The sequence below is a fragment of the Salmo salar genome, chromosome 07 (genome assembly GCF_965601325.2).
Source record: "Salmo salar chromosome 07, fSalSal1, whole genome shotgun sequence".
Lineage (NCBI taxonomy): Eukaryota > Metazoa > Chordata > Actinopteri > Salmoniformes > Salmonidae > Salmo > Salmo salar.
In genome coordinates this window covers 17,834,906-17,906,994 of record NC_138297.1, presented here as the reverse complement: position 1 = coordinate 17,906,994, position 72,089 = coordinate 17,834,906, and the positions used below count along the sequence as shown (strand labels likewise).

Below are 72,089 nucleotides of genomic sequence, written 5' to 3'. Positions count from 1 at the left end.
AGTCGTTTGCTGGTTTGGTATTAACGATGTATTATGTGCTATGACCTATTCATTGTATATTCTATTTTAACTTTATTTATAGCTGATTTATTTGAGAACAGTGCCTCTAATTTGTTGAGACAAATGCATTTCCCATATCAATTTGAGCAGTAATGTTTGAACCTAAAATAACTTGTCTTTTACAGAAAAGGTGTAGATTTAAACACTAACAGACAAAAAGAAAACCAATGAAGGCTAACTGTGAGGTGCTCTTTTCAGTTAATTGTATAACTTAATGAGCTGGGATGTTTGTCCAGCAAATAGTTTTCAATGCGCTCGTGAGCATTTAGCTAGCATACTTGTTAGCGTTGCTAATCTTTGGATTACAGAGGCTCAGTGGGTTTGAAAATAGTGCCCCCTGTGTTCAGTGCCGGTTTTACCAAATTCCCCAGGATGGCACAATGTTGCTATGACAATCTGGATACCGCCCAAGCCTAGAGGAAATGGAAGCAAAGACACAAACATGATGGCATCTTTTTCTAATAATACACTACATATACAAAAGTATGCGGACACACCTTCAAATGAGTTGATTCGGCTATTTCAGCCACACCCATTGCAGACAGGTGTATACAATCGAGCACGCAGCCATGCAATCTCCATAGACAAACATTGGCAGTAGAATGGCCTTATTGAAGAGCTCAGAGACTTTCAACATGGCACCATCATAGGATGCCACCTTTCCAACAAGTCAGTTTGTCAAATTTCTGCTAGAGCTGCCCTGGTCAACTGTAAGTGCTGTTATTGTGAAGTGGAAACGTCTAGGAGCAACAACGGCTCAGGCGTGAAGTGGAGGGACACACAAGCTCACAAAACTGGACTACCAAGTTCCAAATTGCCTGTGGAAGCAACGTCAGCACAATACATTTTCATCGAGAGATTCATGAAATGGGTTTCTGTTGCCAAAGATCACCAAGCCTAAGATCACCATACGCAATGCCAAGCGTCGGCTGGAGTGGTGTAAAGCTCACCGCCATTGGACTCTGGAGCAGTGGAATCGCGTTCTCTAGAGTGCTGAATCACACTTCCCCATCTGGCAGTCTGACGGACAAATCTGGGTTTTGCGGAAGCCAGGAGAACACTGCCTGCCCAAATGCATAGTGCCAACTGTAAAGTTTGGTGGAGGAGGAATAATGGTCTGGGGCTGTTTTTCATGGTTCGGGCTAGGCCCTTTAGTTGCAGTGAAGGGAATTCTTAACGTCTCAGCATACAATTACATTCCAGATGATTCTGTGCTTCCAACTTTGTGGCAACAGTTTGGGGAAGGCCCTTTCCTATTTCAGTATGACAATGCTCCCGTGCACAAAGCGAGGTCCATACAGAAATGGTTTGTCGAGATTGTTGTGGAAGAACTTGACTGGCCTGCACCTCAACCCCATCGAACACCTTTGGGATGAATTGGAACGCTGACTGCGAGCCAGGCCTAATCGCCCAACATCAGTGCCCGACCTCACTAATGCTCTTGTGGCTGAATGGAAGCAAGTCCCCGCAGCAATGTTCCAAAATCTAGTGGAAAGCCTTCCCAGAAGATTGGAGACTGTTGTAGCAGCAAAGGGGGAACCAACTCCATATTAATGCCCATGATTTTGGAGTGAGATGTTCGACGAGCAGGTCTCCACATACTTTTGATCATGTAGTGTAGGTTAATCTGCAAACCCCATTTTCTGATACAATTATTGATATGCTGCAATGAGCATATGTGATGATGCTACGAAACAGACTAATGTGCTGCTGGAAGGAAATATGGAATCTCATATTTTGGATGATGGGACCGTGTCTGTAAGTGAGTTCTGCTTCTGTCTTTTTGTTTGCCATAACCACATCTGATGTCATCGTTATGATCTGTCTGCACTGTTCTGACACGTGTCACGTCACATACTCTCCAGGAACAGGAACAATGGCTCATGAAAGGTTACTAGTGGTGTGATGTACTTCAGTAAACATATTTTAAAGTACTACTTAAGTAGTTTTTTGGGGTATCTGTAATTAACTTTACTATTTATATTTTTGACTACTTTGACTACATTCCAAAAGAAGAGAATGTACTTATTACTCCATACATTTTCCCTGACACCCAAAAGTACTACATTTTGAATGCTTAGCAGGACAGGAAAATGGTCTAATTCACACAGTTATCAAGAGCACATCCCTGGTCATCTCTACTGCCTCTTATCTGGCACTCACTAAACACAAATGCTTAATTTGTAAATGATGTCTGAGTGTTGGAGTGTTCTCCTGGCTATCTGTAAATGAAATAAACAACAAAATGGTGCCGTCTGATTTGCTTAATATAAAGAATGTGAAATGATTTATACTTTTACTCAAGGAGTATTTTACTGGGTGACTTTCACTTTTACTTGAGTCATTTTCTATTAAGGTGTCACAGGCGTCAAAAGGGTTAGTATAGTGCTCATCTTTAGAATTTTAATGAAGGCACTTGAAACAACAAAATAACAAACGCGACCAACAGTTCTGTCAGGTACAATAACTAAACGGAAAATAACCACCCACAAAACCCAAAGGGAAACAGGTTGCCTAAGTATGGCTTCCAATCAGAGACAACGAAAGACACCTGCCTCTGATTGGAAACCATAGAAAATGCAAACTAGATCACATTCCCCCAGAAACAAACCAACCCCAAAACACACAAAACAACCCCCCTGCCACGCCCTGACCACTCCACCATGGCAAATGACCACTGGTCAGGACGTGACATAAGGTATCTTTACTTTTACTCAAATACGCCAATTGGGTACTTTTTCCACCACTGAAGGTTACGACAGCAGTTATTATACGTGTATGATTCAAGTCTGAATATTCACGTTGTCACGGATCCCTCTGGAACTGTCATTACGCACACCTGGTCCCTATTCCCATTGATTAGTAATTGTATAAGTGTGCCCTTTGTTTACCATTGTCCTGTCGATTATTGTTACAATGTCCGTTGATGCGGGTGAGTACCTGTGCTGTGTGTTTTGGCTTTCGTGCCATTGTGGATTGCGCAGATGATTACAGGTCTCATCCCGTGTGTTAGTCATTGTGCGCGTGTGTTATTTATTCGAGGTACTTCTCGCTCTTTTGTTTTGGGTTTCTACCCTGTGTTTTGTTACACGTTTGTTTGGTCTTTGTCCCCGTGCCTTTACACGGCACGCCATAATTTGGGCTTATTAAAAAACCCTATTACGCATTCCTGCGCCTGTCTCCCGACCCTTCATACCAGCGTGACACACGTTGCCAGTCAATGAAGGAGGAAGTTTACAGAAATCTCGCTACCTGTCTTGACAATCAGAGATGTCTGAACAGTAAATATCCACACTTTTCAGATAGAGACCTTACAGTGGTTTCCGGTCTGCTAAGAAAATGGAAAATGCAATAACCACAGGCTTCCTCGCTGCCCAGATACAGGCCTGATAATGGGTTTAACGGGGGACGGAATCGATACGCTTGTCCCCACTCTCTGCCATGGTTCCGGCGGCTGGAGAGAACACATAGAAAAGCAAAGAGGACCAGTGTAATCACTGATGGAGAGGAAGAGAAATGGTTCACTCCTCAAGACAGATTTGACTCAATTAGATTTTCATGTGTTTTTATATATATATATATATATATATATATATATATGTGTGTATATATATTTGTATCTGTGTATATATATCTGTATCTCTGTGTGTGTATATATATATATATATATATATATGTATCTGTATCTGTATCTGTGTATGTATATATATATATATCTGTATCTGTATCTGTGTATGTATATATATATATATATATATATATATATATATATATATATATATATATATATATATATCCTCACTGAGGTTGGAATAATACTGTGAAATTGTGAAAATTATGATTATGTCCTTTTAGTGTAAGAGCAGTTTGAAAAGACCGGCTGAAATTTCTGCCTGTTTTGGTGGGATGGAGTTTTTGGCCTTCCATGGTGACATCACCATGCGGTAAATTAGTTAATAGGCCAATAAAAGAAAGCGCTCCAAACCTCTCTACCAATAACAGCTAACTTTCCGTTTTCCCCTCCCCAATCAGACCACTCCCAAAGAGTACTATCAAAATTCTTGCTTGAGAAATTGCCCTTTGTTAAGAAGCAATTAAATATCATGTTAACAATGCATACAAAATGACCAAATCTTGCCTCTGTAGAAACAGTGTTTCATAACATCCTCCAAATTCACTTCAGTTTTTGTCAAGTGTCCTCTGGGCCAACTCACTCTAGTACTCCTCTCAGACTGGCCAAACGCCAAGTTTCTCTCTCCTCTGCCTCATTGTGGGTGAAGAGGTTACATAAAACACAATCAAGTAACCTCTGCATCTACTTGGAAATATTCTGAAATACGCATTGCTCTTCCCAGGAAGTGTAGTATCAGCAATCATATCAAGGTTTAAAGTTATTGAGCAAAAATCGGATTGGTCATTCATTATATTGTGACTTGCCTAGTTAAATAAAGGTTAAATAAAATATAAATATATTGTAAGTACAAGAATGCAAGCCCTTGTCCTCAGCAAAGCAGTTGAATAACACTCACCTACGTTAGTAATGAAAGAGTTTGGATACGTTTTAGAACCATACACTAAGTGTAGAGAGAGCCCTAAGGGGTTATTCAAAACACCTCACAATGGCAGAAAACAAACAGAAAGCTGCTGGGAAACTCCTGGAAAGAATTCAATAACAAACAGCATATTTAATATGGAAAACAGAAACAAAAAGGTCACTTTGACAAATTAGTTTGTGCCGAGCAAATAAAAGCTTGTTATGTAATGTTCTGAAAGTCCCTATGTGATGTTCCATGCAACAGTATAGGCACAATGTTTCATTGGAAATTATTAAAAACCATGAGTTGGCGCACACCCAGAAAAATGAGTTTGTGTGGAGGTGCTGACTAACGGCGAATAATCAATAAAAATAAAGAAAGTCGCACACTCCATGTATAAGCTTCCAGCAATTTAATGGGTGTTTACCAACATTTTGGCATCACTGTGCCTTCCTCAGGGTCACCAAAATTATTGAAATAAAATTATAAGACAATTTTTTATTGAATTTTTTTAAATTGAGGTAAATGTCACACTTACTTGAAAACCGGCAAACAATGAACAATTAAAAATGGTGCTACGTGACATTCAATGCTTAAAAGGCACACGTAACGACTTAATTGTACATGTCACATGAAGGTTGGACCACATAATAACAGTCTGTGGGTGGGGGAAGAACAGATGTGACAGATATGGCTCCTCATCTATACAACTTGCTTTTCTTTTTGTGTGAACAGAAGTCCAGGCCGGGCTGTGATTTACTCATGCTTCCAGCCTTGAATGGAACATGTACAGTTGAAGTCGGAAGTTTACATTAGTCATTAAAACTCGTTTTTCAACCACTAAACAAATTTCTTGTTAACAAACTATAATTTTGGCAAGTCTTTTAGGACATCTACTTTGTGCATGACACAAGTAATTTTTCCAACAATTGTTTACAGACAGATTATTTCACTTATAATTCACTGTATACCCACAATTCCAGTGGGTCAGAAGTTTACATACACTAAGCTGACTGTGACTTTAAACAGCTTGGAAAATTCCAGAAAATGATGTCATGGCTTTAGAAGCTTCTGATAGGCTAATTGACATCTTTTGAGTCAATTGGAGGTGTACCTGTGGATGTATTTCAAGGCCTACCTTCAAACTCAGTGCCTCTTTGCTTGACATCATGGGAAAATAAAAATAAATCAGCCAAGACCTCAGAAGAAAGTTGTAGACCTCCACAACCTGAAAGGCCTCTCAGCAGGGAAGAAGCCACTGCTCCAAAACTGCCATAAAAAAGCCAGACTATGGTTCGCAACTGCACATGGGGACAAAGATCGTACTTTTTGGAGAAATGCCCTCTGGTCTGATGAAACAAAAATAGAACTGTTTGGCCATAATGACCATTGTTATGTTTGGAGGAAAAAGGGGGAGGCTTGCAAGCTGAAGAACACCATCCCAACCGTGAAGCACAGGGGTGGCAGCATCATGTTGTGGGGGTGCTTTGCTGCAGGAGGGACTGGTGCACTTCACAAAATAGATGGCATCATGAGGAGGGAAAAATATGTGGATATATTGAAGCAAAATCTCAAGACATCAGTCAGGAAGTTAAAGCTTGGTCGCAAATGGGTCTTCCAAATGGACAATGACCCCAAGCATACTTCCAAAGTTGTGGCAAAATGGCTTAAGGACAACAAAGTCAAGGTATTAGAGTGGCCATCACATAGCCCTGACCTCAAACCTATAGACAATTTGTGAGCAGAACTGAAAATGTGTGTGTGAGCACATCCTCTGTCAGGAGGAATGGGCCAAACTTCACCCAACTTATATGGGAAACGTTTGACCCAAGTTAAACAATTTAAAGGCAATGCTACCAAATACTAATTGAGTGTATGTAAACTTCTGACCCACTGGGAATGTGATGAATGAAATAAAAGCTGAAATAAATCTATATTCTATTATTCTGACATTTCACATTCTTAAAATAAAGTGGTGATCCTAACTGACCTAAGACAGGGAATTTTTACTAGGATTAAATGTCAGGAATTGTGAAAAACTGAGTTTAAATGTATTTGGCTAAGGTGTATGTAAACTTCCGACTTCAACTGTATATTGTGTGTTGTTTGTCTTAGTTCTGCAACAAGGTCAAATATCTGGATGGAACATGCACGCATGTACTGTAAACACATAATGCGTACACATGTTGGCATGCGTTCACGCACACACACACACAGGTAACATAGGAAGGGAGAAGGTAGCCTAGCGGTTAAGAGCGTTGGTCAGTAACCAAAAGGTGACCGGTTCGAATCCCTGAGCCGACTAGGTGAAAAATGTCCTTGTGCCCTTGAGCAAGGCACTTAACCCTGAGTGCTCCTCTAAGTTGCTCTGGATAAGCGTGTCTGGTAAAAGGCATGTGTGGGAGAAGAGATAGCACCATCTTTGTTGTCAAGTCTTGGGGGGGTGACAGTTGATATGGACACTGTTATAGCTATAAAATCGTACAAGCTGTTATAGTAGTACAAGCTGCTATAGTCGTACAAGTTGTTATAGCTATAGTAGTACAAGCTGCTATAGTAGTACAAGCTGCTATAGTCGTACAAGTTGTTATAGCTATAGTAGTACAAGCTGCTATAGTAGTACAAGCTGCTATAGTCGTACAAGCTGTTATAGCTATAGTAGTACAAGCTGCTATAGTAGTACAAGCTGCTATAGTCGTACAAGCTGTTATAGCTATAGTCATAAAAGCGGTCAAACTCTGAGAAAGAGGAATGTTGGGGATTGATCTAGTCATAGTGGGTGGCAGGTAGTCTAGCAGCTAGAACGTTGGGCCAGTAACCGAAAGGTAGTTGGTCACTGGTTTGAATACCCGATCTGACAAGTCGAAAAATCTATTGATTTGCACTTGAGCAAGGCACTTAACCCTAATTTGCACCGGGGCGCTGTACTACTATGACTGACCCTGTAAAACAACACATTTCACTGCCCCTATCTGGTGTATGTGACAATAAAAATATATATATATATAATAGTGCTCCAGCTAAAACTGAACTGACGAGTCCTATATTAAATATAACCTGACCTTCAGTTAGACAGTTGAACCAAGTCATTAGTCAAGGAACATTAATAACAGTGCCTGTCTTCTAATGATTTTCCATGAACTTATAGGGAAAATGTCAAGAGTATGCCATCCCATAATTGTTAAGCCTTTTAACTGCAAAAATTGCAGCTAATAATTATTGAATGTGCTATTAGTGGGTGCTAAGTAATTTCACAATGTAACAATTTCTCAGAATATGCATTATATCTCAAACCTCCGCATCTAAATGACTTCATTTCAATTCAGACTGATCTTTGCCTTTGATCTCTCTCTCTCTCGTCTCATCTTTCTCCTCACTCCTTTTTCACTCACTCAGCTTTCTGTCACGCTCTATGACACACAACGTGAGCTTTGCCCATTTGCTCACCAACAATCACATTTCTTTCTTGACAGCTAAATTGTTTTACTTCAAAGCCCAGCACATAAAGAATACATTTTTGCAATGTATTCCCAATGCAGCTGACTTTCCTATCGCCTTCGGTTGAACAAATCTGCCGACTATGAAAATATGCTTTATGCAGTGTCATTAACTGATTTGAACAGCACTGTGTAATTCTAAGTTGTTTAGATTTAACTCACATAGTGACAATAGGTGGTACAGCGACATTTATTTAAAGTGCAGCTTTCAATTTATTTAAGACGAGACTTCAATAAGCTTTCCTTTGCCTTAAAATATACTACTTATAATGTAAAATCTATATCTTCGAATTAACAGGAAACTAGTTTTGACCAGAAGTTTACCATAGATTGATTCCAGATGAATGCACATCACTCAGTCCGTAGGTGAAACCTGTGAAGCATTTTTACTGTAGAAACTGTAGTTGGGCCATTATCAAACACAAAGCATATTGCCTTTTGCCACATCATTATTTGCTCTTGAATAAAAAGGCTGAAAGGTCATCAGTTTCCAATCTCACTGGGTAAATAATGACCAAGTCTCATACTATCTAATAGTTTCTAAATGGACATGTTACATTAGAATGGGCATCACTGCTGAACAAGTAAATGAGCTATATGTGCTTTAAATGGGGTTAAGGTTAGGGTTAGGTATTTACATCTCATTTGTGGTTTACTACTGTCATCTACAGCTTGTCCAGATAGCCTAGTAACAACTGTAAAAGTAATGACTGTGAAGTCCCATGTGTGCGCTCAAGGCAACAACCACACGGTCCTTACGGTGCAGTCTGGGATATGTATGACTGACCCTTAACCTCCCACTGACCCTAACTATCCCTCACCGGTCCTCCCTGGGGGGCATAACAGCGACAGCGATCAGGTGCCTCCACTTCCACAATCCAACGCTCTGGGCTTGCATAACAACAACTCATAAAGACAAGAAAGGAGATCACAGAAATGGTGAGCAATAACAAAAAGCTAAGGAATGGAGAAGACAATAAAGGATAAGTTGAATACACTTTGCCCCGGGGAGATTATGTTATGCTTGGAGATTACTGATGCCCAAGTAAACCTACTTGGGTCTAAATTAGTCCGCCTGACTCAATGTGAATACTAACGGGTAGTTGTCGATCCAGAGTTGAGAGCTGTGTGGACAAGTTATACTGCATTACCTGCCAATTGGAGTAGTGTCATGGATGTTAATTAGGAGAAGTGGACATCTTAATTTAGATTTTAATTAGATGACAAGGTCTTATTGTGGGATCTATTAGCTGTTACAGATGGGTTCAATTCCTTGTTATCTGTGAGAAGGGAGTACTATTCAGAGGTCATTGTGTGAATATTCATCTTCCAAATGTTTTTCTCAATAATAAAGGGAAAAGATTCGTTTTTTTTAATGGTGATTAGATCAAAAGGCATGATAGAATTGTATCATATGGGCACAGCTTGATTATTGAAGGTGTCACATGGGATGACGCTGGAGAGACGAAGCAGGTACGGGGAGTCCAACATTTAGTAATGAACGGACATGGAACGAGACAGGAACAGCATCAGCAAACTAGTAATACAAACAAAAAACTATTAATGCAGAACCGGGGAACAGAGCTGGGGAACTGACAAATATAGGGGAGGTAATAACAGGTGATGAGTGAGTCCAGGTGAGTCCAATATCGCTGATGCGCGTGACGAGGGAGGCAGGTGTGCGTAATCGATGATAGAAGTGCGTGACGCAGGGCAGCCTGACGCCCTCAAGCGCCGGGGGGGGGGGGGGAGCAGACGTGACAGAAGGTTAACTGTGTCATTTCTTAACTGAGGTCTTGGTAGCAAGAATGAATTCTGAGGTAGAGGTTCACAGGCTGTGTTTTGGGAAACATTATGGGGGAAACGCAAGTATGTTGGCCAAATGTCTGAGGACTTACTGCCCATAGAATCAGATTTAGAGGTGGCCAGGCTAATGCAAGAAGCTGCACCCCACGTGTCATTAGTCCAGTTTAAAATCCCCACATTTTCTCGGACTTGGAGTGACTGTTGCAGTATCAGTAGGATCAGACGGGGGACATTAGCGGTGCTGGCTTGTTATGTTATCTATATTTCAACCTTCCTCAGACTTTACTATAGTTCTTCAACATGGCTTTTATTGTTAATGGAGAGTGTGTGAAGCCCTGCACAGGGAGCTTAAATGTGTCTGCCACGTCGAATTTTCTATCAGAAAGTGCTCCGAAAGGACAGACATTGAGGTTACAAAGATGGTGAGAAACTTTCTCTTGGCGATGAAACATCCCTTTGCATTGAAACAATTGCTACCTTTACCATTCTGTTACAAGCCTCTCACCTCTGGCGTTCCAATTTGCCCAGTCCAGCTGTCATTGTTCTGGAGGTAACTTGAATTTGGAGACAAAGATTGAAGGGGAAAAAATAGCACCTACACGGAGGAGAAATGAGACATTCAGGTAAAGGTTTGAGAGCTTTTTCTTTGATATAATAAAAATAATGCAGCCTATCTATTATAAACAAGAAAAGCATTGACCATACAGTATGCTAGTTTATTTAAAAAAATGTATTCAAATAACTTTTCAGTGCTATAAACTCGGGTCTACTCTGTACTCAGGGTCTTTCTAGCTTTCACTCTAATTCAGCGTTTCAACATTCCGCCGACTTCTTGTGAGCATTTTCATTGACATTTCCACATTTCTACAGCGGCTGCAATTTCAAGGATCAGTGAGGTAGCATGGACGTCAGACAAGTTCTGGGCCTGCTACCAGGTTAGGTTGGTCAAGGCTGCTGCCTCCCATGGCATGCTCTTCCTCTTTCCTTCAACATTATTTATTTGGGGTTTGGATTACTTCCTAATGTAATTCCTAAATTACCTGTTCTCTTTCTCGCTTTCATAAGAGAGATTGCTCACAGCTCGTGTTTTTCTCTCAAGTTTAGGTTTAAGTGATGAAGCATGATAGTGAATGGTTTTCCTCCTGACTTTTTCTTTATTGAACTTTCCTCCTTTCCAATTTAAATGTAACATCCACGCTACCCAGGAGCACTCGACCTGATTTATGTAGTGCTGAAAATAAGATAAAATGCATGAGAGGCTATTTCTCCTAAAAAATGTGATAGCCGTTGCAGGCAGGGATAGTTGATTGAATTTAGCAGATGGTTTTGAAAAGGGATATAGAGATGAAGGGTTAGCTTTGAGTTGGCATTTATTTCAAAGATGCGGTTTTAAAGATGCCTTTATTCAACAGACATTTAAAATAATTTACTGAAGTGATTCAGGTGATGTTCTGTCATTACTCACAAGGGCGGGTAGAGTCAGCATTAGGATTCAAACCTATGGCCCTGTGGTCACCAATCTGATCCTTTCATCAACAGTTACTGTTCCGTGCTGCTGGCTCTGAAACCCCAGGGGGCTTGTTCAGGAGGTTGCAATGACATTGAATATTCAGATAGAAATGCATTGTGTAGAATATTCTAAATATTTTTAAAGTTCTGAATGTTTCAGCTCATTGAACATATCCCAGGTTGTGAGATCTCATAGGTTCTCACATCACCCTTTATCATTGATCTACCATCATGACTTTGACATGCTGCTCTATAGGCTATGATGGAAAGATAGCCTATTCTGGGGATCTTTAACATTGAATCAACCTCAAATGGGAGACCAAAATGTTAGCAGACAGTCTTGATTCCTGTGCTGAGCCTGGCCTTTTGGTGGCTTGACATTTATGGCCAGTTCTGATGGCTGAATGAGAGGAGGTACCGTACCCTCTCATGTTCTTCCTGCCTAGGCCCTGTTCCCCTCTCCCTTTCAATTAAGGATGGTTGTGTCCTGAGGGCTGACCCAGAAAAGGCTCGGAGCCTAACCAGCATATTGTGTGGCCTTATAAAGGTCACGTGAACTTGGAATTCATGGCCTTTTTGTAGACAGATAACTTCCTTTACCTTTTTAAGGCTACATATTGAATATGACTGTTCAAGCACGGTGATCAACCAAGTAAACTAAGCACTAATCATTTTGTGAGATAGTTGCTACAACCAAGATATGATTTGTGAAAGATGATCGATAATCATAGTGGAGAGTAGAGAGACTACAATTAGACCTCTTAGAATATGCTGTATGAAATTACTTGTGGTCCTTGGCAACGAAATCTGCCAGTTGTCATTGTTGTAGTCTCTTGTATGTGATGGGTATCTTTTGAAAAGTTACTCGGAGCGCCCTCAAAGCCTGCTTGAACCTGTTGCCATGGAAATGTATTGGCACAGTTGTGAAGAAAGAACAGTTCATTTGGAGCTTCAGAGAACTCTTCTTTCATGTCCTTATGGCAAACCGTAGAAAACGTTTTTGTGAATCAGGTTATGGGTGACCGCTACTGTATGAATAGAATTCATCCATCCCCATTCCTCAAATTGACCTCTTTCTTTAGCTTGAGAGGAATTTAGCCAGCAAAAATGTTAGTCAAATATCCAGTTTATTCCAGTTTGTCTAAGTTTCCCATCTCTGCAATAGCCAGGGATGCACTGAAATTGAAGTACTGGTAGCTGCAATAGAGATAAATGCTACTTGGAGGAGATATGAAGTTCAATTGATTCACATTCATGACATAATGGTTGTCGTTGCCGTCTTGTTTCCCTGTTGTTTCTTGTTACATTCCAGTCATTACCCTGTTATGTCAGCAATGTAAACTGAAGTGTTACCACATTGGTATTATTCCAGGCATAAATCTCTTTTGAATTGCTTTCGGGGGTAACTTGTTTATCACAAAGGCAGTCCATTAAAGTAAGTAAAGTCCTCACAGCTACAACTTTGCCATTTACGATATTGGTTGGATGTATTGAATATAGTTCACTGGCGTAACACAGTCTCTCTGTTTTAAAATCACCATTGGCCTCATGGTGAAATCCCTGAGCAGTGTCCTTCCTCTCCGGCAACTGAGTTAGGAAGGACACCTGTATCTTTATAGTGACTGGGTGTATTGATACATCATCCAAAGCCTAATTAATAACTTCACCATGCTCAAATGGATATTCAGTATCTACAATTCTTTACACATCTACGAATCGGTGCCCTTCTTTGCGAGGCATTGAAAAACCTCCCTGGTCTTTTTTGTTGAATCTGTACTTGAAATTCACTACTCGATTGAGTGACCTTTCAGATAATTGTATGTGTGAGGTACAGAGATGGGATAGTTATTAAAAAAGAATGGTAACCACTATTATTGAACACGGAATGAGTCGATGCAACCTATTATGTGATTTGTTAAGCACATTTTTACTCCTGAATGTATTTAGGCTTGCCATAACAAAGGGATTGAATACTTACTGACTCAAGATATTTCAGCTTTACATTTTTTATGAATTTTTAAGATTTTCCACAAACAAAATTCCACTTTGACATTATGGGATATTGTGTGTAGATCAGTGACACAAAATCTCAATTTAATGAATTTTAAATTCAGGCTGTAACACAACATCCTTTGGAAAAAGTAAAGGGATGTCAGTACTTTCTGAAAGCACTGTATAGCTATATACAGTATTTAGCTGATATTTATGAACTTAAAAAGAAAATTACACATCAACTACCCTAACAATGAGGAAAATATCTGTCTACTTGAGTATACATTTAGCCACTATTTATTGTTGAACTAATCAGGTTTTGTCTGGCTAATGCCCTACACAAATGGGATGTAATCAAAGGTAAATTAAATTCAACTTGAGAGACTCCCCTGGTCATCTGAAGTCCTCCTGAGACATTGTTCAGTATATGTCCATTGCGCTGCACACAATTTAAACTTAGTTTTGGCCAAGTTATACCAGAAAAAAGGGACTGTTGATATTACAACCACACAACTCAAATACCGGTTCACATCGCAAACTGCTTTTTTAGTTTGTTCCCAGCTTCCCTGATGTTGCTATGGCAATCAAGCTGTTTTTAACCATCCTTTTAACAGTCACTTCTACAGAGAGATCGTTTTCTAAACTAAAACTCATAAAGAACTACCTAAGAACGAATCATTGGGCTCTTGGTCTGATATGTTGCTTTTGAACACCTGAGTAAGCTCCACTCATTGCATCAATGACAGAGCTCGTGGGCCCCCCAGACTTCCGTGGGCTGCAGGGGTGTCCAGTATGCCAGTAATATAGTTAGGTATGCCTGTTAACCTAGAACTACAATCTTGCGTAATTTGGTCGGCTACTCGATTAGGTTCTGGAAGAAGCGTGTTACCAAAGTCTCCACCCTCGCTATGGGAAACCTTCATCCGTCGAAGCAAAGCACTTTAAGCACCGCCTTCGCCCAATCCTGATACGTCCAAATAACCAGTGACTCGGAACTACTGATGCTCGTTATCTCACTCATCCCATAGCATGCCGACAGATCTGCTGTTCCAGTTATGTTTAGGTAGTCTGTCCACGAGAGATGAGATATTGTCCAATCCTGTAAATGAAGACAGATAGGCCCTTACAGAAGCTGCCTGCTTCTATTCAGAAAGGGCAATGTTCCACCTTAGTCACCTACAGTTGTTTTGCCCAACACCAGTAAACATGTTGGGATATCACCCAATCACTCTTCATTGTACCATCCAGTTTACACAGATTTCCTCCTGCTCCCTTGACTTTACTGGCTGATATGTGACAGTCATTTCTTAGCCTCTAGTGCTTGTTGATATGATCACAAATAAATGTGATTCACAGCAGAACTCTCTGACCTCAATCGGAGCCAATTAAAATACCCTTTAAAACCCAATATACACTTGTAATTTATCAATGACACCATAGCAATGAAACTCTAATTTAGCTCCAGTCTGCTGCTGACAAAGGTGCGACATTACTAATGCAGGCGCCAGGCAACCCAACTCTAAGATCTACTAACCTTCACTTTGCCAGTGTTTCATTATTATCTGCGTGAGATATTGTCACGGGGAACTCCATTTGAGAAGCGAAGCTACTGGGTTTAAAGAGGGGGTGATAGGACCATGTTTGTTTTAGCCCGTCTGGCTGGTTGGCTGGCACACACCACGCGTAGTCAGCCTCTCGCTCGCCGAAGTGATTCTGACTCACCCCGATAACGATAGAGTTGGGAGCGCGCCATGATTCATTATTTCATTTTCACATGGCGCGAGACGCATCATTTGTGCAAATGAAGGGGGAAGACGGTCTGATGTATGACATAGCTAGGTTGCGTTTGTCCCGCTGAACTGATAAATGCAGATACAAAAGGTCTATTGTGTTTAGATGGACTTCTGTTCTAGTCATTGGGAAAGCCACAGTGGCATGATGTGAGGACTCTATACTTCTCCTTTTTTCTGAAAATGTGTGAAAAATGTTCTTTCATCCTTTTACTTATTGGCCATTTCATTGAGTCACTGGACCGAGGTAGACCTGGAAGTCGTGGTAGTACAAATACATCTGGCTAAGCAGCTAAACAAAAACAAACACACTTTTGCCAACTCCTACCCGCTCAGTTTCCAAACAAGTGCAGGCCCAGGGGCAGCCCTTTTGACCGAATTATAAATGCAGCTTTAATGTCAAAGTCACTCATCTCGTGATGATAACACAATGCAAATGTTTATCCCTCATTCATGCAACACATATTATTCACTCATGCACCATATGGAATACTGTATGCTGCAATACTATGTTTATTTTATTTGTATTATTGAGAAACCAATCAAGTACTGTAGGTTGAATAGAAAGTATATGCAACTCCCATTGAAAGATTGAGTAGAAGCAAGTTCCCCTTAAATCCTGTCTTGTAGTATACCTGTCAATTACAGTCAAATCTACTATCCATAGTGTTACTACACAGAAAAGCAGGATTTTGATTGGACCACAATTCGATCAGTTAATAGAATGTTGTAAGCACTACATGTCCAAAGTAATTTTATCATGTGGCCCCTAAATATTTGTTGATTATAGATTGCGTTTGTCTTAAAAGCTTCCAAGTCACAGTGGACTTGTTTGTGGCTTCAGTATGAATTTGGAGGAGAATGTGGTAAGAGCAGATAATCTGCACCGTTTCCTGAGAGCAGAGAACCTGCACCGTTTCCTGAGAGCAGAGAACCTGCACCGTTTCCTGAGAGCAGAGAACCTGCACCGTTTCCTGAGAGCAGAGAACCTGCACCGTTTCCTGAGAGCAGAGAACCTGCACCGTTTCCTGAGAGCAGAGAACCTGCACCGTTTCCTGAGAGCAGAGAACCTGCACCGTTTCCTGAGAGCAGAGAACCTGCACCGTTTCCCTGAGAGCAGAGAACCTGCACCGTTTCCTGAGAGCAGAGAACCTGCACCGTTTCCAGAGAGCAGAGAACCTGCATCGTTTCCAGAGAGCAGAGAACCTGCATCGTTTCCTGAGCCTCAGAGAACAAGACAAACAAACTGAAGGTCATGAGCTGTTTAGAGATGAGTCCAACAAACAGCCTGATGTTGTTCTCAACCAGCTTTTAGCCAAATATTCACTTGGGATGGAGGATGCAACAAATCTCACTTTCAAGCCAGATATCATAGGACTGGATACACTTTGGCCTCCTCATCATCTTGGCCTCCTCATCATCTTTGTCGCTCATCACCACCACCACCACCACCACCATCCACTTCCCAGCATGTTGATCCTATTCTCTACACATCATCCTCATCACCATCCTCATCATCATCACCACCATCCACTTCCCAGCATGTTGATCCTATTCTCTACACATCATCCTCATCACCATCCTCATCATCACCACCACCATCCACTTCCCAGCATGTTGATCCTATTCTCTACACATCATTCTCATCACCATCCTCCTCATTCTCATCACCATCATCATCATCCTCATCACCACCATCATCATCCTCATCACCACCATCCACTTCCCAGCATGTTGATCCTATTCTCTACACATCATCCTCATCACCATCCTCCTCATTCTCATCACCATCATCATCATCCTCATCACCACCATCCACTTCCCAGCATTTTGATCCTATTCTCTACACATCATTCTCGACACCATCCTCATCCTCCTCCTCATCATCATCATCACTACCACCACCATCCACTTCCCAGCATATTGATCCTATTCTCTACACATCATTCTCATCACCATCCTCCTCATTCTCATCACCATCATCCTCATCACCACCATCATCATCCTCATCACCACCATCCACTTCCCAGCATTTTGATCCTATTCTCTACACATCATTCTCATCACCATCCTCCTCATTCTCATCACCATCCTCCTCATCCTCATCACCATCATCCTCATCACCACCATCCACTTCCCAGCATTTTGATCCTATTCTCAACACATCATTCTCATCACCATCCTCATCACCATCATCATCATTACCACCATCCACTTCCCAGTATTTTGATCCTATTCTCTACACATCATCCTCATCACCATCCTCCTCATTATCATCACCACCACCCCCACCAAAATCAGTTCATGAGATCACTGGGATCTCCGCAAGATCCACTCAGGCAAGCGTGAGCCATCTGGCCAAAAATCAAATAGCACACACGACACAATCTTCCCAAAGATGATCAAAGTCATCTCATCAGCCTCTAATTTTCATTAGAGCAATTTCATTCCCACTGACATGGGGGATAAGTGCTGTGGTGTAGAAGCCATCTGCCTATGCTGGTCCTAGGTCAGTTCTGCAGGGGTAGTGAGGCAGAAGACTCTCTGTACTGTCGTCTTCAGTTTAGGTCTGGAATGGAGTCGATCTGGAACACCATGTTCTTAAAACACAATACAAAGTGGTTGACCTCTAGAATCTTCATCTCAGTCGGTGGCAAGATTATCCTGTTATTGGGTTCTCTTCAACCCTTTACTTGTATCCCTTATGGGATTTTGTTATCGTGAACAATGGATGTCATTTATAAAAAATGTATGAAAAACAAAGCGTTTGTATTGAAAGTTTAAATCACAGAAAAATGACTTACCCCCATGTGGTTGTTGGGTCTAGAGGGATCCAGGCAGGTAGATGGATGAGAATGTGCATAGGTTCATGTTAAGTCAAGGACGATCCATCTCGTAATATTTGCTTCTTTATCTTGAAACTAAACAACATCTCTTGACGTTTTTGCAGCTAAGCCATTGTCCCCGGAGATGCAATGTTCTGATCATTTTCATTTTGTATAAATAGCGTTTCTTGAGCATACTAAGCAGAAAGATAAGGCCTTTGAGAGCTGTAAACTCATGTACCCCATCAAAGCATTTCTTAGACATCAAGGTTTTTCCTCTGCGAATCCGTCCAACCCCCACCTGACTTTGCAGGATGTCACTGTTCTAGCTGGCGTAAACAGGTGGCATTCTGAGTAACATAACCTTCAGAGCTTTGTAAAACATCTGATTATTAACCTTCATAGAACTTTCTTAGAAGTGTCTCATGAAGGAATCTGGCATGCAGTCCTTCAGTCCTTCATGTGTTTAGTTAATTGTTCAACCATTAGTTTATTTATTCATTCGTTCTTTTGTCTTGTTGCTGTAGATCCGTTATCTTTGATTTCATGTTTCTTTTATGTTGTTACTCATTTATTCACCTGATTATTTACTTCCGGGGCTTGGGTTGAGGTGAGGACCACTCCTGATGCCATTTATTGGGAAGATCGGTGAGAAGACGTTAAGAAGAGTGACGTCTGTTTAATGGGAGATATTAGATGAGTAAAGTTGTCCTTTCCGCCAAAAATGTTTTGTAAAAACTTCTCCAGACCACGAACGAGCCGTCAAATCAAAAATCTTCACAAATGCTGACCGACTACCAGTCTTCGACACATCCCTCTCCCTTTAATCCCTTTAAAGCAGCCGTCTGCCTCCTAGCCACGGCCAGCAACCCTTCAATGGTGTTTGTTGTCGTCTCCTTTACTGTCGGTGCTAATTCCCTCCAATTTGTTCTCTCTCGCTCGTCCACAGGTTGAGTGCATCGTTATTCTCTTTGATTTTAATTGCTTATTGCTTCATGAAGACAGCTATACCCTCGACACCTTTGCGGTTCCCTGCTGAGCTTGGTTAAAGACGACTGACATTAATGTTTCAGAAGGTCATGACAGCATGGCAGACACAGCATATGGCTCGCATCCCTCTGAAAAAAAATGTGCCTGATCAATTATTCATCATGACGTCTTGTTTATAATTTCTCACCTGACACAAAATAAGTAGCTAAAGCCAACTTAATATCACTCATGTCACCTTAATCAATAAGGTCCCTTCAGGAAGTATTTACACCCCTTGACTTTTTCACATTTTGTGTTACAGCCTGAATTTAAAATCGATTACATTTAGATTTTGTGTCAGTGATTTACTCACAATACCCCGTCATGTCAAAGTTTAATTATGTTTTTAGAATTTTTTACAAATTAATAAAAATTAAAAGCTGAAACGTCTTGAGTCAATAAGTATTCAACCCCTTTGTTATGGCAAGTCTAAATAACTTCAGGAGTAAAAAAAATCAGATAATAGTTTTCAAGGATTCACTCTGTGTGCAATAATAGTGTTTAACGTGATTTTTGAATTGTACCTCACACATACAATCATCTGTGAGTTCCCTCAGTCGAGCAGTGAATTTCAAGCACAGATTCAACCACAGTGAGGTTTTCCAATGCCTCGCAAAGAAGGGCATCTATTGGTAATTAGGTAAAAACAAGCAGACATTGAATATCACTTTGAGCATGGTGAAGTTATTAATTACACTCTGGATGGTGAATCAATACACCCAGTCACTACAAAGATTAAGGCGTTCTTACTAACGCGTTCTTACTAACTCAGTTGACGGAGAGGAAGGAAACCTCTCAGGGATTTCAGGCCAATGAGTTTAATGGCTGTGATATGAGAAAACTGAGGATGGATCAACAACATTGTAGTTACTCCACAATACTAACCTAAATTACAGAGTGAAAGAAGGAAGCCTGTACAGAATAAAAATATTCCAAAACATGCATCCTGTTTGCAACAAGGCACTTTAGTAATACTGCAACAAATACATTATGGCAAAGAAATTTACTTTTTGTCCTGAATACAAATCATCATGTTTGGGGCAAATCCACCACAACACATCACTGAGTACCACTCTTCATATTTTCAATTATGTTGGTGGCTGCATCATGTTATGGGTATGCTTTTCATCGGCAAGGACTAGGGAATTTTTTATAAATAGAAAAGGAATAGTGCTAAGCACAGGCAAAGTCCTAGAGGAAAAACTGTTTGAGTCTGCTTTCCAACAGACACTGTGAGACAAAGTCACCTTTCAGCAAGACAATAAGCTAAAATGCAAGGCCAAATATACACTGGAGCAGTGGTGATTTTAGCATGTAAATCTTGGTGGGGCAAAAAAAGAACAATTGTGGGATGCATGCCAGCAAAGCCACTACATATACAACACTAAACAATATATTAATTGCACTACAACGTTGACAAATGGGCCTACATAAAGCTGTCCCAACAGCAGAGTCCCAACAGCAGTCCAAACACCTTACCACTGCTACACCTGGCTATCAACGGAGCCTTGTCTGGCAGCGAAACAGTTCATTCAGCCTCATTTACTGCCTTTAAAAAAACATAGCTGATATGGCTGACTTGCTTAAACAAATGTGGTTTCTATTGACAATTGAGATGTACAAACTAAAGTGTGTCATAAGGGGACGACAAACGGATAAGAGGCAATCCGTAATTTCAATTAAGACATTAATGAGCCAGCTAGGATGGACGTAGCCATAACTATTTGTTCAGCACTTTTGAAATGTACCGCAACAGAATTCAGAATATGGGCCGTTCATAGTGTTCTCCCTGTACACCAAGTCAGAACCGTAGGATAACTAAAGGGGGAATATAAGCAGACAATGAAAGCTCTTACAATATTCAATGATTACATTTCTCAAAAATAGGTTATAGGCTACATGTGCACCACCAAGTCAGAGCAGTAAGCGAAATGAAGAGGTGAAAATAGACCAAATTATTAGGGTGAGGCACATTGCCAACTAACAGCTTACTACACAACATACACTTAGTATTACTTTCTTAGCAACAGTATACATATCTCCCTGGCATATTACATTATTTATGCAGTAGCATACAAGACATTTTTGGACTCACCTTGTTGTGCTGTGCTCACTTCAACAGGAAGGTGGTGCGACGGTTCTTCATTGGTAAATTTGTCATCAAACTTTGTCATCAAAGTCTGTCATTCTTTGGATTTATGGTGCTTTCAAGACAACTGGGAACTCAGAAGAAAAAAAAGGTTGAATCATGATGACATCAGTGATCTTCAGGTCGTAGCTCTAGAAAGAGGCCGAGGTGCCCTATTTATAATTCCGAGTTGGATGACAGTTCAAAATGTATTTTCCCAAGTTCCCAGTTGTCTTGAACTCACTAAAGTCAGATTTTGCAGTTCCGTGTTAACAGTTGTTTTGAGCGCGGCACAAGTCATGCTTCATTGACAGCATGGCCAATGTTGAATGTTTATAATTTTAAAATAGGAAAAGAGACCCTTAATCTTAGACTTGGGACCACACAGCCTCTCCACTGAATAGCAGGCTAATGATTGATTTGCAATGCTTGCAGTTAGCCACTGATTCCTTCCAAACCACTCATTATTGAATTTGCAATTTCCAACTTGTTGTGTAATGTTTATGTCCAATGGCCGATGAGCACCGATACATTTTATCTATAATTTCTCTTCATTATTTCTCTTTAAAAGGATTAAAAAGGATTTCCCAGTAGATTGTCGACTTGATTCATGATGATGACTGCTAGCTAAGATTTCCAATCAAAGCTACTGTAGATATAATATGATTTGACAATTTTATCTGTGGCCAATGACCTTGAGCCTTCTTGGATGGGCACTTCTAATGTAACTCTATGGCAACACCCAAAGGGCTTGAATTTTCTATCTCTGCCCTTAGACTTGGCGGTGACGTAGTGTCCCCATGAGTGACAGAACACTGAGCCAATCACGACACAACGCCCCGTATTTTCTGCTGGCTTGCCACACCACCACAGAAAGCACTGAGCTAGGTTGAAACACCTGCATTTTGGAGCTGCCTAACTCAAGTAAACAAAAAAGACACCATGTTTGTATGCGGCTTTATTAACTCAGTGATATATATATATATACAGTTGAAGTCGGAAGTTTACATACACTTAGGTTGGAGTCATCAAAACTCGTTTTTCAACAACTCCACAAATGTGGAGTTGTTAACAAACTATAGTTTTGGCAAGTCGGTTAGGACATCTACTTTGTGCATGACAAGTCATTTTTCCAACAATTGTTTACAGACAGATTATTTCACTTATAATTCACTGTATCTCAATTCCATTGGGTCTGAAGTTTACATACACTAAGTTGACTGTGCGTTTAAACAGCTTGGAAAATTCCAGAAAAGGATGTCATGGCTTTAGAAGCTTCTGATAGGCTAATTGACATCATTTGAGTCAATTGGAGGTGTACATGTGGATGTATTTCAAGGCCTACCTTCAAACTTAGTGCCTCTTTGTTTGGCATCATGGGAAAATAAAAAGAAATCAGCCAAGTCCTCAGAAAACAAATTGTAGACCTCCACAAGTCTGGTTCATCCTTGGGAGCAATTTCCAAACGCCTGAAGGTACCACGTTCATATGCACAAACAATAGTATGCAAGTATAAACACCATGGGACCACGCAGCCGTCATACCGCTCAGGAAGGAGACGCTGGAGGAAACAGGTACAAAAGTATCTATATCCACAGTAAAACGAGTCCTATATTGACATAACCTGAAAGGCCGCTCAGCAAGGAAGAAGCCACTGCTCCAAAACCGCCATAAAAAGCCAGACTACTGTTTGCAACTGCACATGGGGATAAAGATCGTACTTTTTGGAGAAATGTCCTCTGGTCTAGTGAAACAAAAATAGAACTGTTTGGCCATAATGACCATCGTTATGTTTGGAGGAAAAAGGGGGACGCTTGCAAGCTGAAGAACACGATCCCAACCGTGAAGCACAGGGGTGGCAGCATCATGTTGTGGGGGTGCTTTGCTGCAGGAGGGACTGGTGCACTTCACAAAATAGATGGCATCATGAGTAGGCACAATTATGTGGATATATTGAAGCTACATCTCGAGACATCAGTCAGGAAGTTAAAGCTTGGTTCCAAATGGTCAATGACCCCAAGCATACTTCCAAAGCTGTGGCAAAATGGCTTAAGGGCAACAAAGTCAAGGTATTGGAGTGGCCATCACAAAGCCCTGACCTCATTCCTATAGAAAATTTGTAGGCAGAACTGAACAAGCGTGTGCGAGCAAGGAGGCCTACAAACTTGACTCAGTTACGCCACCTCTGTCAGGAGGAATGGGCCAAAATCCACCCAACTTATTGTGGGAAGCTTGTGGAAGGCTACCCGAATCATTTGACTCAAGTTAAACAATTTAAAGGTAATGCTACCAAATACTAATTGAGTGTATGTAAACTTCTGACCCACTGGGAATGTGATGAAAGATATAAAAGCTGAAATAAATCATTCTCTCTATTATTATTCTGACATTTCACATTCTTAAAATAAAGTGGTGATCCTAACTGACCTAAGACAAGTAATTTTTACTACGATTAAATGTCAGGAATTGTGAAAAACGGATCTTAATTGTATTTGGCTAAGGTGTATGTACATTTCTGACTTCAACTGTATGTATATATTTGTTTTTACATTGTATGCAAACCGATATGTGACACGTATTAATGCCAAAATAACATGCAAAACAGCAAAGCCCCCACAAAAATAATATATATACTTTTTTGGGGGGGGGGGGCTAAAACTGTTGGGCTCAAAACAGGTGGGTCTCTGACCTGCCCTGAATGAGGGGTCGCCACTGCACTGGAGTTACTTACCAAAACGACATTGAATGTTTTTGAGTGGGCTAGTTGCAGTTTGTACTTAAATCAAATTTATTCAAATCAAATCAAATGTATTTATATAGCCCTTCTTACATCAGCTGATATATCAAAGTACTGTACAGAAACCCAGCCTAAAGCCCCAAATAGCAAGCAATGCAGGTGTAGAAGCACGGTGGCTAGGAACAACTCCCTAGAAAGGCCAAAATCTAGGAAGAAACCTAGAGAGGAACCAGGCTATGAGGGGTGGCCAGTCCTCTTCTGGCTGTGCCGGGTGGAGATTATAACAGAACATGGCCAAGATGTTCAAATGTTCATAAATGACCAGCATGGTCAAATAAAAGTAATCACAGTGAACAGGTCAGGGTTCCATAGCTGCAGGCAGAACAGTTGAAACTGGAGCAGCAGCACGGCCAGGTGGACTGGGGACAACAAGGAGTCATCATGCCAGCTAGTCCTGAGGCATGGTCCTAGGGCTCAGGTCCTCCGAGAAAGAAAGAAAGAAAGAAAGAAAGAAAGAAAGAAAGAAGAATTAGAGAGAGCATACTTAAATTCACACAGGACACAGGATATGACAGGAGAAATACTCCAGAAAATATATACTCTTGAAAATATATGGAAAGACTTGAAAATAGCTGTCTAGCAATGATCAACAACCAACTTGACAGAGCTTGAAGAATTTTTATTGTTTGCAAAGCTCTTAGAGTTTTACCCAGAAAGATGCAGCTGCCAAAAGTGATTCTAACATGTATTGACTTAAGGGGGTTGAATACTTATCTCATCAAGAAACATTTGTTTTTTATTTTCCATTAATAAAAAAAATAAAACACATTCTTCCACTTTCCACAGAGTATTTGTGTAGATCATTTACAAAAATTGTAAATTAAATCAATTTTATGCCCACTTTGTAATGCAACAAACTGTAGAAAAAGTCAACGGTGTACCTTCTGAAGGCACTGTATGTCCATGACTGTTGGAACAAGGCCTGAAATACTCAAGTCATTGGAGATTGAATGTATACAACATGGATCGTGAACTACAATATTTCCTAACAGTTGTTCAAAACTATTTCATAACTTTCTCAATTATCCATGGGGGTCAATGAGTGTGTACCGAAGCTGAACATACTGTATGTATCTCTCATTGGAGGTTGATTTGGCACTCTGATGCTGAACATACTGTATGTATCTCTCATTGGAGGTTGATTTGGCACTCTGATGCTGAACATACTGTATGTATCTCTCATTGGTGGTTGATTTGGCACTCTGATGCTGAACATACTGTATGTATCTCTCATTGGAGGTTGATTTGGCGCTCTGATGCTGAACATACTGTATGCATCTCTCATTGGAGGTTGATTTGGCACTCTGACGCTGAACATACTGTATGTATCACTCATTGGTTGACTTGGCACTCTGACGCTGAACATACTGTATGTATCACTCATTGGAGGTTGATTTGGCACTCTGATGCTGAACATACTGTATGTATCTCTCATTGGAGGTTGATTTGGCACTCTGACGCTGAACATACTGTATGTATCACTCATTGGTTGATTTGGCACTCTGACGCTGAACATACTGTATGTATCACTCATTGGAGGTTGATTTGGCACTCTGACGCTGAACATTCTGTATGTATCACTCATTGGAGGTTGATTTGGCACTCTGACGCTGAACATACTGTATGTATCACTCATTGGAGGTTGATTTGGCACTCTGACGCTGAACATACTGTATGTATCACTCATTGGAGGTTGATTTGGCACTCTGACGCTGAACATGAACATACTGTATGTATCACTCATTGGAGGTTGATTTGGCACTCTGACGCTGAACATACTGTATGTATGTATTGCTAGATTATGTTTTGCCATTGCTGCTATGATGTCACTGCACGAATTTACCTTGCTGCGACAAAACTGCAGTCCCCGATGTAACGTTTTCGCACCCCTTTCCCACCGCACACCCCCCCTTCTGCCTCTCTGCCTGTGTGCGCACCGCTGCTGTGACTTCTGTTGCACTAACATAATGTAGCAGGTGTAAAAGAAACGCCTGAGCAGTGTTTCCTTCTTTCTGGTCCTGGTAACTGTGCACACATACAGGTAACTGCCAAAATAATGGAAACACTTAAGTAATTGAGGGATACAAAGAATATTGAAAGCAGGTGCTTCCACACAGGTGTGGTTACTGAGTTAATTAAGCAATTAACATCTCATCATGCTTAAAGTCATGTATAAAAATGCTAAGCAGGTCACTATTTTGGCTACCATGGCTATGCCCCCATAGGATGACAATGACCCCATCCAGAGGGCACGAGTGGTCACTGAATGGTTTGATGAGCATGAAAATGATGTGAACCATATGCCATGGCCGTCTAAATAGGAGATTCTGGAGTGGCTCCTGAGACAGTGTTTTCCACCACCATCAACAAAACACCATATTATGGAATTTCTCGTGGAAGAATGGTGTTGCATCCCTCTGATAGAGTTCCAGAAACTTGTAGAATCTATATCAAGGTTAATTTAAGCTTTTCTAGCTCGTGTTGGCCCAACGTCCTTTTAAGACACTTTATGTTGGTGTTTCCTTTATTTTGGCAGCTACCTGTATGCCCCAAGGGCCTGCGAACCCAACTCATTACCTTATCATACATGTTATACATACATCATTACCCCACTACAGTGGCGCCGGAATAGGACAAACTGTATCCTTTTATATTTAGTTGAATAAAAAAAAATAAACACATGAAAGGAAGAGATGTTAGCTGCATGCTCAGTCACTTCAATCACAGCAGTGCTGGAAAAACAGATGCACCAAATGAATCAAAGCTTAACCAACTTGAACTGATCTACTTCAAAACAATCAGAGGAAATGGAGAGCGTATATAGCTATTCAGCTATTGAGACGCATGAATCAAAACACCCAGGAGAGCTTTGTCTCTCCGATGAAATCTATTCACATCCAATTTGTATTTTAATATATGCGATGGAGATTTACCATCTCAAAGGACCAGTGTTGCCTCAATACCCTTGCCTCGCTACCCAAACTCCTTGCACCAGCCAAATGCAAAGCCACGCCTAGGACATTAGTTTCTTCTCTGCAATGAGTCTGGATCTGAGTACCTCCCCAACGATTTCTAGAATGCAAACACATTCTAACCATTCTGACTGGTCCCAGAAACTGATGGGTTGTACCAGAACACGTGGGTAAATCTGCGTTTTGAAAATGCATCATTGGTTTTGATACTCTGATTGGTTACAGATTGTCCAATCGCTGATGACTTTGTTTTGTACAACACCCATCATTTTGATGTCACCACAAACGACTTCAATGATGGCAGTCTCAGACTGAAGTCTGTAGTGAACATAGAGCAGCGGACGAATTCAGTTTGAGTCGTCAGGCAATCAATACTGTGTTTTACAATACATATCAAGTAGACAGTAGTTAATACTTAATAGAACATTATGGACTCAGTTCTTTGTTGTTAATTGCCAAATAAGAAAACACTAAATTAAATCATTGATTTAATACTGTGTATACTATAAGATTCTCAATCTCTACAGTGCTTTATATGATCATACACTACACTGTTGTAATGATCATTCTATTGGCATGTACACCCTTCAGTGAACCAATATGATGTGAAACTAAGTAAATATAAAGGCTACCTGTCTGAACAGGCAAACTTAAATCCATTTTACCTCATTTCTACCAGCATGTCACATGTGCAACCAGAGGGGAAAAAACTTGAGACCACCTTTACTCCACACACAGAGACACATACAAGGCTCTCCCTCGCCCTCCATTTGGCAAATATGGCCATCATTCTATCCTCCTAATTCGCTAAAAGCTAAAACTAAAGCAGGAAGTACCAGTGACTCGCTCAATACGGAAGTGGTCAGATGACATGGATGCTAAGCTACAGGACTGTTTTGCTAGCGGAGACTAGAATATGTTCCGGGATTCATTCAATGGCATTGAGGAGTATACCACCTCAGTCATCGGCTTCATCAATAAGTGCATTGACGATGTCGTCCACACAGTGACCGTACGTACATATCCCAACCAGAAGCCATGGATTACAGGCAACATCCGCATCGAGCTAAAGGCAAGAGCTGACACTTTCAAGGAGCGGGACAATAATCCGGACGCTTGAAGGTTTGCCCTTAGACGAACCATCAAACAGGCAAAGCGTCAATACAGGATTAAGATTGAATCGTACTACACCGGCTCTGACACTCATCGGATGTGGCAGGACTTGAAAACTATTACGGACTACAAAGTGAATTCCAGCCACAAGCTGCCCAGTGACACAAGCCTTCCAGACGAACTAAATTCCTTTGATGCTCGCTTCGAGGCAACAACACTGAAGCATGCATGAGTGTACTATCATGGTCCAAACTATCATGGCCCAAACACACCAAGACGGTCGTGAAGAGGGCACCTCAGGAGACTGAAAAGATTTGTCATGAGTCCCCAGATCATCAAACAAATCTACAGCTGTACCATCGACAGCATCTTGACTGGTTGCATCACCGCCTGGTATGGCAACTGCTCGGCATCTGACAATAATGCGCTACAGAGGGTAGTGTGTACGGCCCAGTACATCACTGGGGCCAAAGCTTCCTGCCATCCAGGACCTATATACAGTACTAGGCGGTGTCAGAGGAAGGCCCCAAAAAATGTCTAAGACTCCATTCACCCAAGTCATAGAATATTCTCTCTGCTACCGTACGGCAAGTGGTACTGGAGCACCATGTCTAGGACCAAAAGGCTCCATAACAGCTTCTACCCCCAAGCCATAAGACTGCTAAACAATTAATCAAATGGCTACCCGGACTATTTACATTGACCCCTCCCCCCCCTCCCCTATTTGTTTTTACACTGCTGGTACTCGCTGTTTATTATCTATGCATAGTTCCTTTATCCCTACCTATATGTACAAATTACCTCAACTAACCGGTACTCCCACACATTGACTCTGTACCGGTACCCCCTGTATATAGCCTTGTTATTGTTATTTTATTGTGCTACTTTTTATAATTTTTTACTTTAGTTTATTTGGTAAATATTTTCTTAACTCTTTCTTGAACTGCATTGTTGGTTAAGGGCTTGTAAGTAAGCATTTCACGGTAAGGTCTACACCTGTTCGGTGCATGTGACAAATAAAGATTGATTTGATTTAAACATGCAAAATCCATGTTTATTTCATGGTCTCACTCTTATCACATAGAGTATACCGTAAGTCCTTTGAGTATATTCTTAGAAAAAAGGGTTCTAAAGGGGTTCCTCGACTGTTCCCATTGGAGAACCCTTTTTGGTTGCAGGTAGAACCCTTAAGGGATCCATGTAGAACCCTTTGTGGAAAGGGTTCTACCTGGAACCAAAAGGGTTCTTCAAAGGGTTCTCCTATGGGGACTGCCGAAGAACCCTTTTAGGTTCTAGATAACACCTTTTTTTCTAAAAGTGTATGATTGATATCATAATTAGTATAGTGAAGATCTAAATTAATCTTCTGTTGCTTACACACATAGATTTTTTCTCTATGGAATGCAAGTTGGATGTTAATTCAAACTGAAGTACCGGAACACAGTTGGGAACTGATATGCTGGACGAACTCTGATTGGCTTTTCTAGGCATTCCCATATGGCAAAATACTAAACAATCCCGATTCCTTTGAATTATTAAATGATCAATTGTGAATTATTTAGTTGGTTGCATTGCATGGCGCCCTGATGATATGGATTGAAAGGTGTGTTGTTTAAATGTTTGCTCCCTAAAGGGCTGCTTTCCATGACTTTAGTGCAGACAAATTACAGTACTATTTATTTACCGCAACCTTTAACCTGGGCTTGTTATGGTATGTAATCTGCATATGATAGGCAATATGTCTTCTTTGTTTATGTTTAATCGGCAGGTGCTTTGTCTCCATTGCCGTATAATGCCTATTGATAGTAAAGTCTTAGTAAAATGCACTCCCTCTTCCAACACAGTTCACTGCAGAGATTGATACCCAATGGGCCAACAGAGAGTTTTTTTTCCCGTGAGGAAACTACAGTATGTGGGAACTGTAGTTCCTTTTGAGATGCCAAAGGCCAACTCTCTCAGAAATATGATAGATGGGTATCTTGTATGTCTACCTTTCCATTAAGATATCAATCAGAACACATTCATAGTTAAATGAGTTGGACAGGTTGTGTGTGGATGTGTTCCTTCTACGTCGTTGACAGATCGACATACTGTGATTGCAGACGAACCGTCACCTTGAATTAAAGAACTGTTCCAATTTTATTGGGGCACTGATAGGGAATACAGGTAGTGGCAGGTAGCCTAGTGGTTAGAGTGTTGGACTAGTAACTGGAAGGTTGCAAGATCAAATCCCTGAGCTGACAAGGTAAAAATCTGTTGTTCTGCACCTGAACAAGGCAGTTAACCTGCTGTTCCTAGGCTGTCATTGAATATAAGAATTTGTTCTTAACTGACTTGCCTAGTTAAGTAAATGAAAAATACAAATATAGAGTCAGCCAATGTTCTCAAAGATGGTACATAATACTGTAGGACAGGGGTATTCAATTAGTCTTGAAGGGCCATATCACTGCTGGTTGTCATTATTTATCTTTAAACAGGGACTGATTCAGACTTGGGATCCCAGGTGGGTGGACACTGTGCCAATCAGTGACATGAATTGATCAATTGATTAACTTCCAGAAACTTCGATTGCCGGAATGGAATAGCCCGGACCAATCATCACAGCTGCAGTTTCTTCTAGGGTGTCTAGTTTCTGTCTCCTTTCTGGAAGGCTACTTCTTTTATTTATTTATTTATTTTATTTCACCTTTATTTAACCAGGTAAGCTAGTTGAGAACAAGTTCTCATTTACAACTGCGACCTGACCAAGACAAAGCAAAGCAGTCCAACACAATCAACAACACAGAGTTAGACATGGAATAAACAAGCGTACAGTCAATAACACAATAGAAAAAAAGAACGTCTATATACAGTGTGTGCAAATGGCGTGAGGAGGTAAGGCAATAAATAGGCCATAGTAGCAAAGTAATTACAGTTTAGCAAATTAACACTGGAGTGATAGATGAGCAGATGATGATGGGCAAGTAGAAATACTGGTGTGCAAAAGAGCAGAAAAGTAAATAAAAACAATATGGGGATGAGGTAGGTAGATTGGGTGGGCTATTTACAGATGGGCTATGTACAGCTGCAACGATCGGTTAGCTGCTCAGATAGCTGATGTTTAAAGTTAGTGAGGGAAATATGAGTCTACAGCTTCAGCGATTTTTGCAATTCGTTCCAGTCATTGGCAGCAGAGAACTGGAAGGAAAGGCGGCCAAAATAGGTGTTGGCTTTGGGGACTACCAGTGAGATATACCTGCTGTAGCGCGTGCTACGGGTGGGTGTTGTTATCGTGACCAGTGAGCTGAGATAAGGCGGAGCTTTACCTAGCATAGACTTATAGATGACCTGGAGCTAGTGGGTCTGGTGACGAATATGTAGCGAGGGCCAACCGACTAGAGCATACAGGTCGCAGTGATGGGTGGTATAAGGGGCTTTGGTGACAAAACAGATGGCACTGTGATAGACTTCTCAGCAAACTGGATGCAGAGTATTGGAAGCTATTTTGTAAATGACATCGCCGAAGTCGAGGATCGGTAGGATAGTCAGTTTTACAAGGGTATGTTTGGCGGCGTGAGTGAAGGAGGCTTTGTTGCGAAATAGGAAGCCAATTCTAGATTTAATTTTGGATTGGAGATGTTTAATATGAGTCTGGAAGGAGAGTTTACAGTCTACCCAGACACCTAGGTATTTGTAGTTGTCCACATATTTTAAGTCAGAACCGTCCAGCGTAGTGATGCTAGTCGGGCGAATTGGTGCGGGCAGTGAACGGTTGAAAGCATGCATTTGGTATTACTAGCGTTTAAGAGCAGTTGGAGGCCACGGAAGGAGTGTTGTATGGCATTGAAGCTTGTTTGGAGGTTAGTTAACACAGTGTCCAAAGAAGGGCCAGATGTATACAGAATGGTGTCGTCTGCATAGAGGTGGATCAGGGAATCACCCGCAGCAAGAGCGACATCGTTGATATATACAGAGAAAAGAGTCGGCCCCAGAATTGAACCCTGTGGTACCCCCATAGAGACTGCCAGAAGTCCGGACAACAGGCCCTCCGATTTGACACACTGAACTCTGTCTGAGAAGTAGTTGGTGAACCAGGCGAGGCAGTCATTTGAGAAACCAAGGCTGTTGAGTCTGCCGATAAGGATACGGTGATTGCCAGAGTCGAAAGCCTTGGCCAGGTCGATGAAGACGGCTGCACAGTACTGTCTTTTATCGATGGCGATTATGATATCGTTTAGTACCTTGAGCGTGGCTGAGGTGCACCCGTGACCAGCTCGGAAACCGGATTGCACAGCGGAGAAGGTACGGTTGGATTCGAAATGGTCAGTGATCTGTTCTTCAAAGTCACCATACAGATTCTCAGTCTGGAGCTTGTGGCTTCGAACAAACCAGTTACGACACTGAGCTCATGAAAGGTTCATCATCAATTCCCAGGCATTGCTTTATTCTTCGATGAATAAAACCCACTATCGTTCAACAGCTTTATTGGCGAGTGGGGCAGTGACCTTGTTAATCCTTATGGATGGGTTCATTACAAGACTCAGGGCATACGGTACGCGAAATTCCTTCCATAGGAAGGTGGGTGCAGTTTCATGAATATTCATGTACACTCACTATATATACAAAAGTGTGTGGACACCCCTTCAAATTAGTGGATTTGGCTATTTCAGCCACACCCATTGCTGAAAGGTGTATACAATCCAGCACACCACCATGCAACCTCCATAGACAAACATTGGCAATAGGATGGCCTTACTGAAGAGCTCAGTGACTTTCAACGTGAACTGTCATAGGATGCCACCTTTCCAACAAGTCAGTGTGTCATATTTTTGCCCTGCTAGAGCTGCCCCAGGTCAATTGTAAGTGCTGTTATTGTGAAGTGGAAATGTCTAGGAGCAATAACTGCTTAGCCACGAAGTGGTAGGCCACACAAGCTTACAGAACAGAACCACCGAGTGCTGAAGTAAGTAGCATCCAAAAATTGTCTGTGCTCAATTGCAACACTCACTACGGAGTTTCAAACTGCTGCTGGAGCAACGTCAGCACAAGAACTGTTCGTCGGGAGCTTCATGAAATTATTTTCCATGGCCGAGCAGCCGTACAGAAGCCTAAGATCACCATGCGCAATGACAAGCATCGGTTGGAGTGGTGTAAAGCTCGCCAAGGTTCATACAGAAATGGTTTGTCGAGATCGATGTGGAAGAACTTGACTGGCCTGCACAGAGCCCTGACCTCAACCTCATCGAACTCCTTTGGGATGAATTGGAACGCCGACCGCAAGCTAGGCCTAATCGCCAACATCAGTGCCCAACTTCACTAATGCTCTTGTGGCTGAATGGAAGCAAGTCCCCGCAGCAATGTTCCAACATCTCGTGAAAAACTTTCCCAGAATAGTGGAGGCTGTTACAGCATTAAAGGGGGGACCAGCTCCATATTAATGCACATGATTTTGGAATGTGATCTTCGGCGAGCATTTGGCGAGTATTCCCACATACTTTTGGTCATATAGTGTATCTCAAAATAAAACCCGTCAGGTGATTCAGTTGATCCTTCATGAGTGCGTGATGTCACAAAACACAAAACATCGCACAATTTATCTTGCTTTGGATCTGAAACCAGTAGTAACCACCAACTTCAATGGCAGTTAACATAAATTTAAAATATGAATCTGACATGCCCGCGCCCCAATAACAATGTTGCAGAGGAGGGATTTATAGCTATCTACAGTGTTTTAGTAAAATCTGCCATTTTTTTATAAAACAGATCAGCTAGCGAAATGCTAATTTGCAACGCTAACTGGCTACTGTTAGCTAGACTCGGGAACTCATGGGAACATAGGCTTTAGGACCCAACAGGTTAGATATGACTACACCATGGGCAACAACAACTGGCTACTAGTTCATTTTCAGCCAAATATGTTCAACTCATTAACTAGTTCATCCAGTGACCACCACATTTAGAAGGATAGCTACTGATTGAAATGCAGCTGGCTAGCTATCATAGCTATCATGCTGGCTCACATTGGCCATGCCGAAGCCAACTAGTTAGCTAGCTAGCTAATCTTGGATGCCAAAAGACACTGCTATCTAGTTTTGGGATCTCATGGGCACACAGGCTACATTAGCCAACAGGTTTGACATGATTACACAAACAATAACTGGCGACTAGTTTGTTTTCAGACCTATTTTCAACTATTCAACTTAGTTTATCCACTGACCACCATATTTAGGAGGATAGCTCATTACTGAAATGTAGCTACAGTGGCTTGCGAAAGTATTCACCCCCTTGGCATTTTTCCTATTTTGTTGCCTTACAACCTGGAATTAAAATATTTTGGGGGGTTTGTATCATTTGATTTACACAACCACTTTGAAGATGCAAAAGATTTTTTCTTGTGAAACAAACAAGAAATAAGACAAAAAAACTGAAAACTTGAGCGTGCATAACTATTCACCCCCCAATGTCAATACTGTAGAGCCACCTTTTGCAGCAATTACAGCTGCAAGTCTCTTGAGGTATGTCTCTATGAGCTTGGCACATCTAGCCACTGGGATTTTTGCCCATTCTTCAAGGCAAAACTGCTCCAGCTTCTTCAAGATGGATGGGTTCCACTGGTGTACAGCAATCTTTAAGTCATACCTCAGATTCTCAATCGGATTGAGGTCTGGGCTTTGACTAGGCCATTCCAAGACATTTAAATATTTCCCCTTAAACCACTGGAGTGTTGTTTTAGCAGTATGCTTAGGGTCATTGTCCTGCTGGAAGGTGAACCTCCGTCCCAGTCTCAAATCTCTGGAAGACTGAAACAGGTTTCCCTCAAGAATTTCCCTCTATTTACTGTCATCCATCATTCCTGACCAGTTTCCCAGTCCCTGCCGATGAAAATTATCCCACAGTATGAGGCTGCCCCCACATGCTTCCCTGTGCGTTTTCCGTAATAGCCAAAAAGCTCAAATGTAGTCTCAACTGACCAGAGTACCTTCTTCCATATGTTTTTGGTGAAAACCAAATGTGTTTGCTCATTTTTTTCTTTAAGCAATGGCTTTTGTCTGGCCACTCTTCCATAAAGCCCAACTCTGTGGAGTGTACGGCTTAAAGTGGTCCTCTGGACAGATACTCCAATCTCCACTGTGGAGTTTTGCAGCTCCTTCAGGGTTATCTTTGGTCTCTTTGTTGCCTCTCTGATTAATGCCCTTGCCTGGTCTGTGAGTTTTGGTGGGTGGCCCTCTCTTAGCAGGTTTGTTGTGGTGCCATATTCTTTCAATTTTTTAGCAATGGATTTAATAGTGCTCCTTGGTCTTCATGGTGTCTCTTTCTTGGTGGTGCCCCTTGCTTAGTGGTGTTGCAAGACTCTGGGGCATCATGTGACACATAGATTGCACAGGTGGACTTTATTTAACTAATTATGTGACTTCTGAAGGTAATTGGTTGCACCAGATCTTATTTGGGGGCTTCATAGCAAAGGGGTGAATACATATGCACGCACCACTTTTCTATATTTTTCTATGGTAAAATGTTTTGAAACAAGTTCTATTTTTAATTTCACTTCACAAATTTGGCATATTTTGTAATTCAATAAAATAGGATAAAATCCCAAGGGGGATGAATACTTTTGCAAGGTACTGTATCTAGATCACTGGCCAAGCAGTAGCCACTAACTAATCATGGACGCATGACCTATTCTTTGATACATTTGGTTTAACTTGCTCATATCAAGCAACACATACCAGACCGTATGTGGAAAGGTAAAAATAAGAATTAGTGGGCTAATTTTTCGAATGATCAGACAGTGAAACTAAAATAGATTGGTATCTAACTGGTGACGCTTTCCTTTAATTCACAATTCATTTGTTGATCAAGCTGAAGCTGGATTTCTCAAGTTGTTCGGGCAGTGCTAACTGCTCATGCCAGCGGCACGAGCTAGCTAAACAGACGGCTCTGTAGAGCATCTGTGACGTCACACACTCAAGAAGGCTCAACCAATCACCCAACGGGTTCTATGTGAGACTCATGAATATTCATGAACATGCCCCACCACCTTCCTACGGAAGGAAATTTTGCGTACTGTACTCCCGGTCAGATCCTCTGTTACTCATCCATTTCATAAACAGTAAGGTTATGTACAGACGCAAATTAATTCGTGAGACCTGCTGTCATTTATGATACAGTATACAGTGGGGAGAACAAGTATTTGATACACTGCCGATTTTGCAGGTTTTCCTACTTACAAAGCATGTAGAGGTCTGTAATTTTTATCATAGGTACACTTCAACTGTGAGAGACGGAATCTAAAACAAAAATCCAGAAAATCACATTGTATGATTTTTAAGTAATTAATTAGCATTTTATTGCATGACATAAGTATTTGATACATCAGAAAAGCAGAACTTAATATTTGGTACAGAAACCTTTGTTTGCAATTACAGAGATCATACGTTTCCTGTAGTTCTTGACCAGGTTTGCACACACTGCAGCAGGGATTTTGGCCCACTCCTCCATACAGACCTTCTCCAGATCCTTCAGGTTTCGGGGCTGTCGCTGGGCAATACGGACTTTCAGCTCCCTCCAAAGATGTTCTATTGGGTTCAGGTCTGGAGACTGGCTAGGCCACTCCAGGACCTTGAGATGCTTCTTACGGAGCCACTCCTTAGTTGCCCTGGCTGTGTGTTTCGTGTCGTTATCATGCTGGAAGACCCAGCCACGACCCATCTTCAATGCTCTTACTGAGGGAAGGAGGTTTTTGGCCAAGATCTCACGATATATGGCCCCATCCATCCTCCCCTCAATACGGTGCAGTCGTCCTGTCCCCTTTGCAGAAAAGCATCCCAAAGAATGATGTTTCCACCTCCATGCTTCATGGTTGGGATGGTGTTCTTGGGGTTGTACTCATCCTTCTTCCTCCAAACATGGCGAGTGGAGTTTAGACCAAAAAGCTCTATTTTTGTCTCATCAGACCACATGACCTTCTCCCATTCCTCCTCTGGATCATCCAGATGGTCATTGGCAAACTTCAGACGGGCCTGGACATGCGCTGGCTTGAGCAGGGGGACCTTGCGTGCGCTGCAGGATTTTAATCCATGACGGCGTAGTGTGTTACTAATGGTTTTCTTTGAGACTGTGGTCCCAGCTCTCTTCAGGTCATTGACCAGGTCCTGCCGTGTAGTTCTGGGCTGATCCCTCACCTTCCTCATGATCATTGATGCCCCACGAGGTGAGATCTTGCATGGAGCCCCAGACCGAGGGTGATTGACCGTCATCTTGAACTTCTTCCATTTTCTAATAATTGCGCCAACAGTTGTTGCCTTCTCACCAAGCTGCTTGCCTCCTGTAGCCCATCCCAGCCTTGTGCAGGTCTACAATTTTATCCCTGATGTCCTTACACAGCTCTCTGGTCTTGGCCATTGTGGAGAGGTTGGAGTCTGTTTGATTGAGTGTGTGGACAGGTGTCTTTTATACAGGTAACGAGTTCAAACAGGTGCAGTTAATACAGGTAATGAGTGGAGAACAGGAGGGTTTCTTACAGAAAAACGAACAGGTCTGTGAGAGCCGGAATTCTTACTGGTTGGTAGGTGATCAAATACTTATGTCATGCAATAAAATGCAAATTAATTACTTAGAAATCATACAATGTGATTTTGTGGATTTTAGTTTTAGATTCCATCTCTCACAGTTGAAGTGTACCTATGATAAACATTCCAGACCTCTACATGCTTTGTAAGTAGGAAAACCTGCGAGATCGGCAGTGTATCATATACTTGTTCTCTCCACTGTAGCTACATCCGAGGAGCTGGTTCATATTTCTTGGTTTGGCATCTGTAGATCAGGGAATCGGAATGTGCATAGAAATACTGTGGAAAGATATGTCTGCTTACGATATGTTATTCTCTCTTTCTGTCCAATTGTCTCCATCAGTAGTATGCATGATGTACGGTGTTCGTGGACAGTGGGTGTGTGGGAAAATATAGTATCACCTGGTATAGCTGCAGCAAACAACATTAATATTGTGTCTACTGGTAGTTTTATCAAAGTTTGTCATTTGCTTTGTTTTATACATTCGTATGAAAAAGGAAGTCGCCCGAGACACCTGTTTGATGTCTCTACCTCTTGGCTTCTCTGTAATTGCCAAGAAAGTGGTCAGGGAGGTTACGAGCAAACAAAACCCTTTCCTGCATCACTCACTTTAAGCAATAAACACTTCAGATAAACACTTTGGCCTTTGGAAGAGAAGTTCTAACTCATTTTTATGAGAAGGACTGAAATGGTTGTTGGCTTTGGAAAACAATCGATTTTAGAAATGTTTTCAAAAGCAAACAGGTTATGCAGTCAACATTATACAGTTATTACACTTAATACAAATCAGTGCACATAAATACACCAGCAACTATCAGACCAACAATCTATAAATAAAATACAGCCCCCTCTCTCTCTCTCTCTCTCTCTCTCTCTCTCTCTCTCTCTCTCTCTCTCTCTCTCTCTCTCTCTCTCTCTCTCTCTCTCTCTCTCTCTGGCTGTTCCTATGGGCTTGCTCGCAATGAGCTTGCTCGTACAATGTGGGTTCTCCAGCTATGGGGATGCCACAGGTTCAGTTAGGTTGTCAATGACTGCATGGATTCAGTGTGTCCCATATGCAACTCAGCATCTGGTGTGAGGGTATGTGTGTGTGAGAACTCTTACTGACCTCCGATTTCATCACCTGTAATAGACTACAAACAATGTAATTTTGCTGATAGGAACTTACTGGACAAATATGGGAGCATGCATAACTTGAACGATTATTCTGTATCGTGGTAAACACTTAATTGTGCCAATTGAGGCATTTATTGATTGACACCAGAATGTACACAACAACCCAGCAGGAGTCTGTTTGAGTCTCTTCCAGTGAGCTCATGGCTCCTCATGTGAGGTCATCAGAGGTGAAGCTCTAATAAACTTCCCAACTCCCTCAAAAGTCAAAGGTTCACATCCTCCCTTGATCCCCTTAGCTTTGCTCCTGATCAGTGAAGAAGCATAACCTTCATTATGATTGTTATGCAGACAGGTCGCCATTGTTTGCATGACTAAAGGGGAACCTCTGACAAACGACACCAGAGCGAGTTGAAAGTTGTGATTGATCAAATGACTGGCCTGCGCAGTTCTAATTAAATTGCAGCCTATCGCCCGTTGACGACGCTCACGTCGACGAAACACACTCCCAGGGCGTTTGACCATTCCAAACACATTTCCTCCCCTTGACAACGGTTCACCCAAAATGAGCTGCTGCAGCTTACTGTCACTGGGAGACTGATGTGTGGATCAGTGCTCTCCATGAATTCTGCCCTCCAGGCCCATTGACCATTCTAGAGTGGCTTACTCAATGACAAGTCCCCTTGAGATTCATAACAAAGACGTGTAGCGTGCGTCATGTCTCGCCTTTGAGTTGTGAATGTCTTGTCATCTAAATTTCCTTCTTATACATTCTAGTAATAGCCTAACCATTCAATTACATGTTAATACTCATTAATCAGTTCATGACTTGAGACAACTTAATTAGCTTTTCCACGCTGATTAAAAATAAACTCCACACATAACAAGCAGCAAACAAAAGAAAGCCCACCCAATTTGTCCTGTACTGTAAGTCCCATCCAATTGTTTAGTATTCGTTCTCATGCCTCGATTCGCAATTGGATTTCTACACGCATTTAACAGTATGCTTCTCACACTTCAATGGCAGTCTTGGGAGAACATTTGTTCCTTCAGTTCCTCTTGACTGGCTGCTAGGGCCGGATTTATGTCTGTTGAATCCTACCCTGTTGTAATGGCATTAGAGCCACCCGCCCGCACACTTGGTCTTGGCACAGGAAGCAACCGCTTCTGCGTTTGAAGTGAAATCTCTTTTCTCCTTCGCTCTGTGGCTGCCAGGGAAGTCAATTCTCACACCCAGTGTGTGAGCTGCCATCCACCCAGAACATTATTAATGTGTGAAGGGTATGTGAAAGTGAACGTGACACCTAATCAGATGAAGACATTGGTGTCTTAATTAAGCTAAAACAGGAGACTGTGGGGCTCAAAGTCTTATACATTTTTTATGATGAAATGTTCCCGGGGAAATTGCTGACTTTTTTGGTCTCCCTGGATTTCTTGTTTTTATAGTGAGCTTATTCAGAGGCCTGGACTAGGGTAGGCTACTTCTTATCATTATCCTCCTTTTTAAAAATCTCACACACACACTTTCCCCTCACACACACATTCAGATATCCACATGAAGGCTACTCCACTTTAGGAGATACCTGAGGAAGAAATTGTAAATTAGACCTTGCCATTTAAAAAAACCTGTAGGAGATGATGTGAGCAATAAAAAAAAAAACTATGAAATTGAATCTCAAAATCTAATTTTCAATACCGAGAACATACAAGTCAAACAACAAAACAAGGTGAAAATGGCATTCCTGTCGGGTTGTATCACCGCCTGATACGACGACTGCATCAGCCACAACCGCAGGGCTCTCCAGGACAACAACTACCCGAGCCACTGCCTGTTCACCCCGCTTTCATCCAGAAGGCCAAGTCAGTACATGTGCATCAAAGCTGGGACCGAGAGACTGAAAAACAGCTTCTATCTCAAGGCCATCAGACTGTTAAACAGCCATCACCAGCACAGAGAGGTGGCTGCCTACCTACAGACTTGAAATCATTGGCCACTTTAATAAATGGAACACTAGTCACTTTAATAATGTCATTTTAATAATGTTTACATATCTTGCATTACTCATCTCATATGTATATACTGTATTCTATACTATCTACTGTATCTTAGTCTATGTCATTCTGACATTGCTCGTCCATATATTTATATATTCTTAATTCCATTCCTCACTTAGATTTGTGTGTATTGGTTAAATGTTGTGAAATTGTTAGATAATACTTGTTAGATATTGCTGTACTGTCAGAACTAGAAGCACAAGCATTTCACTACACCTGCAATGACATCTGCTAAACACATGTATGTGACCAGTACAATTTGATTTGATTTGATTTGAAAGACATGGCTTTTATATTGTTGTACATAGTGGCCTGTGTTATCAACAACATGGAGTTATAGCTATTTGTGTCAAACATACTCTTTCATCAATACTGTACTTTCATATTTAAGAGTTGGGGTAATTGGCTTTTACATTTAACAGTTGGGTAATTGGTTTTTACAGTGAGTTACGAGACAGCATTGGAATGCAGTGTGCATTGCTGTCATATACCATAGCATGTTAAGAACAACCCAACTTCTAATTGCAGTACATAATAAATGTGGAGCTATGGCTCTCCAAATGTCGTAATGCCTTGGCATTGGCCCAAGTGTTAAATATCTCCTTTGTGAGGAAGTCATTGATTCCTCTTGCCTAAAGTGGACCTACTAAATAGTCAAGGACCAGTCAAATAATTTTAGTGCCATTCAAAAGCTTCTGACTCAACTAATGGATACAGCTTCTGCAAATCCCTAGTTATAACAGTTATCAGGGCCTGTAGTTATTAAGGATAACCAATCCTTTCGATAGCACATAGTTTGTTTCTGAACCAGGCTGAATATCATTAGCAAATACCCAACTGTATGCATGAAAAATGGGAATAAGACATGCTTCTACTGTATGATGCAACAGTTTATCAGTTCCTGCAGAGAAAATCATTTATCCTACATGACCTACAGCACATGTAAACATCCTTTGACAGTATACAGTAGGTAATGTTTTCTGTGGTCTTAAAAACCCCAGGTGGCTTAACAATATAATTGCATCAAAAGTGTTACTTAGCTATACAGTATGTTCAGGAGAGGGTTCAATTAATAACTAAGAAAGAAGCATTAACACAAGTTATCTGTTGCATTATTAATAGTGTGTGTTGACAGCTTGACAAGCCCATCGTTCTGTAGGAGCACTCCAAAGAAAAACGACACACTCTGCACTAAAATATATTCACAGACTTTAAATCAGCATGGTTCTCCAGAGAAAAAAACAACAAATTAATATAGCTGCGAGCAATCTGCGTATTTCTCCAAAGCTCAGTTGTCCTGAGTCTGCACAACACCGCCAGGACCTAGGATCAAAGGAGACACTAAAGTTTGTTAATACTATATCTCTTGACACATTGATGAAAATAGTCATGGCCTCTAAACCTTCAAGCTGCATACTGGACCCTATTCCAACTAAACTACTGAAAGAGCTGCTTCCTGTGCTTGGGCCTCATATGTTGAACTTAATAAACGGCTCCCTATCCATCAGATGTGTACCAAACTCACTACAAGTGGCAGTAATAAAGCCTCTCTTGAAAAAGCCAAACCTTGACCCCAAAAATATAAAAATCAGCCTATATCGAATCTCCCATTCCTCTCAAATTTATTTTTGAAAAAGCTGTTGCGCAGCAACTCACTGCCTTCCTGAAGACAATCAATGTATACGAAACACTTCAGTCTGGTTTTAGACCCCATCATAGCACTGAGACTGCACTTGTGAAGGTGGTAAATTACCTTTTAATGGAATCAGACCGAGGCTCTGCATCTGTCCTCATGCTCCTAGACCTTAGTGCTACTTTTGATACCATCGATCACCACATTCTTTTGGAGAGATTGGAAACCCAAATTGGTCTACACTGACAAGTTCTGGCCTGGTTTAAATCTTATCAGTCGGAAAGATATCAGTTTGTCTCTGTAGATGGTTTGTCCTCTGACAAATCAACTGTAAATTTTGCTGTTCCTCAAGGCTCCGTTTTAGGACCACTATTGTTTTCACTCTATATTTTACCTCTTGGTGATGTCATTCAGAAACATAATGTCACGACTTCTGCCGAAGTCGGCTCCCTCTCCTTGTTCGGGCGGCGTTCGGCGGTCGACGTCACCGGCTTTCAAGCCATCGCCGCTCCACTTTGTCATTGTTCCATTTCTTTTGTCTTGTTCCCTGCACACCTGGTTTACATTCCCTAATCACACTGCATGTATTTATTCCTCTGTTCCCCCCCATGTCTTTGTGTGAAATTGTTTTGTTACGTGTTTAGTGTGATGCGCCAGACTGGTTTTTCCCCCCGCGTATCGTATTTTGACCCGTTGTATGTATTTGTCATACATTTGTATATTTGTGAGTGTTTTCACGCTTGTTTAATTTTACCTGTGGCTGGAGGTTTTTGGACGCAGTTGCGTCTGTCTTTTGTGCCTCTGCCAAATAAAGTGCGCCTGATCACAACTCACTGCTCTCCTGCACCTGACTTCGTACCAGTAGCGCATAACCTTGACACATAATGTTAACTTTCACTGCTATGCGGACGACACACAGCTGTACATTTCGATGAAACATGGTGAAGCTCCAAAATTGCCCTCCCTGGAAGCCTGTGTTTCAGACATAAGGAAGTGGATGGCGGCAACTTTTCTACTTTTAAACTCGGACAAAACAGAGATGCTAGTTCTAGCTCCCAAGAAACAAAGAGATATTCTGTTGAATCTGAGTATTAATCTTGATGGTTGTACAGTCGTCTCCAAAAAAAACTGTGAAGGACCTCGGCGTTACTCTGGACCCTGATCTCTTTTTTGACGAACATATCAAGACTGTTTCAAGGACAGCTTTTTTCCATCATTGCAAAAATCTGAAACTTTCTGTCCAAAAATGATGCAGAAAAATGTATTCATGCTTTTGTCACTTCTAGATTCGATTACTGCAATGCACTACTTTCCGGATACCCGGATAAAGCACTAAATAAACTTCAGTTAGTGCTAAACACGGCTGCTAGAATTTTGACTAGAACCAAACAATTTGGTCATATTACTCCAGTGCTAGCCTCTCTACACTGGCTTCCTGTAAAGGCTAGGGCTGATGTCAAGGTTTTACTGCTAACCTACAAAGCATTACATGAGCTTGCTCCTACCTATCTTTCCGATTTGGTCCTGCCGTACATACCTACACGTACGCTACGGTCACAAGACGCAGGCCTCCTAATTGTCCCTAGAATTTCTAAGCAAACAGCTGGAGGCAGGGCTTTCTCCTATAGAGCTCCATTTTTATGGAATGGTCCCATGTGAGAGACGCAGACTCACTCGTTCTCAACCCTTAAGTCTTTACTGAAGACTCATCTCTTCAGTAGGTCATATGATTGAGTGTAGTCTGGCCCAGGAGTGTGAAGGGGAACGGAAAGGCACTGGAGCAACGAACTGCCCTTGCTGTCTCTGCCTGGCCGGTTCTCCTCTCTCCACTGGGATTCTCTGCCTCAAACCCTATTACGGGGGCTGAGTCACTGGCTTACTGGTCCTCTTCCATGCCGTCCCTGGGAGGGGTGCGTCACTTGAGTGGGTTGAGTCACTGACGTGATCTTCCTGTCCGGGTTGGCGCCCCCCCCGGGTTTGTGCCATGGGGGAGATCTTCGTGGGCCATACTCGGCCTTGTCTCAGGATAGTAAGTTGGTGGTTGAAGATATCCCTCTAGTGGTGTGGGGCTGTGCTTTGGCAAAGTGGGTGGGGTTATATCCTGCCTGGTTGGCCCTGTCTGGGGGTATCGTCGGACAGGGTCACAGTGTCTCCCGACCCCTCCTGTCTCAGCCTCCAGTATTTATGCTGCAATAGTTTATGTGTCGGGGGGCTAGGGTCAGTCTTTTATATCTGGAGTATTTCTCCTGTCTTATCCAGGGTCCTGTGTGAATTTAAGTATGCTCTCGCTAATTCTCTGTCTCTCTTTTTCTCTCTCTCTCTCTTTCTCTCTCTTTCTCTCATAGAACCTGAGCCCTAGGACCATGCCTCAGGACTACCTGGTCTGATGACTCCTTGCTGTCCCCAGTCCACCTGGTCGGGCTGCTGCTCCAGTTTCAACTGTTCTGCCTGCGGCTATGGAACCATTGCCTGTTCACCGGACGTGCTACCTTGTCCCAGACCTGCTGTTTTAAACTCTCTAGATACAGCAGGTGCGGTAGAGATACTCTGAATGATCGGCTATGAAATGCTATCTGACATCTACTCCTGAGGTGCTGACCTGTTGCACCCTCTACAACCACTGTGATTATTATTAACAGACCCTGTTGGTCATCTATGAACATTTGAACATATTGGCCATGTTCTGTTATAATCTCCAACCAGCACAGCCAGAAGAGGACTGGCCACCCATCATAGCCTGGTTCCTCTCTAGGTTTCTTCCTAGTTTCCGGCCTTTCTAGGAAGTTTTTCCTAGGCACCGTGCTTCTACGCCTGCATTGCTTGCTGTTTGGGGTTTTTGGCTGGGTTTCTGTACAGCACTTTGTGACAGCTGAAGGAATTTCTTTCCTTCTTAATCTGTTTGAGCCAATCAGTTGTGTTGTGACAAGGTAGGGGTGGTATACAGAACATAGCCCTGTTTGGTAAAAGACCAAGTCCATATTATGCCAAGAACAGCTCAAATAAGCAAAGAGAAATGACAGTCCATCATTACTTTAAAACATTTCAAGAACTTTGAACGTTTCTTCAAGTGCAGTCGCAAAAACATCTGTTCACCCACACCGTGTCTCACAAAGACATGTGGTTGAAACCAAAAATCTCCAATTTGGACTCCAGACCAAACAACATATTTCCACCGGAAGCAAGTCTCTTTCTTCTTCTTATTGGTGTCCTTTAGTAGTGGTTTCTTTGCAGCAATTTGACCATGAAGGCCTGATTCACACAGACTCCTTTGAACAGTTGATGTTGAGATGTGTCTGTTACTTGAACTCTGTGAAGCATTTATTTGGGCTGCAATGTCTGAGGCTGGTAACTCTGTTGAACTTGTCCTTTGCAGCAGAGGTAACTCTGGGTCTTCCATTCCTGTGGCAGTCCTCATGAGAGCCAGTTTCATCATAGTGCTTGATGGTTTTTGCGACTGTGCTTGAAGAAACGTTCAAAGTTTTTGAAAGTTTCCATATTGACTGACCTTCATGTCTTAAAGTAATGATGGACTGTTGTTTCGCATTAAGAAGGAAAGAAATTCCACAAATTAACTTTTAAGAAGGGACACCTGTTAATTGAAATGCATTCCAGGTGACTACCTCATGAAGCTGGTTGAGAGAATGCCAAGAGTGTGCAAAGCTGTCATCAAGGCAAAGGGTGGCTATTTGAAGAATCTTTTGGTTACTACATGATTCCATATGTGTTATTTCATAGTCTTGATGTCTTCACTATTATTCTACAATGTAAAAATAGTAAATATAAAGAAAAACCCTTGAATGAGTAGGTGTTCTTAAACCTTTGACCGGTAGTGTATATTAAGTCAATCATATCAACACAAATTACTATATCTAATGAGCTAACCAAAACAGCTGATTTAGCTTAATTGACTAGGTTGACCAGGTATACTCTATTGCTTTTCAAGTTCAGATTTTACTTTCAATTGAGCTCTTGAATTAGGAGTCTGGACACTACCCATCCCCCAACCTGTTCTTGTTGAAAACCACACTTGCTGACATATTTATCAAAGCTGCACACACATGTACAATTTTACCAATTGTGGCCTCCTCCATGTTTTCCAGTTTGTCTTCACAAACTGAAGAGGAAGTGGCCCATCAAGAATATGGAACCTCCCCTTCAAGATGCCAATCATCCACTCTATAACAAAATGTACATGAATAGTTCCATAATATTATTTTGGTTCTTGAAATATGTCTTATAACTTTTCCACATAGTTTGGTCTTTCGGCCGACGCGCCGTCCCTGTTCATCCTATAACATCCTGACTATTCTCCACTCTGATGTTCTCGGGCATGTTCAGCAGGATGCAACGTTTGAAAAAATGTATTTTAAAACATCTAGTGTGGCTGCGTTCAGTCGTTATGGTCTGGGCCATTGGATCTAACCTGGTCTCAGAGTATTTCGTATTACTCTGTAGGTAAATCCGAAACACTCCATTTAGTATGATATGTTACAATTGTATGGTATGTATTCATTTGTGGATGTCCAACACCCATTTCATTTGATATGTTACGAAATACAATTTAAATTACATGTAATGAATTTGCATAACGTACGATATGATACTAATTTGAAAAATGTACTATAAGTTACGAATTTGAAAATGTTATAATATTTTACGAATTCTAGCTAGATGGCTAGGTAGCTAATGTGAAATAGCTGACTAATGTTAGCTAGGCTAGGGGTTAGGATTAGGGGTTAGGGTTAAGGTTAGGGTTAAGTTTAGGAGTAAGGTAAAAGGGTTAAGGTTATGGTTAGGAGAAGGGTTAACTAACGTGCTAAGTAGTTGCAAAGTACTATAGCTAGAAAGTAGTAAGTAGTTGAAAAGTTGCAAAAATTCTAAAGTTGACCCTGATGAGATTTGTGCTCGCAACCTTTCGCGGTATACGTCCACCCATCCACCCCGAACAACCACCCTACTTTCGTTTTAACCATCTGTCTCATGTAACCATACCAAACGTAACAAATCATAGTAATTTGAGTGTCTCGGATGTATATTTACTATGATATGTCTAGTCTATGGGATCAGGCTGTTGGAAAAGCCAGCTGGAGGATATGAGGGCCTCAGAGACAGTAAACATTTTTAGTAGAGAGCTCAAGACACACCTTTCTAGCCATGCATTTACTTAGGGTGATTTTATTGTGCTATTTTATCAAATCAAATTGTATTTGTCACATGCGCCGAATACAACAGGTGTAGACCCTACCTGATATAATATAATTTGCTTTATTCAATTTTATTTATCTTATTTATTTTACTTCCATCAGTCTCTCTGGTTTCACTGTTGTTTTGCTGTCCTATTATTAGCTAAATATGTTCAGTTAATTTGTGTAGATCATCTATTTTATCGTTGTCCTTTTTATTTATTTATTATTTTACTTTTTGTTTTAAGAACTTTTAAAATGCATTAACTTGTATGAAATGTGGCCTATAAAGAAAGTTTGATTTGATATACAATTACGCCGTACCGTAGAACAAGCATGTCTTTCTAACACGTAGAAATAAAGAATCCTTAGGAGTCCTTCCACTTCCTCAAACCTCAAGACAGTAGCATCATCATCATCAGGAACCTGCTTCCAATTGGCTCTGCAATGTTAAAAATCCAACAGGAAGGTGTGGCGACAAAAGTTTTAAACAAATTATAATAATAATAACTTTAGAAGAAATAGGAAATTTCAGAAATGTGCAAGTGTGTCAATATATTTGTATGGCACTGTAAATTCACGACATCAGTATGGTCGGAATCTGCTAGTTTGTTGCAACATCAGGCAGACTCTAATCGTCTTAGTGAGCTCATGCAGTCCTCTTTTGTCGGCACATCACACATCAGAACTGGGTTCAGTCCATATAATCAGTTGTGTTAATGCCATAATTCAATGTGATAATTGTGAATGTTATTGTTTTAGATGTCTGAAGCATTATAACAGATTATAACATGTATGTGATAACAGGTGTTATACCATGGTTATTAAGATCAAGTAGGTTTCATGATAGTGCTCTTATGCTGTAGCAATTTCAAGACAGCACCTGGAACACAGTGACAATATGCTGACCTATACCCGTGTTGACAGGTACCTGACAGCAGCACATCGCAGTTGACTGTGGACAACATGACTTCCAAACGTCAGCACGCATTTCAAAGCTGAGCCCTCAGCTGAACTGAGGAACACACAGGCTGGCACCAAGACCTGGTGGAACAACCAGGTCATTCTCATTATCACAACAGGCTGATGCACTGTACTTTCAAAGCTGTTGTCACTGTGCTATGACAGTTAAGGCAAATAAGGAAGTTGTATTGCTCCATTACCAGAACCAGAAGTCCTCACAAGAATAGTAAATCAACTAAAATTAAGAGATGTTTTGACATTTTGCCGTACCTCACTTGTAAAAATACTATTTTAGGCTGAGGGGTTAGGTTTAGGGTTAGAATTAAGGGTAGGGGTTAGGAGTTAGAGTTCGGGTTAAGGTTAGGGGTTAAGGTTAGGGTTAAAGTTAGGGTTAAAGTTAGGGTTAGGGTAAGCGTTAGTGCTAGTGTTAGGTTGAGGGTTAATATGTTTTTGAATGGGAATCAATTGTTGCTCCCCAAAAAGCACTCACAAGTATAGTAAGACGTGTGTGTATGTGCGTGTTTATGCGTGTATGTGTGCGTGTGTGCGCGCGTGTGTGCGTGTGTGTGTGTGGTGCGTGCGTGCGTGCGTGTGTGTGTGTGGAGAGGGAAAGAGATAAAAATGTTTATTCCTGCCATTAGTTGGAAACACTCTTCTGTTATAATGTGTCTCTGTCTGCTGTCTACCTCTGCCCTGCTGATGAGCTCAACTCAAAACACCCAAAGGGCTCACTAAATTCCACCTTCCTCCATCTGCCACCAAAATGCTCTTATTGGGCTTCATTTGGTATGCAAATGAACACTTTCTCATTTTGTTTTTCTGTGGTTCTGACAATTTGACAAGCCCAAGCCCCAACTCTCTCTCTCTCTCTCTCTCTCTCTCTCTCTCTCTCTCTCTCTCTCTCTCTCTCTCTCTCTCTTTCTCTCTGTTTTTCTCTCTCTCTCTCTCTCTCTCTCTCTCTCTCTCTCTCTCTCCCTCTCTCTCTCTCTCTCCCTCCCTCTCTCTCTCTGTTTCTCTCTCTCTTTCTGTTTCCCTCTCGCTCTGTTTCTCTCTGTTTCTCTCTTTCTCTGTTTCTATCTCTCTTGCACACACACACACACACACACACACACACACACACACACACACACACACACACACACACACACACACACACACACACACACACACACACACACACACACACACACACACACACACACACACACACACTGAAGCTTCCTAAAGGAAGGAATCAAAGTAAACCAAGTGCCTTTGATTTCATCTTTATCCCTGGTATGTTTTTGTGTTTCAGTATTGTAATGCCCATTTTTAAAAATGTTATATGGTATGGAGTGATGATAGTCCAGTACAATAAATATTTTAAGTGACAATAAACATTTTCACATCCTGTCAAGGAAGGAACCCGCTAACAGGGCGTCTTGAGGGTATTCAGTGATGTTCCCATTAGGTCCCGTAAAGGATAAATCCACCCAAAACCACTCATTCCTATAATTTACAGTATTAATGAACACTAATATGTGAGAACAATATTTTTTGTAAACAAATGTTTCATTTTGTCTTATAATAAGGTTGGTGGCAACATGTAAACATTGTTGTGGAAATCTGTTGCAGCTCAAGTCGACTGACTACAAAACAGTATCGGTGCATGGTAAAAAAGCTAGCGTGGGTGCGTGAAACAAAAAATACTGAGTCACCCTATTTGTAGACTAGTTGAACGCCAAAGCCATCCTCCTCTCTTTCATGTTGGCAAAATGGTCTAAGGCTCTGTCATACAGTACACTTTTAGTTTTTAGCTAAAATGATTGCTACTAGCCTAGGCTCCTTGCATGGGAAACAATGAACCAGCTAAGTTAGCTAGCGAGTTAACATGAGCCTACTAGGCTACATATTGAACTTCAATCGTCTCAGGCCAGTGGCACAACATGTTAATTTATGGTTAGATCAGAATCGCCGTCATAATCATTGCCCTGTACAGAGAATTAAGTCAAAACCACAAGTCCAAATCCCCATCGCCATCAATGGATTAAAGAAAGGGCCAATTTAGCAAGCTAGCTACTGCAGGACAACAGCACAAGCTGACCAGAAACAGAAAATCATGTTTTTCTAAGGAAATTATTTGATTGGTATGTAGCCAAATCCAAACTGGCCTCTTTTGGGGGGCGTTTTTCTGCACCAGGACAACCCAGAGCTCAGCTCAACGCAGATTGGCTAAATATGATTATTTATTTATCAAAGGAGGCCAAATTCTTGCTGGCGTCAATCAATCAAATTCTTCGGCGGCAACATGTTTTTTGGTCCAGACAGTATCAGATACGTGAGCTACTTACTGAGACAGAGGGGCACTGTTGCCCGTGCTCTGATGATTTCTCTGGTGAGATTCAGCCATTTGCGAATTGACTGAAAACTTTCTTGGGACGTTGTGTCATGGTCCCATGAAAGTTTTAGTCATGTGATGGTCCCAGGTGTCCCAAACCATTATAAGTAAAGTAATTAAATGGTATGGGGCTTTTAAAGTAAGTGGTACGCTGTTCAGCTGAAATAGTGTCAAAATCTTTTACCCATTTGACATGATCACTACTGACTTTTCATTATGATCCTTCCTGGGATTTGAATTCACAACCTCTGGATCTGGGGTATGCTGATTATTCTGCCACGCCACAAATTCTGTAGAATTTATTAAGCCCCTACACATTCATTACCTATAATGCATCTCTGCATTTAGCAAAAGAGTGCCATCTGTGCTGCTATTTTAGTTATGAGTTAATCTGACTATTCTCTCATTGATTTCATTTACTTTATTTCAGTGATTTGAGATTGGGTTTTCAGTATAGTTGTCTAATGTAGGTGAGGCATATTATTCTGTTTTAATGTTACTCCTGAATCACTACAATAAATATAATCATTTTTCTTCTGTGTATTTTTAACAGAGCTGAGATTTACTTTGAAGTGTAAAGGGTAGGAATAGTTCTACATGTGAAATCAGTCATTGAAACAGACATGGTGATGTAGCAGGAATCGGAATGTCATGAACCAAAAGGTTGTAATTTCAAATGCCAGGGGAAGACATCTTAAATAATAATTACTGTATGAATACATTATGTAATCATGTTTGTCAAAGTGTGTCCAAATGTAAGTTACAAGTAATGTTTGTGTGGGTATCCCCAGCATTGCCAAAAGACAAACCTGTGACTAGATCAATGGTTCACAATCGGGGCCTTGATGGGCTCGGCAACAGTAACAGGGGGTGATGTGTAATGAAACTAGGGTGCGCTTGCCCTGGGTAGAGCTCTTTTTGGGGGGTGGGGGACGTTTCTTTGCGACCATCAGGTGATGTCCCCGAGACAAACCAGGAACTAGATAAAAATCATCCAGGGGACCATGACACAACGTTCCAAGAATGTCCTAAAAACGTCCTTGGGGACGTCTCAGGGGCCAACTGGGAACTAGACAAAACCTCCAGTGAACCATGACACCATGAGTAAAGTAGTATTTTTACATACAGCTTTACTAATCTCATATGTATATACTGCATTTCATTCTGCTGTATTTCAGTAAATGCCACTCCGACATTGCTCGTCCTAATACTTACTTTAGATTTGTGTGTACTGTTGTGAATTGTTAGATATTACTGCATTGTTGGAGCTAGGAACACAAGCATTTCGCTACACCTGCAATAACACCTGCTATATATGTGTATGTGACCAATAACATTTGATTTGATTTGACACAACGTCCTGATGACTTCAAGCGAACATTTCGTGAGGTCCCAGGGACGTCCTAAAGACTCATTATTGTTTGCAGGGGATTACATTAGTAGATGCAGCAATACTGACCTCCAGCGTGTTGGGATAAAGGTGTGCCTAAATCACATTGACATTCAGGGCGCATCTCACATCTCTGAAATATGCATGTGTTCGCAAATGTACTTTTCTCCCTAATTTAATAATTACATACTTTTTTTGTTATCCAGTGTATCTGCGTGATTGACATGCAACATGTGTCATCAGTACACTATATGATCAAAGCCTAATGACAGACAACGCATTTCACTATAGTCGTCATTCACAAAATAGCCTATTGAACTGATATAACAAATAAAATAAATAAAAGCATCGCGTACTGTAATTCAATGAGGTGACCATTAAGAGGGCAATGATTCCAGAAAACAATGCACTCTGTCGGGGGCGGGGCAGAAACCAGTTAGTTGTATGTGAGCAACACATGAGGGCTGACTGACACAGCTTTCTGATGTAGAGCTCAGCACGAGCGCTGAGAGAGAGCCAGCAGCAGCCGATAGAGAAGGATTGCCTGTCATGCTATAACAGTATGCATGTACAAGGCAAGGTGGCATGATCGTTTAGTCAATTAACCAGATATATATTAGGTAATTATTTGCCGTCTAATCCACGAGACATGCATTCCGTCAACATTGTGCTCATTTTCATTTTGGCAATGAAAATACCGACAATTTATCATGGACTCTACATGCATAAAGTGAATGTCTTTCCCTGAATCAACCATTCTGGAATAAAAATAAATACTCGGACGGGATGGATTCGTTTAATTCCAGCGGAGTTGACACGTTCCCTGTTGTCAACTTAAATTCCTCATCAGAAAGTCCATATTCTTCGGCTACAATAGCGAGTCTTGCAGCACTTGTAAGTTTTCTTATTTTGTTTACAGTGGTCGGGAACGTTCTGGTTGTAATTGCGGTTTTAACGAGCCGGGCAATGAAAGCTCCCCAGAACCTGTTTTTGGTTTCGTTAGCCACCGCAGACATTCTGGTTGCCACTTTGGTGATGCCATTTTCTCTGGCAAACGAACTTATGGGCTACTGGTATTTCGGCAGAGTTTGGTGTGGAATTTACCTCGCTTTAGATGTCTTATTTTGCACTTCGTCCATTGTCCATCTGTGCGCAATCAGTTTGGACCGCTACTGGTCCGTTACGCAAGCTGTTGAATATAATCTCAAACGGACTCCTAAACGAGTGAAGTGTATTATCGTCATTGTATGGCTTATATCTGCCATGATATCTTCTCCTCCGTTAATATCAATAGACAAGAACAATGATAACTCTCAGTATCCAGGGTGTGAGCTGAACAATGACACTTGGTACATCCTCTCCTCTAGCATTGCGTCATTCTTTGCGCCTTGCCTAATCATGATATTAGTGTATATTAGAATATACCAAGTGGCCAAGACCAGGACCAGGGGCATGTCGGAGAAAAAACATGGTCCAGGTGAACCTACAATGACTGAGAATGGCCTAAGCAAAGCCGCCTTGTGCAAAATCAACGGGGACAGAGAGACCGGGCACTGCCAGTGCCCACCCACGCCCAGCATGATGACCACAGAGGTTCATGATGAGGGGGACCTGGAGGAGAGCTCCTCCTCAGAGGGCAAAGGTCACACCAAACCTCAGGACCTGAACCATAAGAGGGTCAAGCGGGCCAGCCGGAAGAACAGTGCCATCTCCAAACACTCCAGCCGGATCTCTAGAGCCAGCAACAAATCCATGGACCTGTTCGCCTCCAGAAGGAAGAGGAGGAGGAGCTCTGTGTCCATGAAAAAGGTCTCCCAGGCCAGGGAGAAGAGGTTCACCTTTGTGCTGGCGGTGGTCATGGGGGTATTTGTTGTGTGCTGGTTCCCATTCTTCTTCAGCTACTGCCTGCACGGAGTGTGCGGGGACCCCTGTAAGATCCCCGATCCCCTCTTTAAATTCTTCTTCTGGATTGGTTACTGCAACAGCTCGCTCAACCCCGCCATCTACACCATCTTCAACCAGGATTTCCGACGCGCCTTTCAGAAAATCCTTTGCAAGTCATGGAAAAAATCCTTCTAGATATATGTGATAATGGGAGGGACAAGCCAGGACTAAATATGCCCTGAGATGACCATGACAATCTCAACATGGACATATGAAATCTACCATGGAATATTAATATGAAAGAAGCCTTTTTTGTATTCAACCATATGAACAATGCAACGTGCATACTGTACTTACAGTGGTCATACACAGTGTCATGCTGTAACTCAATTGAGAGAGCATCATTCTGAACTACGCCTTCATATTCCCTCACAGGCAACTCTTGTGCTCTCATTACCCCACATATTTCTGTTACTGGCCTGCATATTTGCCATTCACGTTCAGTGTGTGCATAGTGGTTCCCAGAACAAGATGTTCTGAAGTGTATCGCAAGGCTTTCAACTCAATGTCACATTAGATATCTGGTACTCCTGAGTCCTATACAACTAAAGTAACACAATTTCCAGGCTGATCATGCTAATGTGAAAACACAGGGGAACTAGCCGAGCGCATCAGCAGTCTAATCCACTATGTTGACTTGTCACGGGTAATGATTTCCAAGTGGACCCTAGGGATTACAGACAAATGGCTGAGGTGTTGAGGGCTGAGTATATGTTTTTAAAACGTGGGCTACGGTTGTTCCTTTTATTTATAATAGCAAGAAAGCTCCGTATTTTTCACCCTGGATGCTGATTAATAAATACCTAAGAATAAAACATCAAATATTTATTTGAAGTACCTCTTGTGGACTGTTTCTGTTAAATTATTTTGCATAATTAACATTTTGTTTTGCAAGTGGTGCTTTTTCTTATGCTTAAGGTAGTGGGCTATCATGCAAAATAAACGCTGAAGAAATCTTATCTGAGCTCTATTGTGATGTTGGACTTCTGTCATATGTATATACACACTGGAGCACTCTGACAATGATGCACATGTGTTTTGACATGCTTGAGTGATTGAGAGATACTGGGCTTGCCAAGTGTTGTCTTATGCAAGGGATTCTGAGATAGTATGCTCTGCCAGCATCAATCACTGTCTAACGTGCACTCTCTAAGATGTCTGGCAACCCATTTGTCCCTCAGATGGTATACAAATAAGCTTTTTATGTTTAGACACTAGAAACATGGTAACAGAATAGCTCCAGGACAACCATGCATTTACGTAATCCTTTCTATTCGTAGACATTCGCTTGCACTGTCAAAACAATTTCAAATGCAGGTCAAATATAATTAGGGAACGCTAAAGGGAGATTGTTAAAATGCTGCGGCAACAGCTTCCTGAAAAGAAAATCTGTAATTAGCTGCCTAAATCATTATTTAGGGTAAAAACAATTCCTTTTTGGCAATCCTAATCAAGACTCTATTATCACTCTATTGATATCATGTCTAATATCCCACCCATCCTATTGACTGGCTTGGGGGTGTTCTCACCATGGCTGCATACCGATTCTCCTCCCTTCTCCCAAAGTGTGCACTTGCACACTCCCAGTCATGGATCTACAATCCAGTAGAGGGAGTGTGCAGGTGCACACTGGGAGAAGTGTGGAGAATTGGTATGCCGAACATTTTTCCCTCACCAATCCATAACATTCAGATTAGTGTCCATTCACAAAGGGAATGATCAAGGAAGTATTCTAGAGTATTGGGACGTAGCCTGTTTGTTTTACTAAGTAGCCTCATAGATCCCTAGTGTAATGTAATGGTAAAATTTTCTGAAGTTAACGGTGAAAATGAGAGAAGCTGCAGTAATGGGGTCAACCAAAGTTCTCGTCCCCCTGACACAGACTGGCCATGTCAATACCAGGGTGTTGGTGACCTTTTAGCACAACAGGTTGGCTGAGAGGATATAATCCAATATTCCCCACTGCCCTGTGGACATCAGCAAGGTGGAACTGAATCTTTCCTCCACTTTAAACTGCTGCTGTGTTTGGGGTGCGAATGTAACAGCTCTTTGTAATGGTCTACATCTTTTGTGTTTGTTCAAATGCAGTTCAGGATCTTAAGGGTATAACATATCATACAAAATGGATGACGTAGTACACAATTGGATGACGTAGTACACAGAAAACAGGGACCCGTTTTGGCTCGTGAGCACCACTTTCAAAACTACTAGCTGAAATGATACAAGCATTCTGGAGCATCACTTCAACTGCTGTTATGGTGTCACAGTAAATGTAGATATGTAGACATCGAGGTTTGTTTTATTCCCCAGTAAAAAAAAACAGATTACATATACTGTATATGATATTCATGTAGGCTTTCTAAAGGAATTATATGAACCTTTTAACCTAACTAAATCTAACTAACTTCATTTGTATGTTTTATGATTTTCCATTGAGATAAGTTTAGCATTGACTGCATTGGACACATTACCCCCATTGACTTCCTGTGTAAAGGATAGGGTTTCCCCACACAAACATGAGGGAAGCTACTAGGCAACAAGCAGCCCATCTATGATACAGAGGACTGTTAAAAGGGAATACATCCAACAGCATTCACAAAGTTCAGTCCATGATTGATCCCAAATGTCTTACAAAACTTGCTTTGTCATTTTATCTCACTCAAATACTAGTGCTGAGCGATTGTTAAACAACTAATTGACCGACGACATCGGTTCAATTACTTGAATTCCATTTAGTTCAGTTTTTTGTGAACTCAATGTACCGTTTCTCTAGAGAGAAATCATATCAAGCACAAGAGACATCAAATCAAGAAGGAACTGTGGAACGCTGTAGGGAGTTTTTAATAGGCAAATGTTCAGCGCAGAAAACGTGGTAATTACAATGACCAGAATGAATTGTGCCTATTCTGCTCCGGCTGACACGCATACCGAGTGAGAGAGGAAAGTCAACAAAACAGCGATGAGAGGGATACAGACTTTTCAGGACTCAGATTGGTAGTTGTAGCAGTCTTGAAATCTTATCTACTTTGAAGAACTACTAAAATAGTGATTTCATCAGACAGCTCTGCAACATGAGCAGCTGTGGCAACCCAATAATCACGGGCTACCATTTTCACTAGCCAACCAGGTAAATAGTATGACTCATTGGGGAGTACAGAGATACCGTTAGATGGTTGTCTGGCTGCTACTGCATGAGCAGAGAGGAGATAATGACTTTAAGAAGTTAAATAATAAAGTAATCAAATAAAAGATAAGTAATGTACACAACTGAAATATTTTATTTAAGTAAAGTAATGTGAATAAATTATGGTTGATAAGTGGTAAGCAGTAATGGGCCATCATGGGGCTATTTTTAATTATGTGTTGTTAGAGACAATGGAATGTTATCTGTTGTCTTTTTATATATATATATATATATTATTTTTTATTTTTTATTAACCCCTCCCCTCTTTGGAGGACAAATATATTTTAGTTTTTTTTTACAGCTTTTCTGCTACATATACAGTTGAAGTTGGAAGTTTACATACACTTAGGTTGGAGTCATTAAAACTTATTTTTCAACCACTCCACAAATTTCTTGTCAACAAACTAGTTTTGGCAAGTCTGTTAGGACATTTACTTCGTGCATGACACAAGTAATTTTTCCAACAATTCTTTACAGACAGATTATTTCACTTATAATTCACTGTATCACAATTCCAGTGGGTCAGAAGTTTACATACACTAAATTGACTGTGCCTTTAAACAGCTTGGAAAATTACAGAAAATTATGTCATGGCTTTAGAAGCTTCTGATAGGCTAATTGACATCATTTGAGTCAATTGGAGGTGTACCTGTGGATGTATTTCAAGGTCTAGCTTCAAACTCAGTGCCTCTTCGCTTGACATCATGGAAAAATCTAAAGAAATCATCCAAGACCTCAGAAAAAAAACACTCAAATGATGTCATTTAGCCTATCAGAAGCTTCTAAAGCCATGACATCATTTTCTGGAATTTTCCAAGCTGTACAACAATACATTACCAAACACAAGCTCTTTAATCCCTCTCAGCTCACCCTACCTATCACCATAGACCAGCCTCGTTGGTTTCCATGTGCCATATATTTTTAAATTGCAATGTGATGTTTTACATCATTTTTGTACCTTTCTAATTGTATAGTATCCACAGATTGTGAGCTAAAGATGAAAACCTTTCCTACGAGTATTATTATATTACATGTTATCCATGTTTTGGCAATTGAATGTTCTCAATATTTGGCTTTGGAATTTCCATTAAAAAGGTCTAAAATAATTTCAAGGTCATATTTCATAATGCATTGAATAAAAATAACTGAAATCGAAAACCGTGATTATTTTTTACAAACCGAACTGAAACTGTACCGTCCGCAAAAAGCACTAATCGCTCAGCACTATCAAATACTAAAGTGGCATTTCATGCTACACTGGTGTCAGATCTCTGAGCAAACAGTTGTATTGAATCTCTTTCTTTATAAGGTCAGACAGATAGGAACCTCTGTGTTGGTATGATACAGATATGACACATGGTTCCTCAAGTGGGAGCATTAAGAGGGAATGACATTCGGATCGATATTGTACATAGGCCTACTGTACTGTATAGTACTACTAATGGAGTATGCTCTTACCAAAGTAAAACCTCCGAGAAGACCTTGAAGGCAAACCTCCATGGAGAGAAAAGCTTGTTATCAAGGGAATATTTCCTGATGATTTGTTTCATTCATTCTGTGAATCTAATAGGTTTGAGAGGTTGGATTTCTGCTGCAACAGATACCAACAGGTTATGCAATAGGTTCGGATGGTTGCCTTTGCTTTAATCTTTCCTGTTTGCTTTCCTGAAAATGCAGCAGTGTTATAAACAAGAGCATTGTAACAGTGTAGTCAGTCCTTGCTGATTTGTATGTTTATTTTGGCTTGTGACTGTCATGGTTAACAGTCTGGAAAATCCTGCTGATTAAAATGGGATAGAATGGTCTATACTATGTCTCATTGGAGAGGGAAAATTGCATTCCTGCTCTGTAATGGGTAATTATGGTAAATGCAGGTTTTTATGCTGTTTCGGTTTATCAAGTAACTGAGTTGTACCAAGGTTTAATTCACTATGCTCATGTGGTTTTATGCTAGTTAAGATTGAACAGGATCTTAAGCACTTAGAAATGTTGTAACATGTTGTACAAATCGGAATTGGTAACATATCATACACATTTTTGCAAGACGTAACATATCATACGAAATGGATGACGTTGTACACAATTGTGCACAATTGTCGGGGACTCATTTTGACTCATGAGCTCTACTTTCGAAACTACTGGCTGAAATTATCCCAAATCTTTATAACACATCTTTAACTGTGATATGACATGACTCTCATGAGAATCTGCTAAGAAATTGAACATTTGTAGTGGGCCAAGCATCAAGCCCTGAGGTACTCCCAGCGAGATCGAAAGGAATTCACTCGAAACCCATCTTAAGAACACTCTACCAAAGTGCAAATGAGGAAGAGTTCCACTTGAACGTGACTAAACTCACTGTGACATAACAGGCCATTTCCTAAAGGAACTTAATATGAGAGATATCAAGTGGCTAACAAGGTGTGAGTTTATCAGCCTTGGATCTCGAGCAAAATGCATTTGGGCTTTATTGGAATAGTTGAGACTCTTTTGTCTTAATAAAAGTAATGGATGAAAAGGTCAAGCCTCAGCTCACAGCAGAAAGAAACAATTATGCTCAAGTGCCTGAGACCTGATGATAGCTAGCTCTCCAAAACCTGAATATTTATTCTAAAGAGTGGATGGTATTGTAGACAGTATTGCAGTCGTTTCAGTCACTTGTAATTACTGTGAAAGTCCTCCTTAAGCACCGTCTCATTCAGACAATTGTATTTGTTTCTCCTCATCTGGGTAAATGGACCCACTGTCTGCTTCTATTATAAATGAGTCTCCAGTTGAGGTACAATCAGTTTTCATAATACCACTAGATGAACCACTTGCAGAAGTTCAGTCACAGCATTACAGAATGTCATTATGTAAATAAACCTGTTAATACTAAAAATATAAAATCAATGCAAAATCTGATCTCAAACACACACACTTATCCTCAACGGAGGATTCTTTAGTTTTATCCAGGGACAAATCCTGTTGGCTTCTCAGCTTGATCATTTGTGAAAGGAAGCTAACTGGATGCATACAGAGAATGTGTCCTCCACTAGGTTCATTTTACAGACAGCAGTCAGGCCTGAGGGAAATGTGACGGTGTTCAGAAGGTGGCTAGAGCAATCCCAGGTGGGCTGTTCTGCCATTGAGCCCTTCAGCAAAACTCTTCAACCCAAAGACTATCCGTCTGTATAAAAGGCAGGGTATCCATCTGTATAAAATGTATAAAGTTGAGCTTTGCTTTGGCAAAATTATCAGGAGTTTCAACCTTTCTTTGATGCCATAAGGATAGGGGGAGGTACTACTGCCCACCGAAAATATTGCTATCTCAGATAACATCACCAATCAGTACTTTTACCAATCAGTACAATTTCATTCATACAAGTTGCTCTTATACCTTTGTAATTACACAGTAACAACATTGTAATGACTTGTTGTTACATAGTGTAGTAACAGCTTATTTTCTTACAGTGTGCGTTTCATTGAATTCCAGTCCTGTGTAGATGTACAGTACTCAAAGTGCTGAATGAAGAAACACTAATTCCCCATTTGTTCATTGCACTACAGTGTACTGTTTGATGCACTATGAATTAGTGACCTCAATTTATCTTCTCGCCCATACATCAATGCGTACTTGTCAGTACTAATGATGGAGGGCAGCTCAGATGGTATCCCACACACTCGTTAACAGTCTCCTAGCTGAGCTCACAGCTTTCTGCTAGATTCTGCGGCAGTGCCTCAGTGCGTTGGCACCTTTTCACTCCCCCGTCAAATAGCTCAAGAGAAAAACTCTTCGTGTGTGCTTGTTCTTCATAGCTTTTCTGTCCACTTCTTTGTTCTCTACCTCAACAACAAATCGTTATGGCACATGCTGCATAGCTGCTCCAACTCTGGAATGGCCGTCATAGCAACAGTTATGGGTGAGCAGATAAGTCGGAAAACGAGTCAAGAGACAGAAAGGGGACATTCCTTTCGTGGCTCACTGAGTACAGTAGATACTTGTTTGCACTGTAAAAGGGACGTAGCCTATACAGTGGCTTGCAAAAGTATTCACCCCCTTGGCATTTTTCCTATTTTGTTGCCTTACAACCTGGAATTAAAATAGATTTTTTGGGGGTTTGTATCATTTGATTTACACAACCACTTTGAAGATGCAATTTTTTTTTATTGTAAAACAAACAGGAAATAAGACAAAAAAAACAGAAAACTTGAGTGTGCATAACTATTCACACCCCCAAAGTCAATACTTTGTAGAGTCACCTTTTGCAGCAATTACAGCTGCAAGTCTCTTGGGGTATGTCTCTATGAGCTTGGCACATCTAGCCACTGGGATGTTTGCCCATTCTTCAAGGCAAACTGCTCCAGCACCTTCAAGTTGGATGGGTTCCACTGGTGTACAGCAATCTTTAAGTCATACCACAGATTCTCAATTGGACTGAGGTCTGGGCTTTGACTAGGCCATTCCAAGACATTTAAATGTTTCCCCTTAAACCACTCGAGTGTTGCTTTAGCAGTATGCTTAGGGTCATTGTCTTGCTGGAAGGTGAACCTCCATCCCAGTCTCAAATCTCTGGAAGACTGAAACTGGTTTCCCTCAAGAATTTCCCTCTATTTAGCGCCATCCATCATTCTTTCAATTCTGACCAGTTTCCCAGTCCCTGCCGATGAAAACATCCCCACAGCATGATGCTGCCACCATGGTGTTCTCGGAGTGATGAGAGGTGTTGGGTTTGCGCCAGACATAGCGTTTTCCTTGATGGCCAAAAAGCTAAATTTTAGTCTCATCTGACCAGAGTACCTTCTTCCATATGTTTGGGGAGTCTCCCACATGCCTTTTGGCGAACACCAAACCGTGTTTGCTTATTTTTTTCTTTAAGCAATGGCTTTTGTCTGGCCACTCTTCCATAAAGCCCAGCTTTGTGGAGTGTATGGCTCAAAGTGGTCTTATGGACAGATACTCTAATCTCCGCTGTGGAGCTTTGCAGCTCCTTCAGGGTTATCTTTGGGCTCTTTGTTGCCTCTCTGATTAATGCCCTCCTTGCCTGGTCTGTGAGTTTTGGTGGGCGGCCCTCTCTTGGCAGGTTTGTTGTGGTGCCATATTCTTTCTATTTTTTAATAATGGATTTAATGGTACTCCGTGGGATGTTCAAAGTTTCGGATATATTTTTTTATAACCAAACCCCGATCTGTACTTCTCCACAACTTTGTCCCTGACTTGTTTGGAGACCTCCTTGGTCTTCATGGTGCCGCTTGCTTGGTAGTGCCCTTTGCTTAGTGGTGTTGACTCTGGGGCCTTTCAGAACAGGTGTATAGATACTGAGATCATGTGACAGATCATGTGACACTTAAATAAAGTCCACCTGTGTGCGATCTAACTAATTATGTGACTTCTGAAGGTAATTGGTTGCACCAGATCTTTTTTAGGGGCTTCACAGCAAAGGGGGTGAATACATATGCACGCACCACTTTTCCGTTTTTTATTTTGTGGAATCTTTTAAATTTCACTTCACCAATTTAGATTATTTTGTGTATGTCCATTACATGAAATCCAAATAAAAATCAATTTTAAATTTCAGGCTGTAATGCAATAAAATAGGAAAAATGCCAAAGGGGGATGAATACTTTTGCAAGGCACTGTAAATAATAATCCGATTGTCACATTGAGCCATAGTCCAAATCATAAGGAAGTGGACGAGACAGGCACAGGTTTTAGATCCCAGCTCACATAGTGATGCCCAACAATCAGTGACTCGGAGTGTGTTTAGCCCTCTTGCTGAGTAACTCTGTTAAGTTTCACACGGTACTGCAGATTTAACGTGACTACATTGTAATGAAAACATTGAAGGCCTTGAGGTGTTTTCTGCACAGTGGTTTATTATATTCGGTGCCTTGTGTTCTGACTAAAAGAGAAAGCCAGGTGTGTAATGTTACATTCCATTTAGTCCTTTCCATATCCTGTTACTTTCATTCTTAGCCCCAACGCCTGGGGTGTTTTTCACTAGGAACCAAACGGTAGAAAACGGGCTGAAATGAATTCTTCCAATAAGAAATCTTGTTTTTTGTTGCAAAACATTTCCTCACTAGCCAGCTACCACCCAGTACTCTACACTGCACCTTAGAGACTGCTGCTCTATGTACTGTACATAGAGTCATTGAACACTGGTCACTTTAATAATGTTTTCATACTGTTTTACCCACTTCATATTTATATACTGTGTTCTGGTCATGGCTCATCCTGTATAACTACTGCTCTACACACCTTTTCTATTCATATGTCTTAATTTCTTGTTCTTTATTTTTGTTTAACTTTTGGATTATGTGTTTATTGGTATTGTATTGCTAGATATCTGCACAACTGTGTACGCAACCAATAAACTTTGATTTCATTTGAAAACGCTCTGAAAAGATTTCCTATGGTGTGCACTAGTGACGTCACCGCTCTGCACTCCTAAAGGTGTATATCTCATTTAACATGAACATCACACCAGGTTTGGCTCAGGCATTGGGAGCAGTCGGCCTTCAAACACCCTTAAGTCACCTTTATCGTTCCGTGTTCTTCACAGTGATGTGGTTCAAATGCCCGAGGGGAGGTCAGGTTGTGAAAAAGTATTAACACGGAGGCGATGACCGGCTGCTTTGCATCACAAATCCCTTCCAAAACAGGTTAAAGCTGGAAGACCAAATCCAATCAGGCAACCATTGAACAGAAAAGTGTAATGGGTTATTTGCCACGGCAACAATGCTGTAAACGTTAGGTACAATCTAATTGGAGATCAAGTTGATATCTTAGATTGTATAGATGCTAGATTCAACCAGTGTATGTTCAGTATCTCTGGGGTAGACAGTGATTTTCAGGTCAGTTTAAAGTGTGTTTGTCTGAGATGAAGTTGGATTTGACAAAATAACACACAGCTGTGCCAACCTGCTGCACTAGCAACGTATTTTGTAGCTATGGATGACTGATGGCTAATAACTTCCGAGTCTGTAGTACATTACCCACAACTCTCTACCTACACAGACATTTCCCTTTTGACAGTTTTCAATCATGATGTCCGTGTCTATAATTCCAACCCACCTGCTATGCTGTTATTCCTCAGCCCATCCATGAACAATGGGCTTGCTACCGAGAGCATAGACGTGCTTCCTATCATAGAGCTCCTACTCTTTAATTGGCTTGTCATTGTGAAAGGGAAGGATGAGGTGGGTGTGGGGTATAGAACATTCCATTACCATCTCCTGCTGTTGAGAAGCTTTTAGACACTGAGGATTCGGCGTGAGGTCAATTACTGGCATCGCTGGCACAGAGGTGCTTTCAAAGCCACAACCGTCCCCACATCATACCCTTGTGGTCCTAGCCACCTAGTCACCCTCATAGGTCAGCTTGAAAGTCCTTTTTAATGTCAGATGTTAATTTTTCAACATGGGTGGCGTATTTGAATCCATCTCATATGTGCAGTTTACCTGTTTGCTTCTCACATCTGCTAAGATTCCGGTTCTGATATGCTGACTCCCCTGCCGGTCCACAAAAACATTCCAACCTACCCCTCCTTGTTACTCTTCTCCACATGAGACTCATCTGCGCCCAGAGGAGGTCTTGGCGTTTGGATGAAAGGGGCTCTGGGGCATCGTGGTTTATGAGATGAATTAAGTTTTCCACAGGGACATGTGGCTAGAGGCATCAGAAATCAATGTGAATGTGAGATGAGCTAGGATGTTCATTAGATGGGTCCAGTGCAGTCAAGCATCGATTGTGTGAGGCAAAGAGAAAAACATTTTAAAGTGCAAAGTAAAAGTACTGTCCTAACTTCAACTTCCCCATTCCCCTCTCCCTAAAATAATAGATAGCTAAGAGGGTTGGATCCAGTTTGGCCCTGGTTCAAGGAACCAATTCTTAAAAATTTGTCCCATTTAATTTCTGTACAACAAACAGGAGTGATGTGCTGGCTGGGGATAGTGCCAGCTAATTTACTGACCATGTACTCGACTATAGTGCTCTAAGATATTAAAAACACAGCTGTCTCCACTGGAATCATTGCACTGCATTGACAGTCAATTAATTGGTATGACTGGTTTTCGCTTCCATGGTTAATTATTTAGGCTTTAAATAAAAGTGTGTGGTTCCTTTAAAAATACTCAACCATAAGTGATGTTCCTCCTAAAACAATGACTATCTGACTTTGTAGAAGAAAATGTTTGTCACCATAAAAATCTTGCAGATCTTGAGCATTCATTTCTGTGCTAATATAATCACATGTAATGCTTCAGAAGCTTCAAAATAAAACTGCATTTCTATGAAGCTCCTTCGCCCTGAAATGTCTTTTTCACACATTTTTATAATGACAAACCGCAGCATCCTTGCAACTGAATCCGAAAGCGGATGATAGTAGCCTACAGCATTCTGTGGATTCAGGTTTCAATGAGCATCCAGATAGACTCGGTGTGACTGTTTTGAAGACTACAAACAGCGTGAAGCACTGGGAGACCTTTCTTTCAGGTAAACAATGATCTGAGGGACATCACAGGGCACACTATTCAACCCGAATGGCAGTCCGTTGATTCGGGAAAACACCAAAGGCTATGGATGACATCATCTCTAATGGACAGTAGCTCAAGCAGTTGAATATCCTGATCAACTTTATCCATTACAGTCCCCACTCTCTTCCCTCTTAAAAGAGGAGAAAGTGATATTCCGCCAGGACAGACTGAATCTTAGATGTGAAAGGCGAGATAAGACAAGCTCCCTCTGTGACTTACGTGTCACGACCCTTTGCATCTCCAATTTGGCCCTCTAAAAGTATTCTCTGTCGTTCACTTTCCGTGCCTGCAGAGCTGGAACAATGTGTCTACTTGAGAAGTAGCATACATGCAGACATGTATTAAAATATTTATATATTAAAACAAGCTTTTCTAGGTATGCTTGACTGGAATTTAGAAAGCTTCCGAGTATCACAGTTGTGCTACAAATGAAGATGTCTGAATATTTTTCACACGCCAGTGGTTATAGTCTAGCGTTTACTAAACAGGGCATTTTTTCTTTCATTCTAAAAGCATGCTCTCATCTGCACTTTTGTCTCTATAGTCTTGCAGGACGCAAGCTGCTCCCCCAAATGTTTTCCTTCATCTCTTCTAAATGACATTTCAGTGATTGCAAGTTAAATGTCAATTGTTGTCTTTTTTCCCCCTATTCTATAATGTTGACCTTTTATGCACCTGGTGTTAATTCTTCTTCTCCAATATTGCTTTTTCAATTGCATAGCTTGACCCCTCAATTTGAATTCCCTCGTAATACCATTGAGATAAGGCTAAATGAACTGCTGAGGAAATGGAGAGCAGAGGGGTCACGTGGGAATCTAGCAAAATGTAGCAGAGTTATTGATTTTTGCCTATTCATTGCAGGGATTTTTGGTTAATGGAGTGCCTCTCATCCAGCAGCACACAGCTTCTAAGTCTTAGTATTCCATGAGGAATTATTGCCACACTGAAACAACTGTTCCGGGGCAAATGTAGTATTATATGTTGCAGTCCAGGCGACAGGGAAATCAGTGGGGCACAGCATGATATTACTTGCGTGTAGGTTTTGCAGTTAGAAAATATGCCCAACATAAACTCTACCTATATATAGAGAAATACTTCCCTGGGGAACAGTGAAGAGACTAGAAGGGCTGGGAACTTGATAGGCATGAATCAAATATGTTTTGTTGAAGCTTGTTTGTGTGAGAATTGAATTATGATATAGACTAATGAGTGCGAACATATTGTAACGTTTCACCTGAATGCCTTCCTGACAAGCTCCCAAGAAGCTATTTGACACATTTCCCAAGTATAAATATTACTTCAGTGATACAGGTATAATAAATCAATCAATGTCTTGGCCTACATTTGAGCTAGTTGTTTCATCAGTGAAAGGAAAAATCTGTAGGCTCACTTTGTATTGCACTATTCCAGTTTGGATGCGTTCATTCCATGAGGGATTTTTTGTCTTTCAACTATATGCAGAAATCCTTACCCTCTCTATAGTTCCATGTATCCGGCAGCATACTCTCATTCCACCCCTACCAGGCAGACATCAAATAATTAACATTCTGAATAAAATAAATGAAGAATAATAATTTTACTTCTGAAATGAGTTGCTTTACCGATTCCGTTGGCCATGGGACAGCATGGGATGATAAAACAATGGCCGCCACCTCTGAGGATTTCCTTTGTGTTCTCTTCCTTTGTGTCCTCAGTTCATGCATCGAGCTGCCACCTGATTTTGGTATAGTCACACTGCTGGTTCCACCTGCACGCTAAGCTGCTGATGAATGAATAAATGAAAAGATGAATTCCTCTGTTCATGCCTGAGATGACATCTGTGATTCTAACTGGGGTTTTTGATGTCTGCAGCTCCAGTTTTTAACAAATCCTTTTAAGGTTTAAAGTCCTTCTCCAGTCTCCTTTTCACCTCATTTAACACCTGATTTATGCAGGCTTGCTAGAAAGTGGATGTGTCCGGTCAAGGTATGACATGACATGGCATACGTCTGTGTGCGTGTGTGTGTTTGTGTGTTTGCATTTGTGTCTAAAAAACTAAAATGTTTCTCAAAACATATTAATTTTACCCTTTAGTGTGTGTACTTTACTGTATTTATACTTGGGATATCGCTTCAACAGGAAAAGTTCAAAAATCACTGGAGGATGTATTTAACCTTCTACTGCAGTGGGCTAAATCAGGGTCACACAGAGTGTTACTTGGTAGTCTTAAACAAATCTACTTTGAAACCAAAGTATACACCTCACACACATGGTTATGGCCTTAAAAAAACAAGATACCTTTACCATGTCAGATATAGAGCCCCACAGTGGAGGTGTCATAATACCCATAAAACCTAGCGGACAAACACCATTAATTTTTCTCATAGGATATTTTAGAAACACTTAAAATAAGGGCTGTGTTTCGTATAGGCTTACCCTGGCGTAACGATTTGATAACCTTGTAAATCTCTCGGACAAGGTGACTTTTATCAATATATTCGGTTCTGTTTACTCTTAGATTCGAAAATGCTAATTAGCATCAAAGTAGACATGATGGAAGACTACAAATCCCTGCAAGCGCCTGCACGTCATCTCTAGCTGACACCTTTGCTAACAGGTATTGTGTCCATTTAAAACTTGCACAAGACAGTTCAGAATTGTCCATTTAAGACATTTTGCCAATTTATTCATTACTACATTTATCTAACATTAGATAGTTAATCCAGATATTCTTACCTTTGCTTCGATTCGGCAGTCTCATCCAGATCATCACGGCATTTGTAGTTCTTTATGATTGCCACCTGAGCAGCTAATTAGCATTTCATTTTGGAGGGGGTAAATACAGGCAAATATATTGATACAAGTCAACTTGTCCTAGAGAGACTTACATGGTTTTCTAAACGTCACACCAGGGTAAGCCTACACGAAACACAGCCCTTATTTGAAGTGTTTCTAAAATCCCCTATGGGAAAAATGTATGGTGGAAAAACAATTGGAACCATTTCCCTGTTTGACCACTAGGTTTTATGGGTATTATGACTCATACTGTGGTACTTTATAGTTGATTTTTTCTTTGTTATTGTTAGTGTTTGCACCCCAATATTACACTTAATATACATCACAGGAGACTGAAATATAACAAAACCGTTTGACGTAGAAACACCAGATTTTCGTCTGTTTAAAAGATATATGTTTATTAATTATGAAATTATGAATATTAACAACATTCCACACATTAGGCCACTAGTCATTTAACTGCAGGAAAGGGCTACAGTAGGGAGCTGTAGATGAGTAACTTTGTTTTCAACAGCTCGCTATCTAGGATAAAGAGCATTGCCAGCCATCACCACACCATGAATGGAGATTAATTTCCCCTCTTCTTTATGCCATGATATGCTTCTTTTTGGGCAATTGAATGTACATAATATGTCTATATACCTTGATATAAATGGCTCATAGTAAAACACAGTACCACTGCAACATCTAGCAAGCATGAAACATATGTGTAAATAGCCATCAAGAGACATTGAACTCCCGGTCGATGGCGCTTAATTATACCGATTTGTTTTTCAAGCTACAGTATATAAGCTATAAGAAACCAATCTCACGAGTCTATATGGTTATTCCTGTAGAACTTACATGTAATACACAACACGTTCATTACACGTGGAAAGCATTGACGGGGGTAGCTAATAGGTGCATGAAAGTGAACATGAATCACCTCTCTGAGGCCATCTAACATTTAGGTCTGCTGCATCCCAAATGGGGCCCTTTTCCCTATGTAGTGCACTACTTTTGACCAGGGTCCAAAGGTAGTGCACTACATAGGGAAAAGTTTGCAATTTGGGAGACTCCCTGATTACTTGGTAGGTTGAAGCTAAGAAGATGGCTTGAGGAAGACAAATGAGTCTCTTAACCATTACCTACAATGTATCTTATTTACCAGCAGGAAGGTCTTGTAGACATGCCGTGGCAGTTTTAGAAAATGGTAAAGAAACCCAGCATGGGGGGGTTATGTATCGCAAAGCATTCACATCAGACAGTTCTAGTGACTTATTGGAAATGTTTTTGGAGTGAGCCTTGGGAAATGGAATTGGAAGGAATATAGGAGATCTACAATTGTTTAAATATACAGTGCATTCAGAAAGTTTGCAGACCCCTTGACCTTTTCCACATTTTGTAACGTGACAGCCTTATTTAAAAAAAAAAAGATTCAATTGTTTCGTTTCCCTCATCAATCTACACACAAAACCCAATAATGACAAAGCAAAAACAGATTTTTAGAAATGTTAGCAAAAAAACAACAACAAAACACATATTTACGTAAGTATTCAGGCCCTTTGCTATGAGACTCCAAATTGAGCTCAGGTGCATCCTGTTTCCATTGATCATCGTTGAGATGTTTCTGCAACTTGATTGGAGTCCACATGTAGTAAATGCAATTGATTGGACATGATTTGGAAAGGCACACACCTGTCTATATAAGGTCCCACAGTTGACAGTGCATGGTCCCCAAGAACACAGTGGCCATCATTCTTAAATGGAAAAAGTTTGGAAGTACCAAGACACTTCCTAGAGCTGGCTGCCTGGTCAAACAGCAATCGGGGTAGAAGGGCCTTGGTCAGGGAGGTGACCAAGAACCCAATGGTCACTCTGACAGAGCTCCAGAGTTCCTCTGTGGAGATGGGAGAACCTTCCAGAAGGACAACCATCTTTACAGCACTCCACCAATCAGGCCTTTATGGTAGAGTGCCCAGATAGAAGCCACTCCTCAGTAAAAGGCACATGACAGTCCTCTTGGTGTTTGCCAAAAGGCACCAAAATAATTATCAGACCATGAGAAACAAGATTCTCTGGTCTGATGAAACCAAGATGGAACTCTTTGGCCTGAATGCCAAGCATCACATCCAGAGGAAACCAGGCACCGCTCATCACCTGACCAATACCATCCCTACGGTGAAGTATGGTGGTGGCAGGGACTGGATTGAGGCAAAGATGAACGGAGCAAAGTACAGAGATATCTTTGATGAAACCTACTCCAGAGTGCTCAGGACCTCAGACTGGAGCAAACGTTCACCGTCCAACGGGACAACAACCCTAAGCACACAGCCAAGACAACGCAAGAGTGGCTTCGGGAAAATTCTCTGAATGTCCTTGAGTGGCCCAGCCAGAGCCCGGACTTGAATCCAATCGAACATCTCTGGACAGACTTGAAAATGTCTGTGCAGTGACGCTCCCCATCAAACCTGACAGAGAGGATCTGCAGAGAATAATGGGAGAAACTCCCCAAATACAGGTGTGCCAAGCTTGTAGCGTCATACCCAAGAAGACTCGAGGCTTTAGTCACTGCCAAAGGTGCTTCAACAAAGTACTGAGTAAAAGGGTCTGAATACTTATGTAGATGTGATATTTTCATTTTTTTTAAAGTACATTTCCAAACATTATGTGGTATTGTGTGTAGATTTATAAGGAGGTCAAAAACAATGGAATCCATTTTAGAATAAGGCTGTAACGTAACAAAATGTGGAAAAAGTGAAGGGGTCTGAATACTTTCCGAATGCACTGTAATCACATGATGTTCAGGGACCTGCCAGAAAGTTGCTGCAAGATCTTTAATAATTTGTATTGCACTCCCGATATGACCCATTTACCTCAGATGTTAGGGATCCAATGTCTACTTATGCTGAGAGAACAAATTTTGTCAGCAAGAAATCCAAGAATCTGATGCTAAACACCACCGCTGACACCAAAAACAAATTATAGATTTGTGACTTTGATCCATACATGGGATACATAGAAACTAAAGTCTGTATCAACAGATATTTCCAGATATTTCCAGAGTTAACCATCCCTGTGGTCGGGTATGGTCCCACTGGGCACAAACTGGCTAAATCAATGTTGTTTCCATGTCAAGGAATTTCTTTTTTTCACCTAACCTTTAACCACTGACACGGTTCAAATTCTTATTGATTTCGTGTTAAATTCAGGTTAGTTGACAACTCAATGAAATGTAAATCTAAACTAGACGTTTTTTTTGTTTTTGCAATAGGACTTTAAAACGAATAAGAGGCAAACCTACTTTCCGATAGAGCAAGCAGTGATAAGTGCAAAACCTGTCACCTGTAATAAAACTAAGTGCACTATGGAAA

General features: G+C 41.1%; 1 protein-coding gene across 1 annotated transcript; it reads left to right on the top strand.

Annotated features, from left to right (window-relative positions):
- Positions 1–52,811: 52,811 nt before the first annotated feature.
- On the top strand, positions 52,812–55,219 carry LOC106608696 (alpha-2 adrenergic receptor). The gene has a single exon (XM_014206802.2). The coding sequence runs from the start codon at positions 53,103–53,105 to the stop codon at positions 54,393–54,395; it is 1,293 nt and encodes a 430-aa protein (XP_014062277.1). The 5' UTR covers positions 52,812–53,102; the 3' UTR covers positions 54,396–55,219.
- The last annotated feature ends 16,870 nt before the right edge of the window (positions 55,220–72,089 follow it).

Coding starts and splice junctions, on each gene's coding strand:
- LOC106608696 (XM_014206802.2), top strand. CDS start 53,103: ATGGATTCGTTTAATTCCAGCGGAGTTGACACGTTCCCTGTTGTCAAC.